This window comes from Malaclemys terrapin, chromosome 24 (assembly GCF_027887155.1).
Source record: "Malaclemys terrapin pileata isolate rMalTer1 chromosome 24, rMalTer1.hap1, whole genome shotgun sequence".
Taxonomy (NCBI): Eukaryota; Metazoa; Chordata; order Testudines; family Emydidae; genus Malaclemys; species Malaclemys terrapin.
The window spans coordinates 17,701,590-17,773,009 of NC_071528.1; the positions used below are offsets into that span (position 1 = coordinate 17,701,590).

At 42.1% G+C, this 71,420-nt stretch overlaps 4 protein-coding genes across 4 annotated transcripts in view; 1 reads left to right on the plus strand and 3 right to left on the minus strand.

The window, feature by feature from the left end:
* Positions 1 to 6,631: 6,631 nt before the first annotated feature.
* On the minus strand, positions 6,632 to 32,012 carry AP1M1 (adaptor related protein complex 1 subunit mu 1). The gene is made up of 12 exons (XM_054013906.1): positions 31,780 to 32,012; positions 30,536 to 30,692; positions 27,449 to 27,516; positions 24,003 to 24,133; positions 22,729 to 22,876; positions 17,513 to 17,639; positions 16,248 to 16,390; positions 14,695 to 14,766; positions 11,712 to 11,870; positions 11,150 to 11,275; positions 9,785 to 9,860; positions 6,632 to 9,172 (listed from the first exon to the last, which is right to left on the minus strand). The coding sequence occupies exons 1-12, from the start codon at positions 31,819 to 31,821 to the stop codon at positions 9,150 to 9,152; spliced, it is 1,272 nt and encodes a 423-aa protein (XP_053869881.1). The 5' UTR covers positions 31,822 to 32,012; the 3' UTR covers positions 6,632 to 9,149.
* Positions 32,013 to 33,335: 1,323 nt separating this feature from the next.
* FAM32A (family with sequence similarity 32 member A) lies at positions 33,336 to 36,551 on the minus strand. Its single transcript, XM_054013909.1, has 4 exons — positions 36,418 to 36,551; positions 36,156 to 36,297; positions 35,861 to 35,914; positions 33,336 to 33,796 (listed from the first exon to the last, which is right to left on the minus strand). Exons 1-4 carry the CDS (start codon positions 36,492 to 36,494, stop codon positions 33,728 to 33,730), a joined length of 342 nt encoding a protein of 113 aa, XP_053869884.1. The 5' UTR covers positions 36,495 to 36,551; the 3' UTR covers positions 33,336 to 33,727.
* Positions 36,552 to 40,338: 3,787 nt separating this feature from the next.
* Positions 40,339 to 57,247, plus strand: CIB3 (calcium and integrin binding family member 3). Its single transcript, XM_054013907.1, has 6 exons — positions 40,339 to 40,511; positions 40,864 to 40,898; positions 45,436 to 45,547; positions 45,952 to 46,099; positions 54,295 to 54,490; positions 55,323 to 57,247. The coding sequence occupies exons 1-6, from the start codon at positions 40,461 to 40,463 to the stop codon at positions 55,342 to 55,344; spliced, it is 564 nt and encodes a 187-aa protein (XP_053869882.1). The 5' UTR covers positions 40,339 to 40,460; the 3' UTR covers positions 55,345 to 57,247.
* A 13,182-nt stretch (positions 57,248 to 70,429) lies between these two features.
* RAB8A (RAB8A, member RAS oncogene family) overlaps positions 70,430 to 71,420 on the minus strand; it is a 13,827-nt gene continuing 12,836 nt past the window's right edge. Inside the window, exon 8 of the mRNA XM_054013420.1 lies at positions 70,430 to 71,420. This exon is cut by the window's right edge and continues 649 nt beyond it. The gene's annotated coding sequence lies outside the window, so the exon portion shown is untranslated.

The window sequence follows — 71,420 nt, forward strand, 5'->3', positions numbered from 1 at the left end:
CCTGCACCAACTCTGATAGGACACATTAACTGTCTCAGAGCTACCCTGGTTTTCCAGTAAAGGGGAAGGAGCTTCCTCCCCCCCCCGCCCTCCCCGCCATCAAACTGCTTCTTTCTGAAAATGGGACGTTTTATCTTAAAGCATTTGAGACTGTTGTGCCTGGAATAGTTTTATATTGACTAGTGAGTTAAGCACAGAATTCTACTTGTCATAATTCTAGAGTCTTACGAAGTTTCCATACTTTTTATAGAAATGTTTGAAAACCCAAACTAAGGTACAAGAAAAAGTGCATGTGTAGGTCTAGCCCTGAACACTGCCAGCTTGATAGCAACATGAGGCCTCTCTGTCAAATAGGCTGTTTAGCACTGTTTACTACTGACTTGAAGACAACCCTACAGTTCTTTCATAACTCACCCCAAACTTCAGGATTTTGGACTCTAAACTAAGACTCTAGAAACCAGGGTGAAGAATAAGATCAGCCATAGTATGTAATAATTTCTGTAAAATGGAAGTCTCAGGATTACTCAGACAGATGAAAAAGCCAAATAGATTCACAACATGGATTATGAGATGTGGCTCCAGCAGTTTAAAAAAAGTGCAGAACTACCTTTTAAAAATAATTTTAGTAAGTATTTCAAATCTTAAATCCTGATCTGTGGAATAGAAGGAGATATCTACTGTAATACCATGCCATATTTGCATCCATGTTAAATGTTAAAGCTTGTAAACTGGCAAGAAGCAGGGCACATTAAAGAAAGGCCTATGATTATTCTATCTGGTGTAAAGCAATGACCTACTAAGTGCCCCAGGCTAGAGCTGAATTGTACACCAGAAAATAAGTAGAGTTAAATCATTGAATAAAACTAACTGCACACTGGTGTGAGTGGTGAACAATCAGGAAGCCAGAAACTAACACATTACTCTCCTATAAATTCTACAGAACTCTCCAACTCTAAACAGCCATCAAGCTGACCAGAAAGTCATCTGGCTTTAATCACCTCAACTACACACAGATCTACTCTTTTAAGCCCCAAAATGGCATTCACCATAGGTGGTCCAGCCCACCATGCTTGCTAGAGCAACATTTATGATTTTTTAAAATTAAATAATTCAGGCCAATTAGAACAGATGATATGTGGACATGTGAGCATCTCATGTATGGTTCTGTACATGTGCCATTCACAGGTAGAACTGGCCACATGCAAGCTACCAGTAATTCTATCCCACTCAAGGACAGTGGATTAATGGACAGACACCAGATAAAACAAACTGTAGCCACAGGCTGTAGGACTACTTTATTATGCCATTAGTAGGACCCTGCAGCCAAAGAATAAGCATCTTGAAAAGCAGAAAGACCCAGTTGCTAATCAAATAGGGTAGTAGCCAGATCACAGTAGCCATTACAAACATTGGAAATGAATGTTTCACCATGCTCACTGTCCATGAAGTGGAGGCATCTGTGATGGGGTGGACTCCCCACACTAGCCTTGCAAGAGCTGAATTAGGGCAGGTGGGCCCAATCAGCTAATTAGGCTCCATTCAGGGGAAATTTAGGTTGGAGGCAGCTAATTAAGGACAGGCTCACCTGTGCAGGAACAGGCAGGGCCTGTATAAAGCCAGGTAGCTGGCAGCAGAGGTGGGCTGCTACTGGAAAAGGCTACAGTCACTTCCTCAGTGTAGGGAGTTGGAGGCAGGCAAATGCAAAGGGGGGAAGCTGGATATGCAGGAAGAAGCCCAGGGAAACAACAGCAAGAGGTAGACACCTGCCTATGGATTATGGTTGCGTGTTATAGGATCTCTGGAATGGAACCCGGTGTAGAGGGTGGGGCTGGGTTCTTTTACCAGCCATGGGGGAGTGGTAAGGGCATTGGAGGTGCTAGCCAGCCACCAGGTCTGGAAAGATTGTGAAATCCCTGGAAAGGGAGGACTTTAGTGACCTGGATGGAGGGCCAAGCCACAGAGAAAGCTGCAGATGCAGGAGTGAGTAGTGCAGCAGTGCGAAACAAGATGAGAGCATATAACACTTGTTGATAGGAATACTGTAGGTGGGTGGGAGGTGAGACGTCTCAGACGTGGGCTGGAGGAAAGAAAATATGGATGGCGAAAGTCTTCCCCCCCCCCTCCTCCTCTTCCCCCCCCCCCCCAATGCAGACAAACTGACAGAAATAAGGAGAGTTCCTTCAGGAAACATCCATCAACAAGAGGAAAAGACTTTAAACACCAAAGATTTAGTTGTGTGAGGTGCCAAGAGAACTAAATCCATGCTAGCTGTGAAGGTATTATTGTGATGAAGTGGGAGATTTTCTTGTTTGTTTTCTTGTTTTTCAGTGGGGTTTCAATGGTTTGCATGTGGAGGGGGTGGGACTCAGTTTCCCTGGGTGTTACTGGTTTAATGAGGAGAGGGGAGAGGGAGTTTGTTGTTACAGAGGACCGGAGAGGGAACTTGGGACCCCAGCCAATGGCCTGGAGAATGGATACTCCAGCAACCGGACCCGGAGACCCAGCTCAGGAATTGTATCTGGTTCTGGCCAGTGGGAGGACAATGGGCTGCAGAGTGAGGTGCCAGTGACCTAACCAGCCGGTTCCAGCCACAGGACAGAAGCAAGGAGAGGAGGCCCCAGTTTACAACCCTGTTTCCCTGGAGAGAAGACAATGGACTAGGGTGACCAGACGTCCTGATTTTATCGGGACAGTCCCGATTTTAGGGGACTTGTCCTGCGTCCTGACCTTACATCGGTCGGGACGCACTTTGTCCCGATATCGGGGGGACCGCAGCAAGCCAGCACTGCTCACCTCTTCTTCTGAGCCCTGGCGCAGTGCAGCTAAGTTCCTACCAGCCGGCAGGTGCCTGCAGAGTGCTGCAGCCCCACTCCCCAGGCACGCACAGAGGCAGGGGCAGGGCTTGTAGGCACCAGCAGCGAGCCCCCCTGCCCCCTTCAACCCGACCCGTGTGCGAGCTACGCGGACAGGAGCAAGAGGGACGCTCCCTCCTCCTCCCCCCCGCTGCCAGCCCTGCGAACATGGCTGCAGCATGGCCGTGCTTCTCCCTCCTGCTCCTCGCCCTAGTTGCCCTGCTCCTGCCCGCACAGTGGCCCCTCTGCTTGGCCGCCAAGCACCCGGACCGGTGTTTCGCCGAGTGCAAGCGCTGCACCGACCCAGAGTGCAGCAGTAAGTGGGTGAGGGGCGCTGGGGTCCCCGGACGGGACCTGCCTACTGGATCCTGAGGCTAGCACTGCGGGGCGGGGTGGGGGGACTGTGCCAGGCAGGCTCTGGGAGGGAGGATGGGGGGGTGGTCCGATGCCACTCTGGGTAGCCTGTGCGGGATGGGGTGATGATGCTGCAGGGAGGGGAGACCCATGGGGAGGCTGGAGTGGAGGCAGTGCTCTGAGGGCCGGCCCTCGGACAGGGCCATAGGGCCGCAGTTGTGGGAACCGCGATCCGGCCGTGAACCAGACACTTCTCCATCCCTTTAAAGGGCCAGTAGCCCAGCGTCCCGTTGGGTGGGTGGCCTGAGCGCACCCTCTGGCCCTGGGGGGGTCCAGGTGTGCACAGGGGAGGGGCTTGTTGTTTTTTTGCTCCCCCTGCATCCTGATTTTTCACTTCTGTCATCTGGTCACCCTACAATGGACAGAGGTGGGGCTTGGTGCTGGGGATCTCAGATGCCCAGCTGGGAAGCAGGGGGGCTCTGGGCTGGAGAGGGGGAGCAGGCAGAGCCCACCTGGATGCAGAGAGACTGGGATGTGCTGGGCTGAGGGAGGCTAGGCCTGAGGCCCTGAGAGTTTCCTGTGCTGTGTTCAAGTCTCACTAAATCCTATTTTATGCTGGCTGAGAGGCACTCTGGTCTAGAGAACAGGGTTGCATCAACCCCTTTGGGGGTGGAGGCCCCAGGGGTCCATAGCAAGTGGACTCCCTGAGAGAGCCCACAGCAGAGAGATGTGCTAAGGCTCAGAGAGGTGTGGCTCCAGGAGGTGGAGGGGCCTGACCCTGAGAGTGGACCCCCGAGAAGGGCTGCCTCACTGAAAGGGGCACCCCCCATGGACCGCACGGGGCCAAGAGTGGGCACGATCTGTAAGTCTGTGACAGTTACATGCTTCTGACTGAGGAAGGGGCACGTGCTCTTACTGACAGTTGGGCATTCAGCAAGAAGGGAAGACTACTAGGTGATGAAAGCAATCCGCAGATAGGTATTCTAGACCATAACCAAATGGAGAAGTTTCTGTTGAGGCAGCTACAAGGATACCCTGTCCCTGGCTACCAGCCATTGGGAGACTGAGGGTACCAGAAGAAGGATGTTGAAATACTTGTATAGCTTGATCCCTGAAGAAAGACCAAATGGTCAGCTATTAAATTGGAAATGTCTATCCTCTAATGAGAAATGCAGAGAGCACTAAAAACAGGAGAAATATGAACATGCAAATATGTGTCCTAATGTTTACTGAGCAGAGAGTCACCCAAGAGGGACAGGAAATCTGGCCTGATTATTTCCACCTGGAACCTCCACTGTGTATATGCATGTTTGGAATTCTCACACATGAAGAGTAATCAATGGTAGGATGCACCTATATGTTCCTTTAAAAGGACAAATTGCTCTCTTTCAAAGCAAGTTCTAGAGTCCCACCACCTTTCAGTACCTCAGCTTCCTGTTCTTTTAAATGGGAACAAGACTTCCATACTTCATAGCTGAGCTGAAAAGGCCAGGTCATTATTAATAAAGTTCTGAGAGCTACAAATCATTATGAAAGGACACTGTTGTATGGACCTCAAGCAAACAGGCACCCCTGCGAGCAGCTACTTGTCTAATACAGTTGCTCACTCACTATTTTCAGAAGTTCTATAATTTTTAGGTTACTTCTGACATGAAGCTCCTGTCAAGTCAGGATTTCCTGTTACAGTAGAACCTCTTATGAACACCTTGGGAATGGAGGTTATTTGTAACTCCGTAATGTTTTGGTCAGAACATGATGATTTTTTCCCAAAGTTTACAACTGAACATTGACTTAATACAGCTTTGAAACTTTACTATGCAGATGAAAAATGCTGCTTTTAATGATCTTAAATGAAACTAGCACAGAGTCTCTTTATCTTGTAAAAAAAATTTAAACTTTCCCTAGCAGTTTACTTTTAACACAGTACTGTACTATATTTGTTTTTTTTTTTTTTTTATTTGGGGGGGGGGGGGGGGGGGGGGAAGAGGTCTCTGCTGCTGCCTGTGTACTTCCAGTTCCAAATGAGGCCTGCAATTGACCAGTCAGTCTGAGGTTGTACTGTATTTCAGTTCTGGCTTCAGCCACTAGATGCTGCTGTTGGGAATCTGAGCTGCTGGCCTTGGGGGAAGGAACAGCTGCTGGGGACACAGAGCCAGCTTAGGACAGAAGGTGAGGTAATTCTTACCTGCTCTTCTCTCCCTCTGCTTTGTGCTGTACTGGGGAAAGTTAGCAGTGAAAGGGTGGAGAAGAAGGTGGGAACCAAGCAGGTGTTAGTGGTGGGCCCCTTTCTGAACTGCAGGAAACTGGCTCCAGCCCAGCTGTATTTTTTTCTTCCACCTCCATTACTGCTAGCATTCAATGTGGTAGCAGGGGTCAGTATATTACAGAGCAGTTGTGTAGGTAGGAGTGGGAACAGGGGATGAGATAATGCCCCCTAGAGGGAAGGGGCCAGGTAATGGGGCAGGAGCAGTGTCCCCTTGGGGGGAGGGGGAAGAGAGAACGACCAGAGGGCAATTTCCAGCAGGATTTGCTAAAAGTCTGCGATGGAAGTAAAGGAGGTGGTGTGGAAAATGCAAAGGGGCCTTGGGCCCCTTCATTATAAGTAAAAAGGAGGTTGATTTTTTTTCACCACCATAGTTAGTTTAATTAACTAAACCTGAATTAGTTAGTTCAGATTAAACCTAAAGATATTTTAAATACCAAAAAGTTAAACTAAACTATAGTCTGAGAAAAAGGTATGAATTTTCTTCAAAGGAACTACAAATGTTATAATAAGTACTATTTATGGTAAAATTAAAGGAATACGTTTTCAGCTGGTTTTTTTTGGTAGTAAGAATTCATGTAGCACTTCCATTCAACTATTATTGGGTTTGAAAAAGGGCTGTTGCAACATAAGGGCAGACAGGTTATTAATAAAGGTCTATGTGCTCTAGCACTGTTTCAAATTAACAAGCCTATAAAAGTAAGAACTGTATCACCCACAGCAGGTTAAGCCTCTTGGTTTTGGTCCTACAAATCAGCATTTTTGCAGGAACGTTCTCAAATGTGCCAAGGTGCTACTAAAATTAGATGTGCACATTTCAGAACAAAGTGATTGTAAGAGATGTTACCCTTTCAGTGTTCCCACACGAAGCAACAAGGAACTATAGCCTTGCTGGTTTATATTGCTGAATTCCCAGCTACTTATGATAGGAATTTTAAGAACCTATGAAACCACACTGATTTGGAAACCTAGGTGAATACATACATATCTTTTCCTGCTCATTTTATAATAGAGATAAGTGGTTAACATCTTGTTTTAAAACAATTGTCTACAAAGAGAGCAGCATTACTCAATTCACAGTTGCAGGTTGCCAAACTAAAGTTATAGAAGCCAGCCAGGAGATGACAAATTACCAATGCAAAATGAAGACCGCCACTGCAAATTGTAAAGGAACAAATTTTAATATTTAGCCCAAGGAAGAGGACTATAGAAATAGTCTCTAAACAAAGACCAGCACTAAACTAATGTCACAGCTCTTATTTCTGCTTTACATCTGTATAGTAGGTAGATCCAGAACATTTGGGCCACTGTTGGATTAAATTGGCCTTTTTTTGAAGTATCTGATAATGTGAATGACAAACTGTGAAGGTCTTTTTACTGTAATTTGTGCAGTTTGATATTTAAACACACATGTAGTTAATTGACCTGCATACTGCAAACATTTAATGTTGACAGTTCTTATAGCGTGATAGTAATTAAATTGGGCATATTAAATTAATACTTTCAGCATTTATAAAACATGATCCAGGAGTTCAGAATCAATCCTCTTAACTAGAGGTACTTTAATCTACAGGCAGATTCAGACCCTTTTACCTTACAGCGACTGAAGAATGACAGTGGAGTTTAATGCTGCAAGAATGATTTCTTGTTCTTTGCTGCCTATGGCCACTCCAATATAATCGAACTTCAGCAGCTGCAAAGAGCCAGTAAAATACTGTTCTGGTTTGTAAGGTACATGCTTCAACAAGGAAAACCAAAACTATAACACCTGCCACATTTAACAAGCAAATAATTAAAAGTACTACATAAACAATGTAGGCTGAAGACAACATCTGAGGGGCTATGTAACAGGTTAGTTAAGCACTTTATATTAAACTTGTAAAATGGTCAGTTTGGTCTCAAGATTAAAATTTCAACCAAAAATGACAGTAGTAAAACCAAAATCTGGTGTAAGAGGATTTAATTTGTTTTAACATTTTGGTGGATAATAAAATCCTATAACCTTACTCCAGAAAACTACATGCATCCATACTTAATATTCTAAGTATCCAGCTGTGATGTGATTTTCCAACTGCTTTAATAAACAATGCTATTACAATCTTCAGCAGAATTAGTCCTTTGAGACAAATCCTCCTAATATCAAAGCTAAATTGTTCAGTGGAATTTTGTGAGTATTTCTAATATAATATTGCATACATATCTACAAGAAACAAACAGGCACAGTGACCTCTCCCCTCTGGGGCATAGCTCAGGCACTTTAGCATGGCAGAATAGGGGTGGTAAACCTTATACCCCAATTATCTGTGCTGCATCAGTTGTCGACAGCGATATTCAGTCTTCAATGTTAAGCTAAAACCTGGCAGGAGCAATAAATTCACATTAAAAATAAAAGTTTTAAGTCCTTTTTAAAGAAAACACTGATAACCACTGTTTAACATTTTCTGAAATTGGTGCAATTATGCAGTTTGCAGCATCCTCAAAAAAAAAAGGTAAAAAAAATCAAGCTTTAGAACTCGTAAGTGTAACATTTTGAACTGTGATTTACAAGTGGAAGAGACTGTCAAAGAAAGTAGCCTTTCAGGAGAAGCTGAAGAAGATGTAAATAATTCTTGAAAATTGAAGAAAAAAGAATTTACCTAAATCTAACCTGGATGACAGATATGTAATTTTTTATTCTTTTATCTACCAGCCCCTCTAATGACAGCAATCAGTTATCAGGAAGTGCCTGAAGTACTATTAGTTATTACTACTTACAAACATGTTCCATCTGCTGAATGTTGTTTTAAACATTTAAAACCCAATATGGTTAATCTGAAGTTTAATATTTACAGGTTGAGACCTTTAAATTTTAGATTTTTTGCAATTAGAAATATTAAAGCCAAGCAAGTTTTATGATAGTTGATAGTGAGTTTTCTTAATTTGTTTGGACTTCTCAGCTTTGCATTTTAGCTCCATAATTTGAACAAGCATTGACCACGATACTCCAGAGACTATAGGCATTTATTCTTGATGTGTCTTCCCCTTCAAGTTACTATAGTAGTTTATGCACCTATATTTATCAAATTTATGCTTAAACACCACCCCCAATATTTCAAGGTTTGACAGATATTAAATGGGCTGAACTTTGTCAATAAAACCAATTTTTATTTTGAACTTAGAACCTAACCTTTCTTGACTCATCACTACCTTTAATCATTCCTTTGCAAGCTAAGAAATAAGCCTCAAAACTGTCAGGTGTTTTCAGTGTGAAATAAAGGCCCAGGGTTATTTACAACTAAGAATGCTTAGCAGCCACTTCAGTTGCGCCATGACCTCTCTAGTTTTTAAATAATGCTTCCACTGGTTTTAAAGATGGTATTTACACACTTTTAAAATATGGAACGTTGAAGTATGACTAGCAAGGCAATCCTGGCTTCTCAAAATAACTGCTACTCCTAATATGATCAGCATTTAGCAGAAGTAGTAACATGCTTTAAGAATTAGACATCCATACAACCTGCACTAATAGTCCAAACACTTAGTGTTGAACACAATTAAAAAAACACTCTCTCCTCTTCCTCAGTTCAAGTTTGCTGATATAATACCCTGGAGACAACGTTCACAGCCTTCACTACCACAAATTTTTCTACAAACAAATTCTAGACCTGAAGATTTGTCATCTGTTCCGGTTGGAAAAAGTACTATTGTGTTCGGAGCTGATAATCTGCAAGAGAAAAATAAATTCAGAAGAGTTAGTTAAATTAGTTCATCTTATTTTATTAATACAAAAAAGTAGCAATATCAGAGCAGAAATATTTATGATATACCAATGCCAAATTAAAGCAAAGATTACTCAAATAACAATGAGATCTGTATAAAGGACCATGTTAGAAGAACTCTAGCTATTTACATGCTCAATAACCAATTAAAGGAAATTTTGCCTCCGAGTTAAACATTCCAGGAATAGGAATTTCTGTTCACCAAACTGGACCTTCCCAAATGCTTAACAGATTCCATGATTGCCAGTCTTTTCTTTGAGGTGTGTATTTTCTTAAAATGTATATGCCAAAGGGGTTGAATGTGTTAGGCTTGGGTTGAGTGTTTTGCACCTAACTATAAAGTCACAACAGTGGCACTTCCATAATAGCAGGGTAAATGGACAGAGGAATATATTTATTAATATAATTTGTAGCAATACTGCACATTATTAAAGAATGAGAAGTCTAGTGGAATCATGCAGCTAAATTATCTTGGGAACATACAAAGAGAAAAGTGTGTTAATGGGAAAACTACATGGGCAACTTCAGTGTCTACAATCTATAGCTTTGCTATTTACCTCCATTTTGGGTGATATAGCGAACCCATGGCAAAGCCTGATAGCCACTCTTCTCAATTATCTTTAAGTAGCGGACCTGAAAAGAAAACACATTAAATTACTTTTCGACTTCAGCCTAGCAACATTTATTAGAAGATATGTTTTAGGCAAAAAGCCTTGAACAGTTCAATGTGCAGCAGTGGCCAAAAAAAGACACAGTAGAATGCTGGGATATGTTAAAAAATATCATGCCATCATGTAAATAACTGGTAACTCACCTGGAATAATGTGCACAGTTCTGATCACCTCATCTCAAAAAGATATAGCAGAAATAGTAGGTATCCAGAGTCAAGGGGACAAAATTAAAAGAATGGAATGCTTCCATATGAGACATTGAAGAGAGAATATTCAGAGGTGAGACAAAATGATGGGGGATATGAGAGAGGTATACAAAATAACGCTAACCCTAAGGAGTAGCACAAAGTGCTTTTTATACTTTATAAGAGAAAGGGAGATATTAAACTCAACTAAAAAAATCTGTTTGAAATTTGTAAACCGGAAAAATGTTTTTCTATGCAATACATACAAAAGCTAGGTAAGCTTCAGAAAAGATTAAACATGCATAAGGATAATAAATGCACCCAGTTACATGAGATGGATGTATTTTAAAAATTAATAATATAAATTCTCATGGTTCAGTTCATAAAGGATTTTCTTTCACATTCCCTGAAGCATGTGGGACTAGCCATTATCGGAAACATGGTATTATACTAGATGGATCATTAGACTGATCTTGCAATACAATTCCAATATTCCTAATATGATTTTTACTGTTTTTACAAAAGAAGACAGAAGTTTTGTACAAAATCTTAGAATTATGATGAACAAGTCCTCAACTTACACACAGTTTCTGGAGGTTCAAAATATTTAATGCACCAACAGGTCAAATTCTAATCCTATGATTTAACTAAATAAATATTCCCATTTTCAGAAGCTTTTGCTTGCTTTGGGAATAATGAAACCCAAAACTGAGCTCTCTCTTTTAGTTGCAGCCTCCTTTAAACATTTTAAATCTATTTTGGCTTAGTGGTAGGAAAATGGAGTACACACCCTTAGTCATGAGAAAGTTAATTGGGACTAGCTTCAAACAACTATTATAATTTTTTTTTAAACTTGGACTGAAAAGATCATTCATATTGTCCAAACAGATTTGTACTTCTATGTAGTTGAATTTAAAATTGACAAGCCACATTCTGTACCATTATAAAACCATAATATAATCACACCATCACCTTTTGGTTCAGTTACACACAAAGAGCATTATCCAGCAGCTAAATGAACAAAACAAATTCCATTCATATAAATTAAAATTTTAGTCTTATTAACCTGTATTCCTGAAGTGGTGAAATATGGAATTTCAAACTTGACACTGATGGGAGGTTTGCCTTCTTTATCTTCAGCTTCAACACTTGGAAGCCCAAAGTGAGCCCGCATCAGATACTCCTTTCCCCCCTATCCAAAGGGGAAGGCAAACAAATCATTCTATCAGAAAATATCCTTTAAAAACCAAAGTGCTTCTGTGTGGCAAAGGTCTCATACCAGCTCAAAACTATAAAAATGGAGAGTCATGTAGTCCTTTTCTAAAGGTTAAAACCGAGCATTAAGTTATTAATACCTAAACAAGATCTAGAAAAAACAGTAAGATTTCCTGTTTGCTTTTCCAGTTTAAAAATGATAAGGTAAGTACTTGTTGCCTCAAGTGCCAATCCTACAATGAGGGGAGAGGGAAAGCAGATGGTACCACTAGTCCAACAGTACAGTAGAACTGAGCCTAGAACAAATTTTAGTCAAATTCTAGATTCCATAAATAGAAGATTTACTTTTAATAAAAGTCACACTAGCTTACAGTAGCAGCAATAGGGGATACCACTACACCAGTACAGCTTACCGGAAATGATTTAATGGACCAGACGATTTCACTGTTCTCTGGAACCCATTTGACACTGCCCACTGTGGTTTTAAATTTTGGTGAGTCTGCATCATTTGGAACCGGGATGTGAATCTCCACATTGTTGGCAGTTGATCTCCGCTTGAACTGACTCTTTGCCTAGAGAAAGTAAGCAATGGGTTTTTATTTTTCCCACCTCCTAATAATCACCACAATTTGCAGGTTTTAACAAAATCTTATTTGATCAGGTTCAGAGAGCTGGGAACTGTAAAAAATCCTGATGAAATGCATCCTAGAATACTCAAGGAGCTAATAGAGGAGGTATCTGAGCCTCTAGCTATTATCTTTGGAAAATCATGGGAGACGGGAGAGATTCCAGAAGACTGGAAAAGGGCAAATATAGTGCCCATCTATAAAAAGGGAAATAAAAACAACCCAGGAAACTACAGACCAGTTAGTTTAACTTCTGTGCCAGGGAAGATAATGGAGCAAGTAATTAAGGAAATCATCTGCAAACACTTGGAAGGTGGTAAGGTGAAAAGGAACAGCCAGCATGGATTTGTAAAGAACAAATCATGTCAAACCAATCTGATAGCTTTCTTTGATAGGATAACGAGCCTTGTGCACAAGGGTGAAGCTGTGGATGTGGTATACCTAGACTTTAGTAAGGCATTTGATACAGTCTCGCATGATATTCTTATTGATAAACTAGGCAAATACAATTTAGATGGGGCTACTATAAGGTGGGTGCATAACTGTACTCAGAGAGTTGTTATTAATGGTTCCCAATCCTGCTGGAAAGGCATAACGAGTGGGGTACCACAGGGGTCTGTTTTGGGACCAGCTCTGTTCAATATCTTCATCAACGACTTAGATATTGGCATAGAAAGTACGCTTATTAAGTTTGCGGATGATACCAAACTGGGAGAAGAGCAACAAGAATGATTAAAGGTCTTGAGAACATGACCTGTGAAGGAAGGCTGAAAGAATTGGGTTTGTTTAGTTTGGAAAAGAGAAGACAGAGGGGACACGATAGCAGTTTTCAGGTATTTAAAAGGGTGTCATAAGGAGGAGGGAGAAAACCTGTTCATCTTAGCCTCTAAGGATAGAACAAGAAGCAATGGGTTTAAACTGCAGCAAGGGAGGTCTAGGTTGGACATTAGGAAAAAGTTCCTAACTGTCAGGGTGGTTAAACACTGGAATAAATTGCCTAGGGAGGTTGTGGAATCTCCATCTCTGGAGATATTTAAGAGTAGGTTAGATAAACGTCTATCAGGGATGGTCTAGACAGTATTTGGTCCTGCCATGCGGGCAGGGGACTGGACTCTATGACCTCTCGAGGTCCCTTCCAGTCCTAGAATCTATGAATCCTTTTCTGTCAGGAGTCTTATGAAAGATCCATGCACAAAAGTGTAATGCAGAGATCAGAACTAGATTAACTGTCAAATGGAAGTATGCAAAAGATGAATAAAATCCATTATGATCCTATTAATACATTTAGCATGTGTATAAGACTTTATATCTTTAAAGTGCTTTTACAAACACTAATGTTAAGACTTTTTTTTAAATTAAAAAACTTGCACTACCCTGTTAGTAAGTCATACTGCCTTACAGGCAGAACACATCCTCTGCACTAGCTGAGTAGGTTTTGAATTGAGTAAAAACAGATAAATATTTATGGAAGGAGCTGTGATGTTACACACCATATTCTTCATAGAAATATGGTTATGATATGAATATGGCATAACTAAGATACACTTTATGCAAGATGGCTCATGTAAGATATCATTGGAAAGGTTACGATTTACTGAATGGGATTATCCAATTGGTATGCATGTATCATTTCTGTATCTGAAGTTAGAAATATTGACTATGTAACAATTACAACTGTGTGTGTACTTGGGGAAATGTCCACCAAACAGTAAGCAATCATCCTGAATGAGCCATTTAAGGACAATAGAACTCTGAAGATACTAATCTCCCACCTCCCTGAGGAGTTTTCTGGGATGCTGCATTGACACTACAAGGTCAGGTGATAATGTCACCTGATGCAAAATACCACCTTAGACACTGCTGGCACTTTTCCTCTGTAGGGGGATGGGGATCAAACAAAGGTTTCCTGCTTTAGGTAAATCCTTTTTAAGGCTGCGGAGAGGGTTAATCTAGGCTTTCCTCTCCATTGCCTACCCAAGAAGAAAGACGGAAGGGACAAAGGAACTAAGGGGAAAGGCAGGGGTGAGTCCAGATTGAGATGGGAGTCCAGTCTGTAAGAAGAAATAACTGGAACTCTAAGCTACAAAACTCTACAACTCGCCTAAAATAACATTTAGGGTGAGAAATTACTTCTTGAAACCAGTCTCTTTAAGATCTTAAGCTTAGTATGCATGTTTTGTTTTATTTGCTCAGTAATCTGCTTGGTTCTGTTATCCCTTATAATCACGTAAAATCTGCCTTTTATAGTTACAATTTTTTTGTTCATTATTAAACTCAGTTTGTGCAATTTCTAACTGGGTGGGGAAGAAGTTGTGCATAGCTCTCAACATTGAGGAGATGGCAAATTTTTATGAGCTTGCGCTGTGCAGATCTTTCTATACAGTGCAAGACAGTATTAATTTGAGTTTATTCCCCAAAGGGGGTGGGCATGTGAGTGCTGGGTGAATCCTCTCACACAGAGCTGACTTCAGTCTGTGTCTGCAGCTGGGTGTGGCCCTACCTGTGTGTGTGTGTGTACACTGCAAGAGGCTGGAGAGCCTAATTCAGGAAAACAGGGAGAGAGAATCCAGGCTGGTGGAGCAGAAGGGGCTCAGTGAAACCCCAGTACATCAGGTGGCATTCTAGAAGGGGGATCTAACCCGTCCAGGAGCAGTTTTCCAGAAATCAAATGTACGATTTAAATAACAAAATGTTTAAAGTAAGATAGTTTACATGGTTCGCCTTGTAGAAAGAGACTGAAATTAAGCGTAGGCATTTTGAGATCTCTGACCTTGATCATATACTCTATGCGGCTGTGGGAATGTTTCTCAATCACAGACTCAATCCAGATGAGTGGTTTTACCTATTGGAGAACAAACAACTATAAGTCTTATTTTGACCTTGTCAGGAAAATGATATATTTCCATACAGAGCAAAATAAATAAATAAATAAATAAAAATAAAATCAATAAGAGAAGCCCATGGTGCTGTTTAAGACAAGAGTTAGATCAGATTCCAAAAATACTGGGCAGAAAAATATTAAATATGTAATATGCAAAAATAATGATCAGGTGAGACCTGAGCGTTAGTCAAGAAGTCCTTAAAATATTCCATATGTATAGTTTGACAAGTATTTATAGATTAAGAAAAAGTAGATAATTTCAATTACATGAGTATCTAACTCTTAATTTAACCCTAATCTCAGAGAGAAATTAACCCCCAAAGCAGAAAAACACATTCTCACTCTAACTCAACAAATTTAATAACTCAGGGCATTTGAGTTATTAAACAATGCTAGCTCTAAAAACAGAGAGAATAACTCTGGACTTAAAGTATTTGTTTAAATTCAGTACTCCAATAATTAAAAGTCAGAAGTCCCACAGGCTTTTAAGGTCTTCTGAGTTTGCTGTTTCTTGCCAGAGTTTTGCAGAGTACGGGTCCTCGATATATACAGAGACATGGCAGACGAATACCGTTCTTGGGTACTTACTGATGAAGTAGGTTTTCCAGTCCCCCCAATCATAGGTATACCCAGCATAAGAGGGCAGGCAGGTCCTTTACAATGTTTTTGCTCCAAATGGGTCAATGCACAAATGTCACTATAGGCTTTAAACCCAATAAAATTCTCTCCTTCTCCTCCTCACTGTATGTTGCCAGCTTCTTCAGGTGGTTGTAGTAAAGAAAGATCTTACTGCCTTGGTCTTTCCCTTTCTATATTAGTTCTTATAATGCGCTCATTACCATTGTATCCAAGCATCTTCCAGTAGCGTGTTAAGTAATGTGACTACACATCAGTCATGTGTCGTTTGCTCTCTCATCCTTCTCTCAGTAGGCAAATCAGTGACTAGACTTAGGGCTTGTCTACACTAGCAATTTACAGCGCTGCAACTTTCTGGCTCAGGGGTGTGAAAAAACACCCCCCTGAGTGCAGCAAGTTTCAGCGCTGTAAAGCGCTAGTATAGACAGTGCAGTATAGCCACGCCCCCAGCGCTGGGAACCACGCCCCTCATGGAGGTGGTTTGTTTTTTGTTTTTTGTTTTTAAAAAGAGTGCTGCACTGCGACCACACAAGGCACATTAGCATTGCCAGTGTAGACCAGCCCTTAGGTAGTAATTGCTTCTCCTTTTCCCAGTGCCGTGAAGTAGTCTATATAGTCTACTTCAGGTAAGCATGGAACTTCACTATTAACAGCTAGCTCGATAATATCTAAAACTCATACTTTTTTAAAGAAACATTAATTTTTCAGTGAAAGTGGAAAGGCCTTTTACACTTTTACCTACAATATAAAATGTTTTCATGCACGAATTCATTTTAGTCTAGATCAAAATACGTAGTCAGACTTACATGGGTGTTAAGACGATATGACATGAGTTCAAACTCTCCATCAGGTGGAATGAAAGAAATTGTCCTGTCGTTTTCAAAGCGAGAGAGACGAACACACTGGTGAAACTTTACATCTTCTAGTTCCACCGATTTGCTTTTGCCACCTATCAGGAAAACAGACACCCCAATTTGTGTAGCACATGAAAAGCCTACCTCTTAGGCCATCACAGCAATAAAGCAACTGAGCAGTCAGCTGCTCAGACTCCCCACATTAATTCTATTCTACTGCTACACTATTTCTAACTTCAGTACAGTAACTTCAGGAATATAGGAATCTTAGTGGAAAGAGCTTGGGAGTAACCCATTGAAGTGGATCAACTTAAGTGACGTATTCTACTCTTTTTGCTCAGTACAGTCACCGGAAATATGGAATTGGAGTTCTGGTCTTAAGGGAAAGAAAAGCATTACACGTCCCAAAGAATGTAAGGAAGAGGTATTTCCCCCTGATATTTCACAAGTGCACAACCAAGGATGAGGTTGCCACTCATTTACAACCAATGCATCTATCCTGACACCCAGACTGTACTGTATTTTAATTCCTCCTCAACTCCCCTCCCACTACCTCCTCTCTTGTTCATATGCTTTGAATACACACCTCCATATACCTCAATCTGCCAATGCCCACATTTAAGACTTTGTAACAAAGATAAAAAATGAGACACACTAAAAAGTATTAATGCAGCAACTTAAGATGCGGGATTAATTCCTTTAGTGTGAATAGCTCCTTCTATTAATTTAAAGAATAATTTTCAATTTAATTGTAAATATTTTCAACAATAAGAGAGGACAACAAATTTGCATGTCATGTAGGTAACTTTGGAGCAAAAACAAGTGATGGTTCCTTAAAATGAGGTTCACAGAGATATGAGCCTGCACGATGGAAATCATCATTGTTTTATAAGTAGCCATTAAGGCTAGAAATGGACGATTTCTTAACTGAACAAAGACCAGGTCTTCACGGCAAATAGCAAATGAATCTGTTAAGTTCCTGCCCCCGAAAGGAGTGTTTCCCATCCGATAAAACATTAAATGAGTTGCTAACACTAAAATTACTCTTTACTCTTATACAGTGATACAACCTTCCCAACTAGGAAATTAAAAAACCCACCATCCTAGAATAAATCCTGTTATCTGAACGGATGTGCTGCATTGCCTTAAGTGCCCCAAAGACAAAGAAACCAGGGAATATCCCTGTATGGTTTTAGAAAGGTTGTATACATACTCACGTCCTGTATTATCAAAGAGTACTTTATCATTTAAACCGAGGCGAAGCTCTGGCATTCCTGAGAGAAAGACCCTCATTTTAATGGATCCAACTATCTCACTGCGCAATACATTTCCATTGGCACTAACCTAAAGAGCAAAGGAAGATGGAGTCATTCTCCTCAGCTATTGAAACAATCTCTAATTATGTGCAATGATTTTACAATTATCTGTTTTCACAAGAATAGGAACCCAAAATAAATCACATTGAAAACTTAACCATAATCCCAGGAAACATTTTTTCATTCAAATTCGTATATTTGGACAAAGATCTCGAGTGTTGGCGCAGAATATATATTGCGCTGAGGATGACATGTAGAGTTTTGTTTGCTAACAAAAAATAGGTAATAAGACTATTGTTGTTAGGATACATCTTGAATAGGGCTGTTAAGCTATTAAAAAAATTAATCGCGATTAATCGCACTGTAAAACAATAATAGAATACCATTTATTTAAATATTTTTGGATGTATTCTACATTTTCAAATATATTGATTTCAATTACAACACAAAATACGAAGTGTACACTGCTCATTTTATATTTATTTTTGATTACAAGTATTTGCACTGTAAAAAAGAAAAGAAATAGTATTTTTCAATTCATATAATACAAGTACTGTAGGGCAACCTCTTTATCATGAAAGTTGAACTTAAAAAATGTAGAATTATGTACAAAAAAACTGCATTCAAAAATAAAACAATGTAAAATTTTAAAGCCTGCAAGTCCACTCAGTCCTCCTTCTTGTTCAGCCAATCGCTCAGACAAACAAGTTTGTTTACATTTGCAGGAGATAATGTTGCCCACTTCTTGTTTACAATGTCACCTGAAAGTGAGAACAGACATTCTCATGGCACTGTTGTAGCTGGCGTTGCAAGATATTTACATGCCAGATGCGCTAAAGATTCATAGGTCCCTTCATGTTTCAAACACCATTCCAGGGGACTTGCGTCCATGCTGATGATGGGTTCTGCTAAATAACAATCCAAAGCAGTGCAGACCGATGCATGGTCATTTGCATTATCTGAGTCAGATGCCAGCAGCAGAAGGCGGATTTAATCTTTTTTGATGGTTTGGGTTCTGTAGTTTCCGCATCAGAGTGTTGCTCTTTTAAGACTTCTGAAGGCAAGCGCCACACCTCATCCCTCTCAGATTTTGGAAGGCACTTCAGATTCTTAAACCTTGGGTTGAGTGCTGTAACTATCTTTAGAAATTTTACATTGGTACCTTTCTTTGCGTTTTGTCAAATCTGCAGTGAAAGTGTTCTTAAAATTAACAACATGTGCTGGGTCATCATCCGAGACTGCTGTAACATGAAATATATGGCAGAATGCAGGTAAAACAGAGCTGGGGACATACAACTCTCCCCCAAGGAGTTCAGTCACAAATTTAATTAACACTTTTTTTTTTTTTTAAATGAGCATCATCAGCATGGAAGCATGTCATCTAGAATGGTGGCTGAAGCATGAAGGGGCATTCAAATGTTTAGCATATCTGGCATGTAAATACCTTGCAATGCTGGCTACAAAAGTGCCATGCAAATGCCTGTTCTCACTTTCTGGTGATATTGTAAAGAAGAAGAGGGCAGCATTATCTCCTGTAAATGTAAACAAATTTGTTTGTCTGAGCGATTAGCTGAACAAGAAGTAGGACTGAGTGGACTTGTAGGCTCTGAAGTTTTACATTGTTTTGTTTTTGAGTGCAGTTATGTAACAAAACAAATCTACATTTGTAAATTGCACTTTCACAACAAAGATTGCACTACAGTAATTGTATGAGATGAACTGAAAAATACTATTTCTTTTGTCTGTCATTTTTACAGTGCAAATATTTATAATAAAAAATATACCTTTGATTTCAATTACTGTACAGCACAGAATACAATATATATGAAAATGTAGAAAAACATCCAATATATTTAATAAATTTCAATTGCTATTCTATTGTTTAACAGTGTGATTAAGACTGCGATTAATTTTTTTGCGTTGCTCATGTGAGTTAACTGTGATTAATCAACAGCCCTAATTTTGAAATTACAGCATTTAAGTTCATCAACCTTACAAGGAAGGCACCAAGTGAGAAATTGTTTCTTTAAGTACTTGCTGGATCTATGAAGGTAAGTGTGGTAGATCCAGTAACCACTTCAAAACACAACAAGAAATCTGTTATCTTCAGCCAGGCCCTCAGATACCACAGAATATCTAAAGAGAGAGTCCGGGATATACACCTTAACACACTCAAAACTGCATTCACCAAACAAGGACATGCCATCAGAGAAATAGATCGCATCATGGAACGGGCCTCCCAAATACCATGAGAGAATCTGCTTCAATACAGAAGTAAAACCCCCTTTGACTCCACAGCCCAAGTTGTCACCTACCATTCTACTGGAAGCCATATGGGGTATCATGAAACAATACAACCCATACTCGATGGGGACTCCATCCTGAAACAGGCTGTTCTTAAACCCCCACTTCTGGCCTTCAGACAACACTAGGGTGACCATATTTCCCCATGCTGAATATGGGACACTTCGTAAAATTACTAGTGTTCAAGCAAGTTCAACAGCAATCAATCAGAACTATGCAGTTCAAATGTTCAAACTAACATCAAGTTGACTGAGCCTTTGTTAAAAATAAATATTGCATAGTTGGATTATTTTTATTTAGTGTTCACACAGGGAGAGTTCCTACACACACACTCCCATACACCTCTCTCACATGGGGCAGGTGACTGACCAACTAACCCTCCCTACTCGGCGCTCTCTGCCCCCCATGCCTGGCTGGGCCCCCAGGACGGACCCGCCTCTCCTGGTACCTGGCGCCGCGTCTTCTCGAGGTAAGACGTGGTGTCTGTGTGTGTAAAACGCAGGATCGCATGCCCCCCGTCCCCAGATTTCTGCCAGGGTTCACCCCAGAATGTGGCTAGCAGCAGCCTTTGGGCACTGTGCAGAAAGGAAGGGACGGGAGCGGCTTCCAGCCACAGGGGAGGAGGGATGACCTGGCCCATGTCTTTGAGAAGCTCATCTCTTTCCTCCCCTCCCGCTCCCCTATGGCTGGAAGCAGCTTGTTCCTTCCTGCCCTCACAGTGTCGAAAGACAGCTAACACCTCCAGGCTTCTGCTGGCCATCGACATAACCCAGCTGCCTCCTGTTCCCCAGCTACAGCATGGGCAGGAAGGGGTTAAGCCCTACGTAGGCATTGTGCACCAGGGCCCAGAGAACCTGACTGCAGGGGCTTCAGCAAACCGGGCCAGAGAGGTGGCTAGCAGGGGAGGGTGCCTAGGGGATGGAGCAGCCATGGGCTCCCTGGGGGCAAGATATAGTGGGGAGAGGGAAATGAAGAGGTTGCTAAGCCCCTGCCCGGGAACAGGCTCGAAATCGCTCTCTCCTCCCCTGCTGCTACTCCAGAGCTTAGCTGAGGGGTGGAAAGGCTGCCCCATGCCAGCGCTGTGGGGGCTTTGGCACATGTAGGACTTGGTTCCTTCTGGCTAGTGCCCTGGGCTGGAGGGTCTTGCACTTTCCTGGGGCACCAACCCAGCCAGAGGCAACGGGGGAAGGAAGGAGCCTGCTAGCCAGGCTGTTGGTGAACTGAATGCTCCGACCAGGGGCTGGTTCTCTGCACAGCGCTGGGAGCGGGACGTGTCCTGCGGGGGAGGGAGAAATATGGAGGAGAGGGGGAGGGGAGAGAGGGTGAAGGGGCAAAGCAGGGAAAGGACAGCGAGAGCGGGAGCATGTAAAGGGCCGATAGGTGGGCAGCAGAGGCGACACGTAACCGGCCGCCGCATGGCGCCTGCCTGCACTCACCAACCACTGCAGCGCGCAATCAGTGCCGGTCGGAACCAGGATGGGGCCCTGCTGGCTGAGAGCCAACATGCAGTGGGGGCTGTGCTGATGGACCAACAGGGGGAACGGCTGGCCTTGCGCTCTGCAGCTTTGCCCCCCCATCAGCTTTGCACACACACACACCACCATTGTTGGCCATTGGACCCCCCCCCCACCCACTCACTGCTGGTGGGCAGGCAGCTGGCAAGCAGGGATCTAGCCAGCAGCAGGAACCGCCAGTACTGATTTGGGGGGGGGGGGGGGGGAAGAGAGAGAGGAAGAGACAGAAAACAGAAAATACGGACAATTTGCCCGTTTTTAAGAAAAAGTCAGGACACTTGCAGGAGGGCTTAACTATGGAACTGTCCCTTTAAAAAAAGGAATGTCAGATCACTTTAAACAACCCCCTAACCTCTCCAAGATCATTGTCAGAGGCAAGCTCCCCACAGACCAGGACACACCTACTCAAAGTGGCACCAGACCCTGCCAGAACAACAGGTGCAAAACCTGTGGATCATTGTAGCAGTGGAGATATAGCAACACCCCTTACAATACACCTTTCAAGATCCATGGATCCTACACATGCCTAGAACCATATGTGGTATGCCTCATCCAGTGGACTAAATGTTTCCAACAACTAACTGTGTGAACCAGACAATCACTATGCTCTCAAATAAACTCCCACAGTAAAATGATAAAAAACAAACACACCCTATCTCTTGTGGGTGTACACTTTTCACAAAGCGATCACTCTATATCTGACTTATCAGTGCTCACCCTCAAAGGAAACATGCACAACACTTTCAAAAGACAAGCTGTGACACTCAGAGTACCTTTCCCAGAACTGAAAAAACTCTTATGTAGCTCAAAAGCTTGTCTCTCTCACCAACAGAAGTTGGTCCAATAAAAGATATTACCTCAACCCCCCTTGTCACTCTAATATCATGGGACCATCAGGGCTACAACAACACTGCATATATCCTTGGGAATCATTCCATTAGAGTAGCATAGAGTGTGTTTTATTCAGAGTGTGAGGATTAGGCAGGAATACAAGGAGTCCTTTTGTTTTTCAAGTTTAGTATGGAAAAGCAGCTCCCTGACGGCTGAAAAAAATCTATTAAGCAGCATAATATAAATGCAGGTACACGAGTATTATTTATAATAGCTTAAGTTACTACCATTATCAATCACTCAATCTGGTGACATGTAAATTATTTCAAATGTAATACTATAATTTGATAGACTAATTAAGACTATTCATACACTGACTTCTGCTTTCATTTTGTGTTTGCATATTTACAGATTATTACAATTAACACTAAAAAAGAAAGATAAAGTTCAAGTAAAATATAAACCCACCAAGAGGTTAACAGATTCTATAACGTCCAGAAACACTTCATTTTTCCTATACTTTATCCCTTCTGACCTCCAGGAAACAGCATTGGTAACAGTGGCAGGTGGGCGTGGAGCTCCAGTTTCCAGTTTGTGGCCTTCTTGAGTGATATACCTTCAGAACCACATAAGTTTTTTAAAAATATGAAAGTTACGTTCTGTAAGCTTAGCAATTTGTTTAGTGTCACAAATATTATGTCAGCAGCAAACAAAGGAAGTCTGATAATATTTTCTAGGATTTAATTTGAATTAACTAATCTTTTCATGCCAGGTCAAGTCAGATCATGTGTTTATGTACCTGATAGGAAACTGTATCAGTCCATCAACAAAGATAGGAAAAGGTTAACAGATTTTTGACAGAAGTGTCCTATTGATTTTTTTTTTCAGGATGATAAAAGAAAGAAAAACCTACAAATTGACCCCACATTGTAATAACTTTAGTAAAACCTTAAGTCATACAAGTTAACATCTTTATGCTCATAAATATTCCCAAGGCATCTATCACCTGGTATTTAAGAAGAAAAAAAAAGGGGGGGATAGAGAATAAGATGGAGAATATATTATTGCCCTTATATAAATCAATGGTACGCCCTCATCTCGAATACTGCGTACAGATGTGGTTTCCTCGTCTCAAAAAAGATATACTGGCACTAGAAAAGGGGCAACTAAAATGATTAAGGGTTTGGAATGGGTCCCATATGAGGAGAGATTAAAGAGGCTAGGACTTTTCAGTTTGGAAAAGAGGAGACTAAGGGGGGATATGATAGAGGTATATAAAATCATGAGTGGTGTGGAGAAAGTGAATAAGGAAAAGTTATTTACTTGTTCCCATAATATAAGAACTAGGGGCCGCCAAATGAAATTAATGGGCAGCAGGTTTAAAACAAATAAAGAAGTTCTTCTTCACACAGCGCAGTCAACTTGTGGAACTTCTTGCCTGAGGAGGTTGTGAAGGCTAGGACTATAACAGGGTTTAAAAGAGAACTAGATAAATCCATAGAGGTTAAGTCCATTAATGGCTATTAGCCAGGATGGGTAAGGAATGGTGTCCTTAGCCTCCGTTTGTCAGAGGGTGGAGATGGATGGCAGGAGAGAGATCACTTGATCATTACCTGTTAGGTTCATTCCCGCTGGGGCACCTGGCATTGGCCACTGTTGATAGATATGATACTGGGCTGGGTGGACCTTGGTCTGACCCAGTATGGCCGTTCTTATGTAAGAGCCAGTACACTGATACTTACTCTTGTAAAATTTTACTATCAGTGGTTTGAGGATAGCCAAAATCCATGAGCTCATCAAGCAATTCATAAATTATAACAAAGTTATCTCGAATGCTCTCTTCTTCCAACTCCTTGAAATATTCTGAAAATACCTGAAATGTTAAGGTTAGAAAACATTGAAGTCTCAAATTAAAGTAAGTTTAGTTCACATTACTTCCAATCCTCCATTTCTGAAAATACAAAAAACCATAAGAATTTTGGTGAGCTATAGTAGAGAATTAAAGTATTTTGTTGAACTTTAAAATCCAAGTTTCCTGACTTTCAAGTGTTTCATTTTTTTCAAATTATAAATTAGAATGAATTTCTTTATTTTACAACCATAATTGGCCAAGCTCGCAAAGGCTTTATACTCCATTCAATGGCATTTCTGTATGTAACAATAACTTCTGACCACCACATCCAATCAATTTCAAAATTTCAGGGAATGTTCTCGGTACCAATGGTCAGAACCCAAAAAGGGAAAATGGGGGACAAATACAGCCCCATCAGCTCTTTAGCACCTCTGAACTATAGACAATTGCAAAGAATTCATTGATGGCATCATTAACACCTTCACACACAAAGGTACTCCTACTCATCTCTGCTTATACTCCCAGTAGAGAGACAAGGTGAGTGAGATTTTTTTATGGGACCAACTATGGATGTAAATATTGTTTAAAAAGTTAACTGTTTAAACGATTCAAGTTCAACTATTTAAACGGGGGCCACTGGGGCCACTCTGGCTGGGCGGCACAGGGCTGCTGGGGCCGCTCTGGCCGGAGGGTTAATCGTTAAGGTAGGTTAACCAGTAAGACTAATGCTTATCGGTTAACCAGTAAACATTTTACATCCCTAGGACCAACTTCTGTTGGTAAGAAGAGCTTTGTTTAAGCTTGAAAGCGTCTCTCTCACCACAGTAATTTGTCCAATAAAAGATACTACCTCACCCACCTGGTCTTTCTAATATCCTGGGACCAGCGCAGCTACAAAACTGTATACTCCCAGTAGCTTAACATGTTGAATGGCTTCTCTCTCTCCTTCTCACAAAAAAAAAAAATAAAAGTGGCATGAGAAAGGAGAATGGGAGGCATGAGGGGAATGGGGAGACTGCACACAGCCATTGGAATGTGAAGAGAGAATGGGGGGACCCTGGTATGGGGAGGAGGGAATGTGGTACACAGAACCCTCAGTATGGGGGGAGGAGATTGAGGGACCCTGCCTGGTATGAAGACAGGGAAGGATAAAGGCAGGCTTACAAAGCCCTTGGATGGGGGGGAGGTGGTAATGAGTGTTCACACAGAGCCCCCTGCTATGGGTGAAAAAGGGGGAGCCTACTATGGGAAAGGGAGCATAGAACACCTGCAATGGAGGAAAATGAGGGATGTTAAAATGCATGGAGGGAGGAATGAGGCACACAGAACACCTGGTGTGTGTGTGTGTGTGTGTGTGTGTACGGGGGAGGGGAGGGAGATTGGAGAATCCTGGTATGGGGGAGAAGGAGGAATATGGGTGCACAGAGCCCCTGGCATGGGGGGGGGGAATGGGTCACAAAGAGCCCAGGCCATAGAGGGGAATGGGGGTGTGCACAGAGCTGATGGTATGGGGGGAACCCTGGTATGAGAGGAGAGAGAAGGGGGGCACATGGAGACCCTGGCAGAGAAGAGACTGGCTGGAATTGCAGGGAGCCCCTGAAAAAGAGGGGGATGGGAGGGTGACACCCAGAGATCTTGTGAGGGGAATGGAGGATTGCAAGGAGCCCCTGGTGTATGCAATATACTCAAGCTACAAAAGCTATGAAGTGTGTGACACACACACACACACACACACACACACACCCACCCTTCCCCAGTACTATTTTAACATTTTTGTGTGTGGGGATATAACAGTTATTGAAATAAACACTGGGCTTAGCCTCAAAACCTATGCACTGGAAATCTAAACCAACTCAGTCTCAACTTCTCTTCTTTCAAGCAGTTCCCTACATTTATGCATATCTGTAATCTTTGGCTAAAACACATTGCTCCAGCTCAGAGTGGACTGGGCCCCAAATGCCTATTTTTAAAACCTGCCCACCAAACAGAAGTGGTTTCCCCCAATGTCCATTTAATAGCCACCTCCCTCCCCCAGCCCCCCCCTCTTTTTTTTTTAAAACTAGCTGGAGCTTTATACACATGCTACTAACAAAAACGCATGAACACAGCCAGTATTTTATATGGCAAATTAGGGTTGTGGCCATTGAAAATCAAAACAAACTACAGTGTACGTGGAATATGCCTGCCTATAAATATTCCATCCAGGAAGCATATCTGTCACCCTGGTTAAGGGGAAAAAAAACATTAACCACAGAGGTTGTAATGTACCACACAGCATCCATTAAGCACCTCCAAGCTCTGCCTTATCCTAGAAAAGTAGTCCCTTCCAGAAGTCACATACTAAGAACATCACTAAAGAAAAAAAACAAAAAAAAACAAAAACAGTTTTCTTCCCAAATATATGCTTCGGAGCAGTGACTCGCAACCTTTCCAGACTACTATACCCCATTCAGGAGTCATATTTGTCTTGCATACCCCCAAATTTCACCTAACTTAAAAACTACTTGCTTACAAAATCAGACATAAAAATAAAATAAAAAAAATGTACAGAACACTATTACTGAAAAATGGCTCTCATTTTTACCATATAATTATATACAGACTTTGCTAGTGCTTTTTCATGTAGCTTGTTGTAAAATAAGGCAAATATCTAGATGAATTGATGTAATTCCTAGAAGAGCTCTGCATACCCCCAAGGGTACACAACCCCCTGGTTGAAAACCAGTGCTTTGGAGAATACCTTGCTGAAAAGCGATCTTCCTTGCCTGTCAACCTGAGCACAACACCCAGATCTTTGAATCTCTCCACTGGCATTTATCTGCATGCTGCATTGAGCTTAAAATTCTCACCCCAATCTCATGGCCTTACACACAGCTACCTACAGACAACATTTCAGACATTGTTTTGTCTGCTGAACTTTGGCTCCCTACACTCTAGAATACAAGGCCTGTTTGTTTCTTTTTTCTTTTCCTAACTCTTAACTGCAGTATAGGCTCCCTAGTCCAGCTCATCAAGTCACCATATTACTCAAATACCTCCTAAAAATTGATTCTTCCACAATGCCCACAAAGCACACAAAAATTCAGTGAAGTCGCCTCTCCTTTGACTTTCACATTTTATCTCTTTCTCTTATATTGTAAGATTCTGTCAGTATCTTTGTCCTGTACAACACAAAATAAATATTAGTGGCTAACACAGAAAGATCTTAACATAACCACCATATAAACTAGATATGCCATTTCTGCACAGCACTATAAAATTAAAAGATTTCTACCGCTATATAAAAGATATGTTGAGTTATCTGAACAAAGATTACTTGACCAATTTCATACTCACCTGAACCACCTTGTAAAGAAACGAAAACACCAGAGACACACAAGCATTCTTCTTAGAAGTAGCAACAACTGAAAAAGTATGTTCAGGAACCGGTGTTTAAAGTTACCATTTTAAAAAATATGTATCATTAAATACATTTTCAAAACCCTTTTACTATGTTATTACAGCTGGCCCAAACATTAAGGAAGCAGCAATAACATTCCTCTTTCCTGAGTCGTTCGATACTGAGAATCCTTGGCTTTGTTTTGTCATTTCTGATTGTTTAACTATTGGGAGGTGTGACGTTATTGACAAACTGTGACCATATAGATCATTGTTGCAACCAGGGTCCTATGGTTGCACCAGGTCTTGTAAAGAGGAAGCCAAGTGGGGTGTCTATGGGAAGGCTGTAATTTGCTGGTTATAATCATGCTGTCTGTATGTGTGTATCATTTTTGTATTCGAAGTTATGAATATTGCCTATGTACTTTTTTGATTCTAAGTAGCCTCAGTGAAGCATTCTTGAGAAAGGACTATTCTCAGTAATTGCCAAATAAAGAAACACTTAACTGACAATGGACTTTGGAAGATGCCAATCCATATCTGAGCTTTCCTGGGAACGTTCAAACTAACATGTAAACAATGGCGTCTGCCTGCAAAAAGCTGAATTGTTCATGGACATGACTTCCCCAGGTGACTGCAAACTCCATCTTGTTGAGGGGATTTTACACAGGAGAACAAAGGGGTTTCCAGCCACAAAGGGGTTTCTACCCATAAGGCCCTGGAAACCCCTCCATTTTATCGTCAGCTGGCTCAAGAGATAGCCTCTCCACCCCAAAAGATGCCTGAAAGAAACTGGAACAAACGGCAGTAACTACGGGGGTGAGAGTGATTGCTGGACCCAGACTAGGAAGGAGTCTAGTCTGTCAAAAAAATAATAATATGGAGATATCCTATCTCCTAGAACTGGAAGGGACCTCAAAAGGATATAGAGTCCAGGCCCCTGCCTTCACTAGCAGGACCAAGTACTGATTTTGCCCCAGATCCTTAAGTGGCCCCCTCAAGGACTGAACTCACAACCTTGGGTTTAGCAGGCCAATGCTCAAACCACTGAGCTATCCCTCCCCCCAAGAAACTTATTGGAACATCTCTGAGGGTGAGATTTACCTCCATTTAGTTTCCTATTGTCTTAGGTTTAGACTTGCATGATTTGTTTATTTTAGTTGGTAATTTACTTTGTTCTGTTATGACTTGGAACCACTTAAATCCTACTTTTTATATTAAATAAAATCACTTTTTACTTATTAATTAACCCAGAGCAAATAATTAATTTTGGGGGAGCAAACAGCTGTGCATCTCTATCAGTGTTATAGAAGGCGAACAATTTATGAGTTTACCCTGTATAAGCTTTATACAGAGTAAAACGGATTTATTTGGGGTTTGCATCCCATTGGGAACTGGGTATCTGGGTGCTAGAGACAGGAGCACTTCTTAAGCTGTTTTCAGTTAAGCCTGCAGCTTTGGGGGATGTAGTTCAGACCTGGGTCTGTGTTTGCAGCAGGCTAGCGTGTCTGGCTCAACAAGACAGTGTACTGAAGTTCCAAGCTGCCAGGGAAAACGGGCTCAGAGGTAGTCTCAGCATATCAGGTGGCAGCCCCAAGGGGGTCTCTGTGACCGAACCTGTCACAGCAGGTAAAGGCCCAAAATAAAGATTCAGGAAATGCTTATATTAAATTGGCACTTAAACTCTCTCATACAAATTATTAGCACAGGGTCTGACATGAAAAGAATAACGCCTTTTTTAAGTATATACATTTTTTTTGCATCTTTGTAAATCTCAATCAGTAAAATCATTCTTGTGAGCTTATGTTACTTATTCCCTTATGTTTTCATGTCACTTCCATTCTAGGGATGTAAAAGTTCAACCGGTTAACTGATAAGCTTGATGCTTATCAGTTTCTGTTAACAATTAAACTCTGCCAGGGTCCTGGTGGCTGGCCCCACGCCCGGATGTTGGCCATGGGGCCGGCTGCTGGGGGCCCCCCACCTAAAACATGGGGGTGCTGAAGCACCCCCTGCACCGCTACTTTCCCGGTTAAACGTTTAACCGTCTAACCAATAGAATTGTAATCGGTTACACGGTTACTGTTTTTACATGTTATTTACATCCCTATTGCATTCAAGCCCAAATTGTGAAAATCCACCAACATGCTCATCAGTTTCACTATATTAATAGGTTTACACTTTAAAGCAATGGTCACCAACCGGTCGATCCTAGAGGATCTCCTGGTCGATCGCGCTCTCTGGTGGTGTAGTGGGGCTGCCGCTAAGGCAGGCTCCCTGCCTGCCCCAACCCCATGCTGCTCCTGGAAGTGGCCAGTGCAGCCCCATGGGCAAGGGTCTCCCTCTCCATGCTGCTCCTGCCTGCAAGCACCACCCCCGCAGCTCCAACTGGCTGGGAACTGAGACCTGTGGCCAACAGGAGTTGCAGGGGCAGTGCTTGCAGAGAGGGGCAGTGCACAGAACCATGTGCCCTTGCCCCCGGTGCATGGGGCTGCGCTGGCCCCTTCCGGGAGCGGTATGGGGCCAGGGTAGGCAGGGAGCCTGCCTTAACGCCAGCCACCAACCAGAAGCTGCTGGAGGTAAGGGCTGCTCAGCGGGAGGCTGCACACCAACCCCCAGCCCTGAGTCCCCTCCCGGACCTAGCACCCCATACCCGCTCCTGCACCCCAAGTGCCAGCCCGAGCCTCCTCACAGAGCCAGCACCCTATACCCCCTCCTGCATCCCAACACACTGCTCCAGCCTGGAGCCCCCTCCTGCACCCAAACTCCCTCCCAGAGCCCACACCCCCTCGTTCCCCCCCCCAATCCCCTGCCCCAGGCTGAGCCCAGAGCCCCCTCCCACACTAGAATCCCCTCGGCTCCAGCCCAGAGTCCGCACCCCCTCATGAACCCCAACCCCCTACCCCAGCCCAGTGAAAGTGAGTGAAGGGGGGGAGAATAAGCGACCGGGGGGGGGGGGGGGGGGGAGTAGATCCTGGGTTTCCCTTACATTCAAAAAGTGATTTGGGGCATAAAAAGGTTGGAGACTGCTGCTTTAAAGGATACGATATAAATTATTGTGTTTAATCCACATAAAACGAACTCCTCCATGAGCTAGAATGGGAGAAAGCATTCCCTCTTCTTCCTTTTCCATAAGAATTGGCATGAAATGCTCCACCTCAGACATATCCACATCTCCACGGTAATTCCGGCAGATGAGGACCTGCAATATACATACAAAGAAATCTGAACAGGTTTTAAAAACAAATGCTGACGTTACCATCTGAAAACAACACGTATGATCCTTGGGAAGTACTTTTAAGTTACATTAAAAGATACAAGACAAATTTCAACATAAAGTAAAATTTTACTTACATTTTAAAAGTTCAGTACTTTACAACTTATGCAGTGGAATCCCAAACTGCTTAACTAACTCAATTCCAAACTGTACTTGGGACTCTTTCATTCACAACTCAAATACAGCTTTTAGAATGATAGCAGCTGTTAAATAGCACATACCAACATCAGAGACAGAAAATATATTGCTTACAGAACAAAATCACAGAAGGAATTTGGATATGCAGAATGTAATTACCCCAAAATGGAATATGGTCAAGAAACCAGAGTTAGCATGCTAATAACATTTGTTAAAGTATCTTGGTATCTTTTAATTGCCATAAGCAGTTAATATCTTAATTTCACTTACCCCAAAATCAGACCCTTCAGCAGCTGAGTGCCCCTTAAATTGCATGAGCTTTCATTCACTAAAAACTAGGAGAAAAGGGTCCAGAAGGGGAAAATGGAGGAGGAAGAGAGCGCTCTACTAAAAATCAGCATTTCCTGCAACATTGCAGCTGGACGGTCACTGGTCATCCATCCAAGTACCGACAAGGTCTAGCCCAAATAAAGCTTCTAGTTTAACCCAAGGCAGCATTATCGGCACGATGTAACCACAACCTGAGGCCCCACGGCGGGCTAGAGGAAATTGGGGGAGGGTGGAATCCCCATCCTAGGGCCCCAGGACAGACAGGGGGGCACCCACAGCAAGCTAGAGAGGGAATATTACCCTAGGACAGCTCTGAGGTGAGGAAACAGGGGAAGGCTGGGGAGAGATTAGAGAGATCCCCTCCCGCTCCAGAACTGTTCGGGCCCCTCTACTCCCATGTTTCCTCGGACTATGAGGAAGCTGAGCCCATTCCCAGACCGGGGCCACTCCATAGGCTCAGGCCGGGCTCCCGGAGAGCCACCCGCCTCTCCCAGGAGGGGTTCCCCACGGTTTAGCCCAAGGCCCCGTCCCTCCGACTCCTCACCTTGCCCTTCAGGTCCAGCACGTATACGGCACTGGCAGACATCGCGCCCCCAGGTGCTCGGCGCCTTCCGGCCCAGCGTTCCCAGATCTCACTTCCTGCCGGAAACTCAGCCGCGGCTGCTTCCGCTCTCAAACCCCCACCGCCGGCTGAGAAAGCTGCCAAGCTCGGCTCCGGCTCGCAGTCACGGCCTGGGCGGAAGGATATGGCGAAGCGGCGGTACGTCAGCGAAATGACAGGGCTGTGAAGCGACCTATAGAGAGGGCGGAGGCACTTGTCTGAGGCCTTCTAGTGGAAACAGGCCGAGCAGCGGAAGTGATTGAGGGATCAGACTCATCCGAGCCCTTCTGGCCCTCGCTTTCTCCTCTAGTCTATAGTTCCGGTAACCACAGAGGTAGGGTGACCAGATGTCCGGATTTTATAGGGACAGTCCCAATTTCGGGGTCTTTTTCTGATATAGGCTCCTATTACCCCCCAGCCCATGTCCCGCTTTTTCACACTTGCTGTCTGGTCACCCTACACAGAGGAGAGGAAAGTGAGTAATGGTGGAATGAGCACAGTGGTGCATCAGCCTGACCGGAACCATAGCGAGCTGATGGAACAGACTCGCAGGACAGCGCTGTGGTGGGCAGGGCCTCGCATCAGGAACAGGCTGTTGTCTTGCTGCTTCCCAGAAGGGCCGCAATGCCCCAGGCCTAGACCTGCACTTCCCACTCTGTGGCATAAGCCGTTTTAGGGGAGGAGACAGGTGTTCCTGCCACCCCATGTCCTTTGAGTGGCACATGCTGACCCACAGATGAACCTAGGTCAATTCTGCTTTTGTTCACCACTGTTAACTAGAGTGCTTTTATCTACTTTTTCTTTTCAACCTCTCTAACCTTCACCCTTTTGTCCTGTCTGTATCAATTAATGAATTCTCCTTCTTTCTTTGACAGGGTTACTGGCCTAGTTAATGTGAGGAAGCAGATATGGTATTTCTTGATTTTAGCAAGACTTTTGCCACAGTCCCACATGACATTGCCATGAGCAAACTAGGGAAATGCTATTTAGATGAAATTACTATAAGGTGGATGCATAACAAGTTGAAAGACCATACTCAAAGCATAGTTAGGTTCACTCCCTCTGGGGCACCTGTCAGACAGGAATCTGGGCTGGATGGACCTTTGGTCTGACCAGTACGGCCGTTCTTATGTTCTAACTCCCAAGATTAATATTAATTGAGCAATATTTTAATTGTTTTCATAATTAAATATGTTAAGATTTTAACCAAGAATGGCACTTAGTGTTCTTCCAGAACAGAATGAGGGACTAAAGAACTGTAAATATGAATCAGTTCAGCAGGGTAAGGCTGATAACTGCCACTGTACCATCTAGGTGCCACCATTCCCCCTTGCATATGTAATCCAATCACAGAAAAAAGCTTGTAAATAAGCATTTCTCATTTGTAGTTCTAGGTCTATAGTTATTTTGAAGAAATACAAGCAGTTTAAGAAGGGTTTTGGGATGCAACAAGGAAATATTTAAGAGTAATTCTAGATGTAGACAAATGACATAATCCCTTGAATTCATAAATGAAGTTTATTATGTAGGACACTGTCAAAGTTCTCCTTTCAAAGGAAAAAAGAGAAGAGGTTATCTACCAGATAATGTTAGAACAATTACTAGATAAATTTCTCCAATAAGCATGAGCTACCTTTGGCCCTGATCCTGCAGAGAGCTCTGCAAAGGATCCATATCCTTGCACCTGAGTGGAGGCTCAGGGCCTTAACTAGTAGTTCAAGAAGATGGCTGTGCTATGAACATAGTTTTAAATGAACAATGAAAAAGTGTCAGGATGCAAGTGTTTATATAACATTAATAAAATATCCAACTCAGAGAGCAGAGATTTGCACAGTCATTTCCTTTAAATAAAAAGCCTACTCAGAATCCAAAACTGTGGAAGGGAAGACATTCACTTAGTCCAGCTAACTTTGGGAATGTCATAATGTTCAGTCAGAGCATCCAAGTGTCTGTTGAAATCCTAGGAGGAAAAAAAAAAAAAAAAAAAAAAAAAAAGAGTATTTTAAGATATATATTACTGACATACCTGACCTTGCTATTTCCTCCACCATGTTTATACTTGGCAATTCCAAATCAAACCATTAGCAGAACTGATATAGTATACTGTCTGCCAGTACCAGATAAAAACATAAGAGCAGCCATACTGGGTCAGACCAATGGTCCATCTAGCCCAGTATTCTGTCTTCCAACAGTGGCCAATGCCAGGTGCTTTAGAGGGAATGAACAGATGCTTCAGAGAAAGGGGCAAGAAACCCCACAATGGACAGTTATGGAATAGAATGCCCAGAAAGAAAGTTTCTACCTAATTTCCCATCAAGTGGTTAGCTTTTGACCTTGTATCATTTAAGAAATCCTTATAGGTGGCTAATCCTTTACTGGATCCTGGTAAAAACTCGACTTCAATAAGTTGTGGTTGTGAGCTACACAGATTAGTTTTCTTTTATCAGTTGTAAATCTGTTGCCTTTCAATTTCATTCACTATTCCTCTTCTCCTGTATTTAAAAAGATTACATAGAAATAACACATTTACCTTTCTATACCACCTATTTTATATACCTCACTAATATCCTTGTCTTCTCTCCAAAACAAGGACAGTCCTAATCCTCCATTTGTCTCTTCATATACAAGTCTCTTAATGCCTCTATTTCTGCTGCTTGTCTCTTGCGCAGGGGTGGGCAAACTATGGCCCGCGTCCAGCCCGTAAAACCTTTTAATCTGACCCTTGAGCTCCATTGCCCCGCTTCAGCGCTCCAGCTGGGGGTGGGGGCTTGCCCTGCTCTGCCCGCCCAGTGCTCCCGCGTGTTCAGGACCTGTCTGACAGGCGTGAGGGCACGCATGTTACTCCGGCTGCACAACCCAAATGCACCATCAGAGCCTGGAATGTGCAAGCCCATTTGCCTGCTACTTGTTGGCTTAGGTAAGTGCTCAGTGGTGGTTTTCAAAGCTGTGGGCTGTTGGGACCTATGTGGGAGGAGATTTCTGAGAGCAGGAGGCTGGTGAATCTCAATGAGTTCCAATGACTGGAAGCTGACGCCCGACAAATTCAGGCTAGAGAGAAAGGGCATGGAAAGGTGGTAAATTTAGTTTAATTATCAGAATACGTTGTTATGATGGTATATTTATAATAGTAAGTAAGGTTTTATGTTTATTTCCACTAAAATGTATCTTTATTAAATCAAGTTTCTGAATTGTTAATTTTGTGAGCATTCATGGCCCACCATATAATTTCCATACCCAGATGTGGCCCTCAGGCCAAAAAGTTTGCCCAATTCTGCTCTAGAGTCCCTTCTACATCTGCTATGTATTTTGAGATTGGATGACAGGGTGACAAGAACTGAACACAGTATTTCAGGTGAAGATGTGCCACTAGTTTCTATATTTCCAATCATTTACTTTATATATACCAACACAGATTACTTTTCCCCCTTACTTAATAGTTCATTTAGAACCCAGCAATGGGTACCATATGCATTACACCTTGCATTTGTCAATATTGAATTCCATAGCCCATTGTACGGCCCATTCACCTAGTTTATTAGGTCCTTATGAAATTCTTCAGTCTTCTCTAGATTTGAAGAACCTAAATCACTGTATCATCTTCAAGTTTTACCATTTCACTGTGCTCCCAAGCTAGGGATTCTGTTTACTAAGCATGTGGCTGTATTTTGTACCAGTTTAAGTTTCTGGGTCAATGTAACATGCAGGCCTGCACAGAGGACACTGCAGTAGTCAAATCTTCAGGAAACTAAATAAAGTCCATATCTGAAAAAAAAAAACAGTAGTAGTCTTTGGGCCAAAGATGAGGAGTTGCCACAGCTGGGAAGAGGCACCTCTCCCCCAGCCCGGCCAGAGCTGCTGCAGCAAGAGAGGCCTGGGGGAGTCCTCTGTCCCCACCACAGCCTCAGGGCAGCCTGCACCCCAAACCCATCATCCCCAGCCCCACCCCCCAGGCCCCTCCACCACCACATATCACCTCCATTGATTCCATACATGAATGTAAAAAATTAGAGAGAACATTGCTTACTTCAACTCTTTGTTTGTGTGTTTTGGAGGCTTTCTTCAGTATTCTTTCCATTTGCTAAAAATTGAACATAGAAACACAGTGCTGTGATACTTCATTTTTTGCATGTGTGAACATAACACACTGAGTCTGCATTTCACAACTTAGATTTGACCTTCGCCTTGGGGCAAGCTACAGAAATATCCTTTAGGCAAGTCTAAAGTAAAAGCAAGTTGCACTTAAGCCAAACACACCTCAACCATTACTCTCCCACCCCTGCCCGCCCCCCAGCACTGCTCAGAAGGAGCTGGCCCCATACCCTTTTCTCTTGCATCTTCTCATAGGCAAGCTGTGCAGGGGTCCGCTTGTCCAGAGCCCGCTTCTTCTCCTCCTCTTGCTTCTTACTGCTCACGATCTGCTCCAGGATTTTGCTTTTGTCCTTAGCCGCCTTCTTCTTCTTCCTGGAGCAAAACAGACCAGGAGGCTTCAGAGAAGAGGCCAAGGGAGCCCACCCGACAGTGAACCACCCTCCCACCCCCACCAGAGGCCGGGAGCCCCACTGACAAACCCAAGCAGCTCACCGCTTCCCAAGCGCCGGGGCCGCACCGCTCCCCTTCAGCCGCAGCGGCGCGCGCTGGACACTCTCATAATCCGCCATCCCGCGCCAGGGCCTAGGCCAGGCGCCCGAGCGCTTCCGGGTTACACACCGCGGAACGGGCCCGGTGGGCGGGGCAACAGCTTAAGGGTGGAGCTAGGGCTCCTGCCCGCGAGTCGCACAGGCCCCGCCCCTTCCCTCGCGGCAATGGGCTGGGGCTGACCCCGCCCCCCGCCGGGCAGGGATTGGGAGCCGGGGGCCGAGCCGGGCGTGAGGGCTCTTGTTTTGCTGTCAGCAGCCGCCGCCCCGTGAGCGGGACGGGGCCTCCCCGCGGGATGACCCTAGGAGTGCTGTGTAGTGCACGGGTAGCTTTTCCACTGTAAGCACCGTGACCATCACAACAACTCCCCGGCCCCGGGAAAAACCTCACCCCAAGCGGAGCTTTCTGCAGTGCACAAAGGAGGAAAAACCAACCCCTCCCTGGCCTCCCCTCTGGAGTCTGGCCTCACTGAGCCCGGCTCGGGAAAGGGGAAGGCGCTCGGACGGCGACCCCCACGGGCTGGCGCCAACACAACAGCATAGCGCGGGAGGGAGTGGTGAGAGCTAGGGCGCTGGTGGAGAGGATCTGTTTCTTCTGGTTTAAAATCACTTTTGTCTCCTTACCCACGCAAGGCTGTTCTAGCATCGAAATCATTCGGCTTTGACACTAACATACTGGCTGCCTTGGCTTTCGTTGCCCTCATTTTGTTTGTCTGTTAGAGCCAAGCAGAAACTGAAGCGCCATCTTTTCGTTTTGTCCTGACAGTTGTCACCTCTCACAATTTTATTGCAAGTTTCATAATATTTGGTGTTTTTCTTAAAGTCCCAGCTGTTGGAATCAGGAGGTAACGTGAAAATCTCAGCTTTGATTATTTTTAAGACACGTAAGTTTCTAGCCCTGATGGTTGCAGGAAAAAAGCTTGAAAACATGAAGCAAACGAACCCTAAAGGCTCAGAAACCAAAGGCAAATAAGAAAACCCCCAAACTTCATAGGTGCTGAAACTAGGAGTGCAGGGGGTGCTGCAGCACCCCCGACTTTAAGTGGTTTCCATTATATACAGGGTTTACAGTTTGGTTCAATGGCTCTCAGTGCCCCCACTATACACATTATTCCAGTGCCTCTGCCAAACATTCCTCCCCCCCCAAAAAAAAAAATCTCATGATTTTTGGGGCCTGACTCATGACTGTTGAATGCTTGAGGTTGGCAGTACCTCAACTGAAAGACACTAATTATGTAGAGATGTCAGTCATTTCCACTAGAATCAGAAGTGGGCACTTGGCATTTTTGGGTCATGTAATCCAGATTCAGACTGGAATCCAAAACAGACGAACACATGAAGGTGTCAACTGGAAACCAACTGGTGTGAGAAATGAGGACACAGAAGAGAAACCTTAGCAATGAGGGCAGAATAGTCAATCTCAATACCATAGAGCAAATGGAAAGAAACATCAGTAAATGACAGAGGAATGGTTTCTGCATTGTGTGCCAACATTGGCACGGGATGGATGTTAAAAAAAAAGAGAGAGAGCGAGAGAGAGTGAGTATAGTATTGCTGCTGTACACAGTCAAAAATACAGTATAATATTAGCATATGGTGCAGAATGTGTATTATAATGAACATCAAGAAAAGGACTCGGGACCAATAAAAAGGAGTCATATAAACAATGGAAACTAGCACAGATTACAAAGGATGAATATAGGCAAACAACACAGGAATGCAGGGGCAAGATTAGAAAGGCAAAGGCACAAAATGAGCTCAGACTAGCTATAGGAATAAAGGGAAACAAGAATACTTTTTATCAATACATTAGAAGCAAGAGGAAGACCAAGGACAGGGTAGGCCCACTGCTCAGTGAGGAGGGAGAAACAGTAACAGGAAACTTGGAAATGGCAGAGATGCTTAATGACTTCTTTGTTTCAGTCTTCACTGAGAAGTCTGAAGGAATGCCTAACATAGTGAATGCTAATGGGAAGGGGGTAGGTTTAGAAGATAAAATAAAAAAAGAACAAGTTAAAAATCACTTAGAAAAGTTAGATGCCTGCAAGTCACCAGGGCCTGATGAAATGCATCCTAGAATACTCAAGGAGCTAATAGAGGAGGTATCTGAGCCTCTAGCTATTCTCTTTGGGAAATCATGGGAGACGGGAGAGATTCCAGAAGACTGGAAAAGGGCAAATATAGTGCCCATCTATAAAAAGGGAAATAAAAACAACCCAGGAAACTACAGACCAGTTAATTTAACTTCTGTGCCAGGGAAGATAATGGAGCAAGTAATTAAGGAAATCATCTGCAAACACTTGGAAGGTGGTAAGGTGATAGGGAACAGCCAGCATGGATTTGTAAAGAACAAATCATGTCAAACCAATCTGATAGCTTTCTTTGATAGGATAACGAGTCTTGAGGATAAGGGAGAAGCGGTGGATGTGATATGGTCTCGCATGATATTCTTATCGATAAACTAGGCAAATACAATTTAGATGGGGCTACTATAAGATGGGTGCATAACTGGCTGGATAACTGTACTCAGAGAGTTGTTATTAATAGTTCCCAATCCTGCTGGAAAGGCATAACAAGTGGGGTTCCACAGGGGTCTGTTTTGGGACTGCCTCTGTTCAATATCTTCATTAACGGCTTAGATATTGGCATAGAAAGTACGCTTATTAAGTTTGCGGATGATACCAAACTAGGAGGGATTGCAACAGGGTCATAATTCAAAATGATCTGGACAAATTGGAGAAATGGTCTGAGTTAAGCAGGATGAAGTTTAACAAAGACAAATGCAAAGTGCTCTACTTAGGAAGAAAAAATCAGTTTCACACATACAGAATGGGAAGAGACTGTCTAGGAAGGAGTACGGCAGAAAGGGATCTAGGGGTTATAGTGGACCACAAGCTAAATATGAGTCAACAGTGTGATGCTGTTGCAAAAAAAGCTAACATGATTCTGGGATGTATTAACAGGTGTGTTGTGAGCAAGACACGAGAAGTCATTCTTCCGCTCTACGCTGCTCTGGTTAGGCCTCAGCTGGAGTATTGTGTCCAGTTCTGGGCACCGCATTTCAAGAAAGATGTGGAGAAATTGGAAAGGGTCCAGAGAAGAGCAACAAGAATGATTAAAGGTCTTGAGAACATGACCTAAGAAGGAAGGCTGAAAGAATTGGGTTTGTTTAGTTTGGAAAAGAGAAGACTGAGAGGGGACATGATAGCAGTTTTCAAGTATCTAAAAGGGTGCCATAAGAAGGAGGGAGAAAACTTGTTCACCTTAGCCTCTCAGGATAGAACAAGAAGCAATGGGCTTAAACTGCAGCAAGGGAGGTCTAGGTTGGACATTAGGAAAATGTTCCTAACTGTCAGGGTGGTTAAACACTGGAATAAATTGCCTAGGGAGGTTGTGGAATCTCCATCTCTGGAGATATTTAAGAGTAGGTTAGATAAATGTCTATCAGGGATGGTCTAGACAGTATTTGGTCCTGCCATGTGGGCAGGGGACTGGACTCGATGACCTCTCGAGGTCCCTTCCAGTTCTAGAATCTATGAATCTATGAAAAACCATACTCACTGTGATTCTTTTTTAGAGTGAGTTGCTGAATGTTGAAGGAAGAAAGAGAGTTCCTAGCAGTCATTAGGTATGTGAATTTACTTGCTAGAAACATAAAACTAAAATCCACACAGTCCCCTATCTAGTTCAGAGACAAGGGATAGAAATTGTGTTAGTTGTTTGTTAAATGCTGTAATATGAGTCTCTGCAGAGCACACAGGAAGCAGGTGAATGATGCTGTATGAGAGTCTTATGTATTCAGACTAAAGATTTGATGAAATGCTCCTATTATGATTCTGAAATCCATGAAGCAGGGAAGGTGGTTACCTGATCCTCCGCTCTGTCTGAACCTCATTGTTGCAGCTTTTCATATCTCAATATTCAGCCTTCCTGTACAGGTAACTTAAGGGGAAAGAGCAATGGGACAAGAATCAGGATTCAGAAACAGAAATGGGCAATAAACAAACCATTTTCACTCCAGAGCAGCTGGATGCATATCAGGTAAGAACAAACAAAAGACAAATTAGACACAATGCAGGATAATGGCAGGTTGTTTTAAAGCAATCTCCAGCACTTAGTTATATGGCACTAAACAGGACTATCAAATGGTGTCCGAAGTCTTTAGAGTAAATGGTTTATGGCTGTTTAATACCCCTTTACCTTTTTTTATGTGAGAAGAAACTGTCAAACATTACTCTATAATTGTAAACAGAAAGTTTATAAAGCTTGGGCCAGCTTCATCATTAATGTAAATCCAGTGAAGTCAGTATGTTTACAACAGGAAAGAGTTTGAGCCACTGTGTGTTTAAAAAAAAATTCACCACCACATTTTATATCTTTCCATATTTTACAGGACTGCACATTCTTTACAAGGAAAGAAATTCTGAGGTGCGTCTATATTTTTTGTCTGTAAAACTATAAGGAGATTATAATAAAGTCAGGCCACTCATCTAGTGATCTTAGTAATCTTTTTAATATGTTTTAAGTAGGATTTAATACGGCGTCATTGTCATAGATAACCGCAGAGTGTATAAACACATGCAGAAAAATCATGTTCAATGTCTTTAGTTAAGACAAAAATCTATAATTCAATTAACATGCCAGCCACTTCCACCCAAAACACTATAACAAGTTACATCTAAGTATTTCACTAAATACTCTGCCAGAGGGCCCCATGTCCCACTATCTTGTTTTATAACAAGTGATATACAGAATATTGCTACCCTTGGCATATGCCATCTACTTGATTAAATATTTTCCCAGTAGTTCTATTGTCTTTATAGTGTAACCTAAGAAATATTTTAGTGCCATGCAGATTTAGTTTTTTTAATGGTAACTATAATTTCTTAGATTTATAAAAATGTAATTAGAGCCTCTGTTTCATCTCTTTACAAATGCAGGATTGTTCTAGCTTTGAAATCATTCTGCTTTGACCCTGTAATATGCTCTTTTCCATGACTTTTGTTGGCTCATTTTGTCTATTAAAACAGAGCAAAAGCTAAAGTGAAAGCTTTTAATTTTGTCCTGACAATATAGTGCTGTCTCCAGAGCATCTATTGTTTTCTGTCACTTTTTACAGCTGCATTTATGATATTTTCCTGAGACTTTTTTGCAAGCCCCAAGTCCCATGAAACAAGATTAGGGATTAAATTATTTCACAAAAATGATTCCACAGTAATCATGCCAGCATCAAAGTAGCCTAAAAGCTTTTGCTGAGACAACATGATGTCACCCACTGGGACTTTATATGTGAAAGCTGTGGTGATATTTTGAAGCCTGGTGCCTCGTTGGAGCACAAGGCCTGGGTTAGCCTGAATCGCTCATTTCCAGAAATTTTAGGACCTCTTCCCAGTAAGTGGTACATATTGGCCAATTCATTTGATCTTTAGTCACCCGGGAGGGGGTGAGGAGGAAGGGCTTAGTGATTTTTGTAATACATTATATGCCTCATTGGCTGAGAGATCAAAAGTCTAATTGGCAGCCTGAACCTGGTCTCCTCTCCTAATGGTACCACAGTGTACTTTTGCAGGTGCTGGCACACAATAGTAGTGTATTCTGCTGATGTGGTGGATAACCGTTTGCATGGGGAAATCAGCTTTTGGTTCTCATTTACCATGCAGCAAATTAATCAGCAGAAACACTTCCAGCACCTGCCCCTTTCTTAGGTTGTCACTGCACAACATCAGTGTGCCAATTCCTTTGGAAAGTAGAGTGCCCTTCTACAGCAGACTGTGATCTCCTATTGCTGCCCACCCTAGTCGCTGTTTATGAGTGCTGTGCAGCACAAAATGCAAATGAAGTGAACATCTGTAATAAATTAAACGTAAGCTGTTTGTGTCTTTGTGTATTGAATAGAGGCCAAGACCATAATTATATCATGAATAAGGCATTTATTATTGATAGGAAACCCTTTAGAAAATTCTGTCCCATTGTTTGATACCATTTTAATTGGTGACAACTGTGAATGGTCTCCTCAGTCTAGTGCAAGAATATAAGTAAACAGCACTGAGGAAAATGAACACTTTTTGAGGTCATTTTATAGATCTTCTCCCTTTCTTAGCTCTGAGTCCTAACAAAATCAGTGGGAGGTTTGGGTGGGCAACAAAAGGCAGGATGAAGTCCCACATTTGAAGGGTACAACAAGCCCATTTTTTTAAACCTTAAAGCTGAGAAAAAAGCAAGGGAAATTTTAGCAGGTATCTAAGGAAGCCTAAGAGATTAGGGTAGAGGACACTCCTACCACTGGGTAGTCTAGATGGTCCTGGAGGTGTTCTCTATTCCTAGCACCTGTGGGTTTGCTTGTTTGTTTTTGCAGGGGGAAAAGGCCTGCTCATTTCAAAGGCAAGGTAGGCATAAAATATTTCCATTATTGCACCCCATTCTTAATTCTCCTGAGATCTTTTGAAGATCACTTATTTGCATCACAGTGGTCCCTTCTGGCCTTAAAAATCTATGAGTCATTATTACATCCAAAATGTTTAAAGTTGTGTGCCTTCATTTAGGCACCTAAATCCATATTTAAAACCACAATAAGAGGCCTTGACTTCAATGGGAGCTGGAATGAAATATTACAGAGAAGACTGTCTGTAGAATTAGTTTATAAAATGCGGTGCAGTACTTTACAGCTCTTTTCTAACCCAGCAGCTCTTCCCTCTCTCCTCTGCATCACCTTGTTCACTAGGAGGGGATCACTAAAAAGAGCTTCACTCAGAATTCATGGTCGCACAGAGCCATGAGCAGCATTTGCCCACATACATCCCAGTATGGATTATGCATGTGGATATGAGGCAGCTCTTTTGGCCATAAACTGGGGATACACTTGCCAAGTAAGGCAGCCTTCAAGCAGGGGTACTAATGCCTGGGTGGCTAACTGGGAAGCAGAGGTACATGGAAAAGGCTACTGGTGACTAATATCTTGAGAAGGACTTAAAAGACAAAAAGTGTGTGTGTGTGTGGGGGGGGTTGTTTTGTTATTTTTTCTTTTGTTTTTAGTAAAAAGAACTTGGCCATCTCTTGCCTTTATTAACTTCCTCTATCCAGGGAACAAGGACCTGCGGAGAACAAGGACTGTTCAAGAAACTAAAACACAGATTGAGGTGCCACTGCAGGCACAGGGGAAAAAACTGTGCAGAACACCTACAAGCTTCCCTTTCCCTTAGAATCCATCTGAGAAAAGCAGAGTGAAAGCAGACTAGAGCCCAGAGATCTGACCCAGTTTTGTTCCTAGGTTTAGTCAGATAGAGTTGAACTGAGACAGGGTTTGGCTTAATTTGCCCTTCTATGACTCATGAAAATAGAAATCTTTTCAATCTGACAAGGCACTGAGCCTGTTATATTGCTGCAATGGGGGGCAAACCCCATTTCAAGCACAGGGACTTGACCAGGGGAATTGTATAGGGATGGGGCTGGAGGAATCCTTTCCTAGAGGCTTCAGAGCAGCAGGAGAGCCATTCTGCAGCTGTTACAGAGCCATCTAAAGATTGCAGTACTGTAGTTTCTATCCTAGTTAGATTCTCTCTCCAGGAAGGACAGTGCAGTAGCAGAGCCACCTCCTGCTCCCCCAGCTGGCACCCCACCAGAAGGAGGCTCCTAGTCTGAAGGGGCTGTGTATCCTCTGAGGGGATTCCAGCCTCCTGGCCTGCCTTCCCCAGTCAGCTGAACTGCATCTGCACTGGAGGTCACACCAACTCTATAGGGTAGGAAGATCAGGATTTGCTGTATGTGAATGGCCATTCGATCATTTACTAAGGCTGGCAGATGAATTAGTTTAATAAGAGACACAAAGAGACCACGTTCCTAGTTTGCTGAGCTAAGTGTCCTCTTACCACATTGCATGGGACTCCTGAAGAAACAGCTGAAATTTCAATGTGTTGCAAATATGTCTGGAATCCTAAACTGCTGGCAGGGCAGTTAGCTGCAACATCTGACAATTTTCAGTTCTTAGACGAGCAATGTGATTCCTGCCATTCTGGCCAATTTCTTTATCAGCCTCTAAAACATTCATGAGCCAGCTGCATGACAGGTGGCAGCCAACTTAGACTGTAAACTGTTTGGGGCAGAGTGTCTTTTTGTGCTGTTTGTACAGCACCTATCACAATTGTATCCTGGTCCATGACTGAGGCTCCTAGCTGCTATGGTAATACAAATAATAAATAATCAGGGAAGAGGCAAGGGTGTGGAGACAAAAGAGAGAACCTGGATCATAGAGTAAAAAGGACTAGCAGGCTAGAAAGATTAGGGGTTGGGGATTAAGACAGGCAGGCCATGGAAGGTGCATGAGAGTGTGAGGGAGCACGCTCTGGTCTCTCAAGATGAAAGTCTACACTGAGTGTCAGCAAAGCGCTAAGGTGCCTGTGGTGGATATTGGGGGGTGGAGGGATGAGGGGTGGACAATTGTAGGCTGCTGGCTTAGTAGTAATAATCCAGATAGTTAGAAATACTGTTTTATGTTATTTTATTTTCTCCAGTGTGGAATTTTAGCTGGATTAGTCTTAGAGCATTGAGAACTTTGAAGGCTGTTCCTCTCAGTAACACAATCATGTAAAAAATGGCTGCTGATAGAGCAATGTCAGACTAGCAGAAGTGAGGTGGAAGCATAACTGAGGCAGTAGTAAATTACTAAATAACGTTAGAAAACTGCTTCTGTCATTCTGTTTCCCATAGAACAGCTGCCTAGTTCTTGAACAGACCTTTTCACCCCCTTCTTTTTTATGTAACACTGAAAATAACTTTTCTGGTTAATATATAATATAGGAAGTATATTTCACACTATGTTTCTCCCTTCATCAAGCATACTACGTGACATTTAAATGTAACCACCCTGCTAAATGATGTGAAGTATAAAGAGCAATATTGAAAAGACAGACATTGTTATTAGACCCATGAGTATACTGAGCCCTAAATGAGTCTTTCCTTCCCTTTCCAGACTGTTTTACAGATACCGAGACCTGGCCCCACAACTGGTCCCACTCAGCTACATAGATAAACCAGATGTGAAGCTTCCCTATGAACTCATTGGCAGCATGGCAGAGCTGAAGGTACAGTCCAAGGAACACAGATGCTAGATGGGGAGCCACATTTCACTTTCCTCCTCTTCTGCTAAATAATTCATCCTGTACTAATTACCAGGAGGCTGAAAGATATCTGAATCCTGGCTCCCTAGTGAATAGCTCTCTAATTCCAACATCCTTCTGGAAGCTTCCAGTAGTTTTCTTTGAAAACATTTTGAAGCACCATGTAGAGTAGAGAAGGCTGAAGCTGGTCTCTGAGTCAGCCTCAGTACCTAAAAGAGTAGAAGAGCAAGAGGGTGTTTGTCTGCCACACCTGGGTTAAAATAAAGAGAGGGCAAAACTAGAGCTGGGCTACTACTGAGTCCGTCAAATGCCTTGACATAAATGATAGTAAAGACTGACCCGTTTTATCCTGCATCCCTGTTCCACAGGACAATCCATTCCGTCAACGGATAGCAGAAGTTTTCTCAGAGGATGGAGAGGGCAACATGACTTTAGATGACTTTTTGGACATGTTTTCAGTCCTGAGTGAAATGGCTCCCAGAGACCTCAAAGCTTATTATGCCTTTAAAATTTATGGTGAGTGAAACAGGCATAGATAGTAAAGTTTGGAGGTAATCCTGGTGCTGTATTTGACTCAAGGTTCCTTGATGCAAGAGCACTTAAGATATGCACTGCAAACTGCCATCTCAGTTGGGTCTGTGTATGTACTTTGGTACTTAGATGGCCCTCATCATCACAGCCAAGGGGGTCATCTCTCTTAGGGCATGTCTACATGTACAACTCTGTGAAGAGTGAAAACTTCAGTGAAGACGCTACCCGCACCAATGGGTGAGCATCTCATGTTGGTGTAAGTACTCTACCTCCCCAGGAGGCGGTAGCTATGTCAGCAGGAGAAGCCTTCCCATTGATGCAATGCTGTCTACAGCAGGGGGGTGAGTGGCTGTTGGTACAACTATGTTGTTCAGGGATGTGGATTTTCCATATGGCTGAGTGACATAGTTATACTGACGTACGTTCCTAGTGTAGACCAAGCCTCAAACTTCTGTTGAGCTGCCCTCAGTTATTGATAAACTTAACATTAACAACTCACCGGGACCAGATGGCATTCACCCAAGAGTTCTGAAAGAACTCAAATGTGAAATTGCGGAACTATTAACTAGGGTTTGTAACCTGTCCTTTAAATTGGCTTCTGTACCCAACGACTGGAAGATAGCTAATGTAACGCCAATATTTTAAAAGGGCTCTAGAGGTGGTCCCGGCAATTACAGACTGGTAAGTCTAACATCAGTACCGGGCAAATTAGTCGAAACACATAGAAGAACATAAATTGTTGGGCAAAAGTCAACATGGTTTCTGTAAAGGGAAATCGTGTCTTACTAATCTATTAGAGTTCTTTGAAGGGGTCAACAAACATGTGGATAAGGGGGATCCAGTGGACATAGTGTACTTAGATTTCCAGAAAGCCTTTGACAAGGTCCCTCACTAAAGGCTCTTATGTAAATTAAGTTGTCATGGGATAAAAGAGAATCCTTTCATGGATTGAGAACTGGTTAAAAGACAGGGAACAAAGGGTAGGAATTAATGGTAAATTCTCAGAATGGAGAGGGGTAACTAGTGGTGTTCCCCAAGGGTCAGTCCTAGGACCAATCCTATTCAACTTATTCATAATGATCTGGAGAAAGGGGTAAAAAGTGAGGTGGCAAAGTTTGCAGATGATACTAACCTGCTCAAGATTCATAGATTCTAGGACTGGAAGGGACCTCGAGAGGTTAAGATAGTTAAGACCAAAGCAGACTGTGAAGAACTTCAAAATGCACATTGGAAAAAATAACCCCAACTATACATACAATATGATGGGGGCTAATTTAGCTACAACAAATCAGGAAATAGATCTTGGAGTCATCGTGGATAGTTCTCTGAAGATGTCCACGCAGTCTGCAGAGGCGGTCAAAAAAGCAAACAGGATGTTAGGAATCATTAAAGAGGATAGAGAATAAGACGGAGAATATATTATTGCACTTATATAAATCGATGGTACGCCCACATCTTGAATACTGCGTACAGATGTGGTCTCCTCATTTCAAAAAAGATATACTGGGACTAGAAAAGGTTCAGAGAAGGGCAACTAAAATTATTAGGGGTTTGGAACGGGTCCCATATGAGGAGAGATTAAAGAGGCTAGGACTTTTCACCTTGGAAAAGAGGAGACTAAGGGGGGATATGATAGAGGTATATAAAATCGTGAGTGATGTGGAGAAAGTAGATAAGGAAAAGTTATTTACTTATTCCAATAATACAAGAACTAGGGGTCACCAAATGAAATTAATAGGCAGCAGGTTTAAAACAAACAAAAGTTCTTCTTCACACAGCACACAGGCAACTTGCGGAACTCCTTGCCTGAGGAGGTTGTGAAGGCTAGGACTATAACAGCGTTTAAAAGAGAACTGGATAAATTCATGGAGGTTAAATCCATTAATGGCTATTAGCTAGGATGGGTAAGGAATGATGTCCCTAGACTCTGTTTGTCAGAGGGTGGAGATGGATGGCAGGAGAGAGATCACTTGATCATTACTTGTTGGGTTCACTCTCCCTGGGGCACCTGGCATTGGCCACTGTCAGTAGACAGGATACTGGGCTAGATGGACCTTTGGTCTGATCCAGTATGGCCATTCTTATATTCTTATTGGAGGGTTCATAACAGAACCTAAAGAATTTGCTGAGGCCTGAAACTTTGAGAACTGACCATGGTGGTAATGCACAACCTCCATTTCAAGAAGTTTAATTAATGGAGATATCCCATTTCCTAGAACTGGAAGGGACCTTGAAAGGTCATTGAGTCCAGCCCCCTGCCTTCACTAGCAGGACCAAGTACTGATTTTGCCTCAGATCCCCCCTCAAGGATTGAACTCACAACCCTGGGTTTAGCAGGCCAATGAGCTATCCCCTCCCCCCCATTTGTTTGAATACACATTGTACTTATCCCATATAGGCCCTTTTGGAAACCTATACTAGTGTAGTTAAAATGTATTCCCTCCCCCAACCCCTGGTCTCTCCAGAGACACAGTTATAGCAATATAAAAGTGCTTATAGCAGCATAACTTGTTCCCGTAAAAGAAGGGGAACAGCCATAATGGTATAAGTCAGCTTTATACCAGTATAAGTCTGTCCATATTAGTTGCTTGTGTATACTACCTCAAAGTTTGGACTATAGGCTTGCGAACAGCAATATGCATCAAAGTTCAGTGCTGTAATTCCCCTGTGTGGCTGCTGCAGGCATGAACTAAAATGTTCCTAGTTCACGTTAACATAATCCTCTTCAAACAGGGCTACTAGGAAACTTATTGTTTGCGCCCACAATGTCCACACAGGGGAGTTACAGTGCAGGACTTTGTTGTGCACATCCCCATGGGCTGAACTGCGGGACAACGTACACATAACCTAAGGCTTTTACTATTTAACGGTATAAGAGTGTCTGGAAACAAAAGACACACCCCAATTGAAAGAGTTATACTGGTAAATTGTAGCCCAAGCCTGAGAAGGACATGTAGGTTCTATAAATTCTTCAATCAGCAGCACCTCGCCTTAGCAGTTACAAGGTTTTCTTTTCTCTGTGGACTGTGTGACATTACCTAGTAATCATGAGTGATCACCAGTAATTGTTCGTGGCGAATAATCATGACCAAAATCAAGATTGATTTAAAAACAGAGGAAATGGAATTAAAAGAAGCAGTTTGCTTAACATATCAAGATTTACACTTCTCATAAGCTAAACTAGATATGGCCTTTTTAGCTTAGTTACAGAGAAACCTACATATTATGAAAACAATTCTGTCCTTTGACTACTCTGGTCAACCTGACATCAGTACTTGCTATCCAGTACCAACTATTTTGCTATGTCCAGGACTTCTGGGTCCCTGACTGGCTTAATTGGCATGTTCAGATATGCACTTCCTGGCCATCCATGCATCTCGTATGGTAGATTACTTTAACCCATCCATGTAAGAGTTCAATAACATTTAACAGTGGTGTCTTTGACCAGAAATCCCATTGAGGGGGTGGGGAGCTATGGAGGAGAGTGGAAGACATGACTCGTTTCCTACTTACCTCTGGGAGTTCCCATCCACCAGGAATGTCTCCAATGCTGGTATGTCAAAACCCCCAGGGATTTCTCTCTTTAGATTAAATATGATGATCAACTTTTGATCTGTTCCATGGTTCCTTTCTATAGTAGCTGGCTCCCATTCTCCTGCTGCATATACTGAGTTTCCATCTCTGCTGGATGCAGATAGCTAGGTTGTGACTTTTAAATTTTTCTTACCATAAAACAAGTTGGCAGGTCCTACATCCTCTGGCACATACACATTTTTAATTAGTTTTGTCTTGCCATTTAATCCTTTCTTGTTAGATTCTCCTGGTATTTCTCCTTCCCCTTTTAAAATTTTCTTTAATTAAGCACTTGAGTAGCTCTGATCTGGTTTTACTGGGATTGGAGGGTGCAACTGATCAGAGTCTGACATCTGCTGGAGAATTCCTGGTGCTTCATCCAAAGCAGTTATTTCATCTCCAATCCTCATGATTAGAGGAAGCAGCATTTAAGAAAAAACTATTAGGCTGATTGGAAAAGTTCTGCCTGCCCCAGTTCCAATGGGGTCCTTTGAAAAGCCTTGCCTTATATCAGAGTTTCTCATAGGGGAATTTTAAGAACAGGAGTAGTTTAGTCTTTCTTGTAATATTGTTTTCAGTTGAATTTTCTTTCAATTTCAACAAAAGCCGAACAATCTATTATGCAATACAAACAGAACAGCAAGTTCAGTTTTTGCACTCTTAAGTGGAAGTGACTCAGCATGGGGGGGCGGGAAGGAAATCAGACAGTTCCTTTAACTGTGCTTTATTATTCATTTAGTTCATTAATATTAGCTTGCTATTCTGATTATGCGTGGATTTTGTTAGGGGGTGAAGCTCAGGGACGGATTAACTTTTTGTGGGCCCGGCCCCAGACATATTTCTGGGCCTCCATGGGGCAAGGTGCAGGGGTGCAGGATGGTCAGTCTCCAGAGTGAAGGGAGGGCTGGGGGCAATGAGGCACAGTGTGGCGGGAGCAGTCCCGCTCTGCGCAGCCTAGCAGGAGGGCACTGTTTACAAACCTGCGGCTGCCAAATGCACACTGTCCTGCCCAGCCCTGTGCTGCCAGCGTGCCCCTTCCCCTTCAAGGCGGGCCTGCACCACACCGGCCCCCTGCCCAGTGCCCCACTCTTATGCCCAGCGCCCCCTCGCTCAGAGACCTCCACCACAGATCTCTATGCCCAGCCCCCACCCCTCCCAGAGACCTCCCCCGCTGGCCTCTCACCACAACTGCACAGCACCCTGCACACCACACCGCTCACCCAGCGTCCCGTACCCATAGACCTCCCCACTGCCCACCACCTTCCTCACAGTCCCACCATCACAGCACCCCATATTCCTGCGGGGATTCTGCACCAAAAAAATAAAAAATCTGTGCATAATATTTTAAAATTCTGCAAATTTTATGTCAAATAAATGTGGAGGCTCCAACATGGCAGTGGGGAGCACAGGCCACTGGTTGCGTGGAGGTGGGAGATTACCCTGCAGCCTCCCCCCCATCCCCCCAGGGACTCAGCAGTGAGGCTGTACCCGACCCTGACACAGTGCAAGGGCCAGGCCTGCCCCAGAAACACCCTGGGGCCCTGCCCCCGTGTCAGGCGCACCAGGTGTGGGGTGAGCAGGCTCAGCCCAGAAGCAGGATCCAAGTCCAGAGGGCCTTGGTGTGGGGGGATCCAGGTGGGGGTAAGAGAGTTCTCTGTGGGGCAATCTAGGTGCAGATGGCTTAGTGGGAGATCTGGATGCACAGAAGCTCATTGTGGAGTTCCAGGTGCAGGAGCAATGGGATTCTGCAGGGGTCCAGGTGAAGGTGTTCGGGGCTCAGCGGGGATGGGAGTGTCTAGGTGCAGGGGAGGTGGGGCTCATTTGGGTGGGGGTCCAGGTACAGATGGTTGAGGGCTCAATGGGGAGGGTGTCTGGGGGGGGCTCATCGGGATGGTACAGATGTAGGGGAGGTGGGGCTTGTCAGGGTGAGGGTTCGAGGGGCTTGCTTAACAGGGGAACCCAGCTTCTGCCAAAGGGATGCTGCATGCTGGGCCCCTACTTCCCCCATCCCATGCCCCTTCCCCACTGCCCCTTCTTCTCCCCACCCCCTTCATCCCCACTACCTCATTCCACCAGCCCCCACTTCCTCTTCTCTTCCCCATCCTATGCCCCTTCCCCACCGTTCCATCGCCTCCCCAGGCTTGGGGGGCAGGGAAGAACCACCCCCCAAGCACGAGCTGGCAGAGCGGATCAGGGCCAGGTCGCTCCACTTCCTGCTGCCCGGTGATTGCAGGGTGGGCCCAACCCCGCACTCACGGAGTGGTGGGAAGTGGAGTGACCCAGCCCCAGCCTGCTACACTCTGAGACTCGGGGGGCAGGGGGGGACCATCCCCCCAGCACTCACCAGCAGCATGGTTAGGAGCCAGTGGAGTGGAGCAGGCTGGGGCAGGGGCGCTCCACTTCCCACCGCCCAGTGAGTGCAGGGCGGGCCCGACCCCTGCTGCAGTCCCCAGGGACGTGTAGCTCAGGTGAGGGAGCTTGAGGGGGAGAAGGGGTGGAGGGGGGGCCAGGCCTGGGGCAGAGCAGGGGTGGGAAGAGGCAGGGCAAGGGTGGAAGCAGCTTTCCTGGCTGGCTCAGCCGGCCGGGGGATCAGGCTGGCTGGGGCCCCTTCTGACTCTGGGCCTGGCACCACGGTAAACTCTGTACTGGTGAAACTATTTAGGATCTATATGATTGAGTATGCAGAGTTTGTGGATGGGTGTCTGTCACAGGGTCACTCATACACATAAGAACATAAGAAAGGCCGTACCGGGTCAGACCAAAGGTCCATCTAGCCCAGTATCCTGTCTACCGACAGTGGCCAATGCCAGGTGCCCCAGAGGGAGTGAACCTAACAGGCAGTGATCAAGTGATCTGTCTCCTGCCATCCATCTCCATCCTCCGACAGACAGAGGCTAGGGACACCATTCCTTACCCGTCCTGGCTAATAGCCATTAATGGACTTAACCACCATGAATTTATCCAGTTCTCTTTTAAACGCTGTTATAGTCCTAGCCTTCACAACCTTCTCAGGTAAGGAGTTCCACAAGTTGACTGTGCGCTGCGTGAAGAAGAACTTCCTTTTATTTGTTTTAAATCTGCTGCCTATTAATTTCATTTGATGAGCCCTAGTTCTTGTATTATGGGAATAAGTAAATAAATTTGTTAGTCTCTAAGGTGCCACAAGTACTCCTGTTCTTCTTTTTCCTTATCCACTTTCTCCACATCACTCATGATTTTATATACCTCTATCATATCCCCCCTTAGTCTCCTCTTTTCCAAGCTGAAGAGTCCTAGCCTCTTTAATCTCTCCTCATATGGGACCCGTTCCAAACCCTTAATCATTTTAGTTGCCCCTTTTCTGAACCTTTTCTAGTGCCAGTATATCTTTTTTGAGATGAGGAGACCACATCTGTACGCAGTATTCGAGATGAGGGCGTACCATTGATTTATATAAGGGCAATAATATATTCTCAGTCTTATTCTCTATCCCCTTTTTAATGATTCCTAACATCCTGTTTGCTTTTTTGACCGCCTCTGCACACTGCGTGGACATTTTCAGAGAACTATCCACGATGACTCCAAGATCTTTTTCCTGACTTGTTGTAGCTAAATTAGCCCCCATCATATTATATGTATAGTTGGGGTTATTTTTTTCCAATGTGCATTACTTTACATTTATCCACATTAAATTTCATTTGCCATTTTGTTGCCCAATCACTTAGTTTTGTGAGATCTTTTTGAAGTTCTTCACAGTCTGCTTTGGACTTAACTATCTTTAGCAGTTTAGTATCATCTGCAGTATCACTGGCAGCTCCTGCTGGGTGTTTTGGGAATTAGCTCTGTCCCAGCGGGTGCACCCTCGGTTGGTGGTAGTTCCCACCCTTGCCTCTCCCTGCAGGCCCATTACGGCTTCTTTCTCTCACCATCTGCTTCGTGCCACAGTCCTCTGGCTGTGTCACCATCTGTTTTCCCCACCCCCCTTCTTCTGTCCAACAAGAGCCCAGCCACTCCTCACAGTGGCTTGGCGGTCCACAGCCAGGCCGCTCCTTCAGTGGCTGCGTGGGGCGGGAAAGGAGGCTGTAAGTCCTGACCGCCCATCAAGAGCCCCCTGTAGCAGACTTACTGGCGCTGGTCTGTAGCTTCCTTTTATATGGGCCGGCTGAGCCCTGACTGGCTGGTCCAGCCACCGTCCTAATTATCTACAGAAATCACCCTAATAGGCTGTTTCCCCTGCAGCCACTCCTTTGGCTGCCTGCCCCTCAGCCTCCCTAGGCTGGTTTTAACCCTCTCAGGACCGGTGCGGGGCAGGTGCCCCATTACAGTGCCTTTTAAGTAATTTTATAAATGCAAATTAAAAATTGCGAGTGTACAATTCTAAAATTCTATTTGGGAGTCCCATTATTCAGAAAAAAGAACAGGAGTACTTGTGGCACCTTAGAGACTAACAAATTTATTAGAGCATAAGCTTTCGTGGACTACAGCCCACTTCTTCGGATCCATTATTCAGAGGTATTGGGATTTGGTAATGAGTCACACACACAGCTTTTCACTGTGGAGCTGGCTGAGACACATGTAGAGGACAGCTCTTGTAATTTTGAATTTATTAATTCTGTTTCCTTTGACAGATTTTAACAATGATGATTACATATGCAAATCAGACTTGGAGAAAACTGTTAACAAACTGACCCGAAATGAACTTACCCCAGAGGAGGTTTGTCTTGTATGTGATAAGGTGATTGATGAAGCTGATCAAGACAATGATGGCAGACTCTCTGTGGAAGATTTTCAGCACATGATAGTACGAGCTCCTGATTTCCTCAGGTAACAGCAGCCTTGTTATACATAGGGAAATCCTCCTTACTTTCTATCAGAGGCCCTTTACAAGCACATGGTTTACAAGCACTTGCAAATTAAAAACTTCCCTGTCTGACAGTCAGTGCCACTATTCCCAACCTTAACCATTCAAAAAACATGAGTCAACCCCCATCTCCCCAAATTAACAAGGTTAAAAAATGCTTTGGGTTTTTATTTGTCTTTTGTTTATTGAACCGCAGACCATGTTTTACAACTTTTCTCCACACCCAGGAGTGCTAGAAACTTGCTTGAAAATTTTATTTTATATATAAAGAGAGAGAGAGAGGAGATTCTCACATAATCTCATGACTCCAGGAGATGGGATTTACAAAATACTGAGAGACTCATGATAGATTTGGAAGAGTTGGCAACACTGCAACAGAAACAGTCTTTTAAAATTAAAGAAATTTTAATTATATCATAAGATTCTTCAAACTTCAGCATTTTAAATTCTTATCCCCAAACCAGAAAATAAAATAAAGTGTGCCCAAGTTAAGGATGACTGGATCTCTGTCACACACTATACTGAATTACCGTTCATAAATACTACTATTCAGCATACACTCAGTTATACTTTTCTCTCCAGACTCAGTTTCTGATTTCTGTCTTATCCTATGAAGTGTTTCAGTTACACAAAAATACCAGGTACCAAAAAATGTGTCTATGAAACAATCATCAACTTGCAACACAGTCCTAGCATTTGGCTTTCAGCTGTTAGTTTATTCAGCCTTAGTGAAGTGTTTTTAGATCTACAGATGAAAAGCCACACATAACTGATTTTTTTTTTTTTGGTAAATAGTACATTTCACATTCGAATCTGAATCTGGTGAAAGAGAGAGAGAGAGATGAGAGCTGCATCTTGAGTCTGCAATATGTCATTATCATCTGCTTTCAGAATTACTTTGCTTGGGGTTACTGTTCATATGAAAGAGAGAAATAAAGAGGACCAAATAAGGATTTTCAGACACTGAAGAGCAAGTTGGAAAAGTCTTGTTTTGTCTCGTTTAAATCTTTAGAAGATACAAAGGGAAATCCTGATGAACTGTAATTTAGCAGAAGTGGTTTTTTTGCCAATAAAATATTTTTAAAAAAGTCTTGTTTTGATTTACAGCCTGAGCAGATCTGATCTGTAATGCGGTAATGGAGTATACATGTAGCACAACATGCTGTCATTTTCAGAATAAACTATTTTTTGTAGTTCAGAGAGAGCCAGGCCCTAAAAAGAACTTACAAAAAATATACAGCTCTACCCTGATATAACGTGGTCCTCCAGAGCCAAAAAATCTTACTGCGCTATAAGTGAGACCGCGTTATAGCGAACTTGCTTTGGCCTCCCTGCTCCTTGTCCCCTGACTGCCACAGCCAGTGAGTGCGGGGAGGTTGGGGAAAGGCCCCCACCCCGTACTCACCTGTGGCGGGAAGCAGAGCGCTGCAGCCCCAGCCCTCTCCGCTTTCCTTGCCCCAGCCGTGTCGCTGGGAGGGGGTGTGTGTGTGTGAAAGGTCCCGCACTCACCAGCAGTGGTGGAAGCGGAGCAGCCGAACCCTAGCCCGCAACACTCCGCCAGCTCCCAACCGTGGTGCTCCGCTTCCCACCACAGGTGAGTATGGGGGGGCATCCTTTCCCCAACACATCGGCGAGAGGCGGAGCGCCGCGGCTGGGAGCTGATGCGCTGATCCGCCGGAGTGCTGCTTTACCGCGTTGTATGAGAACCCGTGTTATATTGGGTCACGTTATATCGGGGTAGAGGTGTATAGCTTTCCAGCAATGTGTTAGGCAAATAGAGTATCCTGCCTGGTACACTACTATCAAGTCTTTATCTGACTACTTCACTTTAAAAGCCATCCTTTAGCTTTTTCTAGTGCTAGAGAAATCCTCCAAGATTAAGTGGAATTGCTCCACAGATGCCGCTAAAGGTTAACGCTTTAAGATGTTACAAAATATATATATAAATATATATTTGGATACGAATTTGCATCTTTTATTGTATCTAAAGGTAAATTCAATCTTAATCCATGATCCTCCTTTAATATCCTAGTGTATTCTTCCTAATCCATTATAGATTGTTCTGTTGTTTTACAGATTGTTTTCCATTAGTTTAGATGTTTTCTCCATTGATAGCTCAATTCAGATTGTTCTATCAATAGTTTGTTTTGTTTGCATGTTGTAAATACAAAAAGCTTTAAACGAGAACTTGAAATTTGATAGATTTAATATCTGTAATTAGACTATCTTACTAGATCTATTTGACTCAGACTTCATTTCTTCTGTAACTGGAGCATAAAGTCCATTCAAACTGCAGCTAGGACGATCAGTTTGTATTGAAGAAGGTTCTTTGTCACTAATGTTGAAGGATCATTTGGGTGCCACTGTCCTGGGTGGGAGTGGGGGAGCTTCCTGATCGGCTGGAAGATTAAGTTGCATTGTTGTTCTGTTTCCTGGAATAGTTTGCTGTGCTAGCGTGGACCCTGAAATGCAGCCGCTGGTTTCAGTCAGATTCTCAGGGAGCAAGGCCACTAAGAGATTTGCACAACTCATATAATTATTTAAAATAACTCTGTGAGAAAACAGTTCTTCATAATCAGTATTTTAATTACTCTCCTGAAAAGAAAAAAAATAGACAACAGTGAGTAAGGCTATGAACAGGACCCTATGTGACCTGCAGGATGTCAAGGAACGTGAGCCTGGAATCTACGGTGTTCTAGTGCAGCAGACTGAAAATTTGGTCTTTGTTTCAGATATATGTAAAATTGGATTTTTTTTTTTTTTTTTTTTTTTTTTTTTTTTTTTTTTTTACAGAATTATATGTGAAAATGAATAATTCAATTGGAACAACATTCTTGTGTTATTTAATTTGGTATTAAATTTCATTAATTTAAAAATGCAAGGATGGTAAATTTTTGATGTGCTGCAAAATTTTGTATTGAAAATGCTTAATTGCTTCGCAGAAGTTGTCAGGAGTGAAGCTTGGGGTTTGGGGAGCTGGTTAGGGGACAGCTGGGGAATTATGGAAGGTTGTTTAGGGCTGTGGGATAAGCATGTTTGCTGCATGTTTCTGTTAAAGTGGCCAATTAAATATTTTTTAAAATTGACAAATTATAATTGTTAGGTTTTGATAAACATTGTTGAGATGAATGGGGCAGTTCACATCCTCCTTACAGCTACTGGTTCAGCCTGTCTGCAGACTCAGGCAGACATCACTGCATTTATTACAATTGCTTCCCATTTTTTTTTTTAATTAAAAAAAAGTGATTCTGGAGCATAATTCCATGGCAAATTCCATTGCTACAGCATCACTGAATACTGGGGACCCTGAATATAAATAATGGCTCAAGTTAACATTAGAAAATGAAAGCAGGGATGCAGCCCAGAATGCTGAGCACCACATATTAGCTCATTTTCTCATTAATAAAAACTTTAAAAGCCTGTCTGAGGGATCAAGGGAGGGGAATTCCTAGTCCTGCATCTCTTTTCAAACTCTATTTCTGTATCCAGCCTTTGCTACTGCAGGTCTGCGGTTTCTCAGCACTCAACTGCCCTCCTGTGTGTCACTTAAGTGGAGCAGCGTCCGGAGAGGTTGACTCAGAATAAGGTTATCTAGGATTTTAATAAGCATCAACCACACATTAGTAGCACCACCTGTATCACCCAGCCAGCGGCACTGTATGATTACTGAAAGCTGCAACAATATCATTTCTTCCCTATGTTCATAGACCCAGGAGCAGTTTATATTGTTTCTGCATAATAAGTAAAATACAGTTACAGTACTCGACTCTAGGGCAAAAACAAAAGATGATGCACATTCCTACTTGATTTACCTATCCACATGGTTGGATTAACAGTTAATTGTAAGGTCTGATATAATTATGTTTACGAAAGTTCACCAAGTCTTCCAATGTCTTATATTTTGTAATCTTTCCTGAAACAATGAACCATCCATTATGTAACTCCTCAGTCAGGAAGCATGGACAGGGCACTAGAAGAAAATGGATAAAGATACTATCATCACTGAATAGAGTTTTTGATTCAGTACATTACAGACCAGGAGAACAGATTTCACTTTATTAAAGAACTTTTCATTGTAATTGTGGTCCCATTTTCCCCATAAAAAGTCCCGATTTTTGCAGCTGAACCCCCTGGCCAGTCTGCACTACATTGGGTTTGTGAAGTTAACTGCCTGTTTTGAGTTCTATACAAGTTGGAAAAAAATTTTTAACAGGCTGTTACTCTACAGTGTCTGTTATGCAAATTATTAATCTACTTCTTAAACATAAAAAATGTCCTCAAATGATTTTGTTGTGCTGTCAATAGCTCTTAAAGTCATTGTCTTGTCTGTGTAATTTTTAAAAGGTAACCAGCAGAGGAAAAATTGTGCTTGGGCCTTTTACTGTTTTATGGTGATTTGTAAAATATTTAGAGGAACAAATATCTAAGTACCTATTTCCCAGTCTCTAGGGCCATACAACAATTATTGAAAACAGAAGCCCTATACAAAGCAGGACTGAAGAAGGATGGTCTTGTGGTTAAGGTGCTAGACTGAGACTCATGGGATCTGCTTCCATTCCTGGCTCTACCATAGATTTCCTGGGTTGTCTTGGGCAAATTTCTCCATTCCTGTACCTCAGTTCCTCATTTGTAAAATGGGGATAATACTTCCCCAGCTCACTCTAGTGATGTGAAGATAAGTCCATTAATACTTATGAAGTGTTCATACAACAGAGATGACAGAGAGATATGGAAAGTTTTTTTCTGTTAGATTTTTTTACCTCCAGAACATCACATGTTGTCTGTAACGTTTTTAACCAGAGGACTCTTGATAAATTAAACACCTGTTCCAGTTCTTTCTTCAGCCTCAGTTGAAGGGGTGAGAGTGATTGAAGCGTCAGCTTTTCCCCTCTCCCCCAAGCATATATCAAGTTTGAATTAAATTGGTGTTCAAAACAGTGACTAAAAATCCCTCTCCTACTCAACTGTTATATTTTCATACTCTTGTGCTATTATATTTGCATTGGTTCCTCCCAGTTGCATATAGACTCTTCCAGCAGAACAGGGAAGAAGAGACCTGATATTTCTAATGTTAACAAAATTTAAAAAAAGGAAAAAAAAGTTGAAATTTAAATAAAACCTTTCAGATCTGCTTTATATGTCACAAAGAAAGGAGGGTCCCAAATATAGGATTTCCCTTTGCAGGTCACTGTAAACATTTTTCTAAAACAACCAAAATATTTAAATATGAAAAATAGTAGCTGAGTAGACAGTAAAAATTGTATTTAAAAAAAAAACATTTGTTATGCTAAATCAACAGGTTTTTAGGCTCAGACAAAAAAGAATTAGAATCCTATTCTATTCAGGTTCTTATATCACACCCACCACTACGATATCTGAATGCCTGAAAGGACAGCCTGTAAATCTGCTCCTGGGCCTCTTCTCCCTCCAGCAGCTAAGGTGCTGGTCTGTTAGAAGCAGAAATCATATTTATTAAAACTGACTGTGTAGTCAGAATGACAACAACCTCACAGCTAGTGAGAGAGACACTGGCAACAAGTTGGATGGAGAATATCTGCAAGATGCCATCAGAGACAACAGGTCCTTACAGCTTAAGACATGCTGAAAAGGTTACTGCGAGGCACTGCAAAAGCAATATATGACAAAATATTCCTGGGGATCCAGACTTTCGCTAATCAGTCTCAGCTATCTGGAATTATTTCAATAGAATGTTGGCTTCTTATTTTTATGAGGGACTATGACCAATATGACTTTCACTAACTCATATGAGGAAACATCCCAGAGGTTTATCCTGCAGTAAATCCTCAGCAGCCCTGTAATGAAATATTAAAAGATTGGAACATGTTTCAGCTTGACCATTTTAAATTACTCAGACTGAAAAAGGAGACAGGACTTGCATTAGTTCTTTGTCTGACATGTTTTGAATGCTTATGAAGCATTTCAAGGTTTCATTCACAGAGGTGGTTGAATTAGGAATGAGTTTTGTAAGCACCAAACTTTTGAATTTGGTTCAAATTTGCAGTTTGAGTTTTGACTTCACAATAGTTCTCTAAAGTAATATAAGTTTGTTACATCTGATTCCTTATAAGAGTGAGCTATCACTATATCCTGAGTCAGTGCACATTACTGTCCTGTGACTCTCCAGGTATCTTCTTGGTTTTCACTAGTCAGTTAAATTAGTTATTTCAGTATTGAGTTGAGAACTTTCTGTACAACAAAGGGCAAAGAGCAGACAGAACTCACATTGCCAGGATTTCATCTGCTTAGCAGCTGTTGATTACCATGGTGTAATATAGATATTGAAATGGATTACCTGATGGACAATGATCATGGGGATGTGTTTAACAGTGCGAGACTTACAGCCATGTTAATACAGGGTCAGACTGTGACCCAGCCTTGTATAGCCATGCTAGGGAGTAAGTAGTAGTAAGACCTCTCTCTCACAAGTTTTCATACACCTCCTCTTCCCCCAGTTCTCCTGTATGATATTAGTGTTCCCACATCATGGCATGGACCCTGGTGTCTGGTGCTCCCTGGAAGCAAGTGGGCATGGAGAGAGGCAAAAGAGTGAGTAAATACTTGGCTTTGCCCTTCCCAACACATGCACCAGTGCAGGAAGGGAAGTAAGTTTGACTACATAAGAGCTGCAATAAGGTGCTGCATCCAAGCTTCTCCAGAATAGTCCAGGAGTGCACAACCTCTTACACAGGAATTGAGTCTAAAAGCTCAATCTAGTCCATTCTGCCACCAATTCCATGGCTGCTCATGAGCACTGAGGAGACCAGGGTATTAATTTTTCCCCAACACATCTGATCTCTAATATATGGGTATCCCAGGTTTCCTATAGCTCTTCTGGTTTACATTGAGGTACCACTAAATCCCTGAATCAGAAGAACATTTTAGCATATGCTCCGGGGCTGGCAGGCTGCAGCTGCACCGCCCAGCCCAGCCTGCCGGAGCAGCTCTGGCCAGGCCAGAGACATCCTCTCTTGGCCCGCCCCAGCTAAGGTGGGAAGGGGAGAGTGTGGGGGCCCCAGGCTAGGGGTGGGGTCATGTGGGAGGTGGTCACAGGGGTTACTCCCTAGCTTCTCTCCCCCCCCCCCCCCCCCGAAAAAAAAAATTTCCCCACCAGTTTCTGTCACGGACCATCAGGGTAAACCTCTGGCAGGCTGAGACACTTTGTTTACTTAGATTTACCTCTATGCCTGCAGATGCTCAAGGTAAACAAACTGTCTCGGCCTGCCAGCAGCTTATCCTGATGGCCCGGGAACCAGTTTGCCGACCCCTGAATGATAGGGTCGGCTTATGAATGTGTCATAAAATATTTCCATTTTTACTTATCCATCGGGGGGGGGGGGGGGGGGGGGGCTTATAAATGAACCGTCTTATGATTGAGTATATACGGGATTCCTTTTTAACCTCCCAACATTTAAAACAGACCAAAGCAAGCAATCATTATTAATTTGAATAATTAGTTTAAAATCTTCATGGCAGTCTTGTTCAAACAAACTTGGTCCAATTTTTAACAACTGAGAAGCAGGTTTCATAATAGGAATGTTGATTATTCTCCTACTATTGTATTGAAATATCATAGTTCAACAATTCTCACTTTCTGGGGATGACTCCAAGGAACCATGAGGGCACACCATGGTGTACAAACCAATCTGTTTGAGTTTCCATAAGCCATCTTAAGGTATAGGATGACTCCAGCACCTGCTTTCTTCCTGGCAGGAAAAAAAAATCTTGTTAATCAAAACAGAAAACTCAGATTTTAAGAGCTATTTAAATGTTGCTCTGCTCAGCCTTGCAATACCTAACTGACTTAGGAGCCCAAGTCTCATTTTAAAAAGTGACACAGGCTTCGGGACTTGCACATTGTAACACTGAGCAGAACAGCACCCAAATAATTGTAAAAATCTAGACCTATATTCCTTACCTGGTTCTACAATGGGTCTGTATTAGAGCTGAATAGGTGTCGGTAATTCTGAGATATGCAGCTGCTTGCTGGGGAATTTAAATATATTTTAAAATATTTTCCCCTGTGCACTTCATATGGTAGCAAGAAATAGATGGTGTTGAGAGAGTCTGCTATTTGGTGGAGATAAGTCATTGAATATTAATTAGTAAATATAATTTAAAGTAGGATTAGTATGCTTCTTCTGTGTGTAAAAGACACCCACGTGGGCTTTGTGTAACTGGAGATTAAAAGCAAAAATGTCCATTCATCTTTTGTATGAAAGGTAAAAATTGAGGCACCTGACTGTTCTTGACTATGCTAAAAACAATGTATATGCAGTATAATATTAGCCAAAATGACAGTATAAGAGCTGCCTACTGAATCCAGATAAAGCATGCTTCTCACCTCAAACCAAGGTTTAAGTATGTGCAGAGTGAAAAAAATTGGTTTACTGCAGGTTTTGCTTCTTCAACCAAGAATGTGAGGAAAGGGGACTCTAATTCTTGGTATATGAATAAAATAAATTACTTTTTATGTGTTGTTAGAATGTCCAAAGTCTCACACGTAAACTTGCAAAAAATTAAGGTTCAGTTCTTCGTTTTATCCAAGAGATGCCCTGGATTTCCTACACAGGTCAGTCCTGGGGTGGTAGCAAAGATCATATTCTTTTAACAACATTAGATTTTACAAAAATTTTTTTTGCCTTTGCTCTTCCATTTTCTACCAGATCATGCTGCATTACATACTCCAATACTTATAATTGGAACTAAGAATGGTGTTTGAATGCCTTGGGTGTGTGTACAGATGCAAGGGAGTGGACATTTGTACAATAAGTGTGTGTGGGTGAAAACTAAACTAATCTAACAGTTTTCTAAATTTTGAAACTAAATCTTTCAAAGGATATTTATATGCCCTGTAAAAATAAATACTTGGAAATCCAGTAAGAGGCCCATTAAGATGGTTAGTGCTCAAATATACGACAGAGGTACCAAGTTTTAAGTGTTTCATGTACTTACGCATTGGCAAACAGTTTTGTATTTGTTATTTGACAAATATTTACTTAAGTTTTACATGAACAGGTTGAGACCCTTTTAAAAATATTAAGATTGGTTTAATTAAATTGATTTGGCAATTACATTTCTCAAGGCCAAGCAAAGAACATACAGATCTGTCCTTAGGTCCTGATCCAAAGCCCACTGAAGACAGGAATGTTTCACAAAATTATTTATTTTTAATTTTATTCATGGTTTTAATTGCATCCATCCAACTTTCTTAGCATAACTATAACAAGAATATAAAACCATTTACAACTCTTACTACTTAAATAATTAACTCCTCCTTCCCCCTCGCCCATTAAAAAAAAAATCAGCATTAAAATCACACGCCACCACAGTTCTGGTTAAACCTTTTCTATCACATCCCCTCCTCAAAAGGGGAAGAGCAGAGCAGCTTCATAGAATCTGGTAACAAGACACCAACAGGGCAGCAAGTTCCAGGGTCAAGGACCTCTCACTAAAAATGGCCAGTTAGCTGCCCCCTTTCTTTTAAACTAGGGAAACATCAACTTGAATGTTTCAGTAATTCTTAAGTGCCAAGGCACCACAAAAGTGGTCTCTCTCTCTCAGATAGTTGTTTGCAGGTGCAAATCATGTAGCAGCCATTGTATTCAGGCACAAATTATTTCTACAAATGAAAAGCCTTAGCTGGGCCCCAACCCCTAAGTGTCAAACAAATACTGATCTCAGAAAAAGATTGTTAAACTGCAGCATTTGAATTTACTATGAGAATTCGCACATCATAACACATTCATAATGTAAAACATCAAGGTACCTTACCTCAAATGCTGCAGTATTGTTAATCTACACATTCTGCCTCTTTCCAGCCATGTTTTAGCTTTCAGATCAGTGTTGACATGTCTCAGATGGGTAAGGCCTTACATCAGTTTCCTTGGTGAAATATTTGTTTAAGAATTCCAGGAAGTAGATTTCTGAATACTAATGGAAGTAAATTTGAATAAAAAGTAATTGTGCTGCTTGTTTTGTATCCCAGTAAACAAACCAGAATACAATAAGGTAATCTCAAAGTTATAAAGTCCAGTAGACAAAAGACATGGTATGTTTTATTATATCAACAAATAAAGACATGAAATACAAGCTTTGGAGGGGCCAAAGATAGATGGAGTACCTTATTCAGGTGCTGGTCTACATTAACCGAACATCCACCAATTAAATATTAACTCAAGTGACTTTGGGCTGAAGTTATTTCATGGTCAAGGCATTAATGAGGTTGATTATAACTGTTGACAATTGATTGTATAGCCTTTCTGAAAGAGACAATTAAAAGGTCTTTCTAACTAATATGGGAAAGCACACAATGCTTCTCACCTTCAAATGCTCCTGCTGAATCAGAATATTTAATTCAGGACACTGAGCAGCATGAGGACTCATGACATAAAGGAACATGATAATTAATTGAGGTTCAGCGAATCAGACTTCACTATTAGCAGGTTCTATTTTACTTGCAGGTGTTACAAAAGCTCACCATGAGTGCTAGAGAGAGAAGGTGGGTGAGGTATTATCTTTTATTGACTAACTTCTGTTGGAGAGAGAGACAAGCTTTCGAGCCACACACAGCTGTTCTTCAAGTCTGGGAAAGGTACTCCAAGTGTCATAGCTAAATGCAAGGTAGAACCGATTGTTTAGCATAAGTAGTTAGCACAAAAGTGCTTGAATGGTCTCTCGGAATGTGCTGTGTTATGTTAAACAATCTGTTCCACTTGGCATTTATGTGATACTTGAGGTATCTTTCCCAGAGCTCAAGAAGAGCTCTGTGTGGCTTGAAAACTTGTCCTTATCACCAAACCAGAAGTTGGTCCAATAAAAGATAGGACTTCTCCCACCTTGCTTCTCTAATATCCTGGGACTGACACAGCTACAACTACACCATTCACCGTGAGTGCTGACAGTTAAGTACAGCTGACATGGATACACAGCAGACATGTATCTAATTCAGCAGCCAGTGGAGTGGTCCCTCTGTATTAGAGTTAATTGGACATTTCCTCACAGCTTTCCACTAGCACCTTGTACTGCATCAGAAATGTGCAACTAACTTAGGCCATTGGTACAATGCCATATAAGCAGTTAGCATCCCTCTTTAGAAATCAACCTAGTGCATCTGAGAGATTCTAAAGTTTTACTCAAGGTGGCAACCTTGAATCAAGGGCCCCAGCTGCCTTGGTAACATGCTGCTGTCACTGCCCAACTTCCAGATGGCCTGGGAAACTCTATTTATTGCTTAAAGTTTTTGATCGTCACAAGATTTGGCTTGTTGTAGTTATGAACTTTTCCATGGTCTTCATTAGAAGGTGATGAACTGCTTTTTGGAAAGTTCTAACATCCCAAGGGTATGTGTGTGGGGTGTGGAAAAAGAAAAAGGTGGAGTTTATGTTATCAGGTTCAGAAGCAAGCTACTAACTGGCTACAGTCAAGAAGTGGGTTAAAAATAGTTTGCTAGCAACAATTTTGACTTATAAACAATTTCAAGTTAAAAAGACAACAGTTGTTACCTTCATGAGCAATGAGGCAGCTGTACAAGAAAGTAGACCATGCACATCACATGAACACACTTCAGAATTTGTCGTCATCTATTATGTACATTGCAGAATACAAGTGCATTTTACTTATATATCCAACATTTGTTAATTTTTGGTTACTAGAATCTGTATTTCACTAGCAGCTGTTATAAATTTTCAATGAAGTGACAATGGAGTATATTATTTTCATTGCATTGCATATGATATGTAAGTTATATCACAGTAAATTTAATTGATTAGGTTGTAAGCTTGCTAAGCTATCATACAGGCACCAATGGGATACTTAATGGTACGTCAAAAAACTGAAGGCACACAACTCCATTGCATAAAGTACAGTATCAACAATTTTGGAAATTAAAAATCATGTATGAAAGCAGCTGCAGCTGTTTGCTAGCAATATGACAGGGGATAAGCATGCTGGCCAGAGGGAAGTAGGAGCTGGAAGGAACTCCACAATAAATTCAGAACTGGTTTTGTAAAAAGTGCCCTAAGATGGGGATGCTGGAACCATTTTACCTGAGCCATTACTCACAATACACAATAAAACTAACAAGGAGTCTAGTGGCACCTTAAAGACTAACAATTTTTTTTTTGGGGGGGGGGGGGGGGGGGAGGGCATAAGCTTTTGTGGGTAAAAAAAACCTCACTTCTTCAGATGCAACTCCCTGATACTTGACAATAAAACTAATGAGTTAAGACTATGAAGTTTGGAAACACCAATATTGGCATTTATTGCATTCCTCTTGCCCTAGTTAAATTCATACATGTAGTTAGATAAGGAAGTTGGGGGAAGCTCTATGTGTGGTTATATAAAATAATCCAATTTATCACTGCTACTTTTTGTATACGCTTATGATGGTCCATCTCCTACACCAGTGACCAGTTTCCACACATTACTGCAGCAATTTTCTAAACCTATGCTTTGTACATTACTGGCCCTATGTCTACAATCCTACAGCTTATAGCTGAGACTTATGTTAAGAATTTGTATATCATAAAAATGATTTATTTTGCTACATATACATTTAACACTGAAATCACTTACACTCCAAGATTCACAGGTTCAATCCCCACATCGGTCTGTGAAATAATGTAACTTTTTAATTGTGTGGCAGTTTCAACAAAATTAAGTAATCACCACTTATGGCAGTTTCCCAAATAAATGCAAGAGTGGGTGCTAAAGTAGGGGAACACAGAATAAAAAATTGAATTGCAGTGTTGTTGTAGTCTTGTGGGTCCTCAAGATATGAGACAAGGTAGGTGAGATAGTATCTTTTATTAGACCAACATCTGTTGGTGGAAGGTACAAGCTTTCAAGCTACACAGTCCTGAAGAAGTGCTCTGAGTAACTTGAAAGTTTGTAACCTTCCACCAACAGATGTTGGTCCAATAAAATTGAAAGTAGTCAACTCGATTCTGCAGTAAAATGAGCCTCGTTGCTAAGCATCTTTATGCTAGATATTGTTGTCTCAGAAGATCAACACTGGGTATTTTTTCAACAGACTACTGGAAATTAAGAAAAAAGAGTTGAGACCAAACCAGAACTTACCAAGTTCTTGCCCCTTCTCTCTAATGGAAGAAATACCCTATTTTCTACTTAGGAAGCTATACATGGAAGATGAACAGAACTGGCAGAAACCAAAGAAAAAAGTTCTGCTCTTTTCATAAGAAATTTATTTATGCAATGTTCAGGGTCCTGTACAACAGAGTAAAAACAAATACCACATAATAAACATAACAGCTTTTAAAAATACAAACATGAAAACCAATGAGTGCATTTTAAGAAAGGCATTGTCACAGAGGGAGCAGCCAACAGTGGTCATCCTAAAAAACACTGAAAGAAAAATGTTTACAGGTTTTTTAAAAGTTGGTATGAATGAGTTTAGATTTTCCTTAGTGACGAAGTCACACTAAACCCCTGACCGACACTCTATTGGGAGTATATAATTCTTGCAGCAAGGACTGGAGAGAAACCAGCCTGCCAATCTACCTTATTCACTCACCCACCCTGATCATCTGAAAAAATTAGTCATGGAGAAGTCACCCTGCAGTAATCAGACTGCACACTACCCAACAGCATTCATTTGGATGAGTCTTTGCAATGCCTAGGAATGATCACAAATTTGTGTGTGCCTTGGTCAGTTCTTCCATATCCCCCTATAAACATCCTGTACAAATGAAGATCTTATTCCAAGCAGCTCTTTGCCAGTCTCTTCTTCAGTGTACCACCCAACTGTTTCAAGTCCTAGAGAACACCTTTAAACCATGGTGGCCTCTGGGCACTAGTATCAGCCAGAGAAAGTATGAGGAAAGAACACCCTAACAGCAAACAGAAGTTGTTAGTAACATCCCACTTAAAGGGAGGGACCAAATGTTTCTCAGCAGTAAGGGGACTAAAATAATCCATAGGATTCATAAATCTGAGGCTGAAAGCCTGATGCTGGCATAAGGCTTTGATGTTGCTAAACACTGAGTGCACTCAGGTGACCACATTTAGTGCACATCCAGGTGACAACATGTTAAAAAGGACCCTCACTCATTACTGAAAGATAGGGTATTGAAAGTCTGAGACCTTTGTTTGGGTGGGCCAATCTGAAAATATTCCAACCACCGTCAAAGATCAAGTCAACCACAAGATCTTGTGATGGTCATTAAATGAAGACAATTGAGATAATGTCTTTGAGTTTGTGCTCGAAAAGTAGGTTTGTTTCTGTGCAAGCCAAGCATCAATTGTTAGATTAACTGCTGGATTTTTAGTTGTTTTTAAAAACACCTAAAGCTTTGCAGCAAGTGCGTTAAATACGTTTGAGTAACTAATGAGTTCTTTGAAGTTTTACAAAACTTGATACACCAAAAATGGAGATTTGCCCTCCATCTATAAACAAAAGCGTGGTACAAATAGTAGCTGTTGAACATATGTGATGAATGAATACGCTATTGTTCTTTTGTTGCTTCTTCTGGCCATGTTGATATAAAACCATCTTTTTTCTAGAATACCAATTTAATTATGAAAGTGCTAGTGAAAGTGTCCAGCTACATGCTGAATTCCAAGATCTGTGAAAGTGCTACAAGTTGTATGTAGCATTGTCAGTGTTTAGCGGCACTTAGGGAAAGCATGTATCCAACTGTATACATTAATTCACTATATATATTTGCTATGTTAGAATGTCAGCCTTCATGTTGCTTAAAATTGATTTAACTTTTATGTCAAGTCTATATATCCTGATGTACAGTGGTGACAGCAAATCACAGTTAACTGCATGAAACTTCCTGAGTTTGAGCAAAAATATAATTGTTAATTAAGTACAATAGAATCATTGTAAAGAAAAATCATGATGCTGTAAGGTAGGTATATAAACAGGTACAACCACCTGCATAAACATGGGACATTCACATACAAAAATGTTAACTTACATTAAAAAGGACTAATGTACAAGCCATTAAGATCTAGAAAAATGAAAAGTGAAGATCACAACTCCATCCTTCAACCTCTGTTTGGAAATGAATACTCCCCTCCTCCCTCCCAAATCAAGCCTGATAACTCTGTAGCATGGGATGCCATGTAATTGTAGGCCGCATAGCGTATCAGACTGCCCACCATTTTACAGTCACAAATCAAAGGATAACATGGACTGCAACACCCAGCTACCACAGGGTATAAGGATGGAGGCTGAACATTCCTCATTCGCTGCTTTGAAACAGAAACTAAACATTTTAACATATTTAAACGTATGTTAGAGACTCGTTTGTCAACAGTGTTCCACCATCTCGCCCTTAAGCCACCCCCAACTGCTCATGACTACCTAGAATGTTTTTAAAATGCTTCTTTATCCTACCATCATAGCATTGCATGTCCATCCTATACCTCTGTATTAGCTGTATGCAAAAATACAAAGGATCTTTTTATTTTGCGTATGTAGCCATGATTAACTGAATTATTTTTACTCTAGAGAAGTCTATCATTCAGCACACTTGCCAAGTCCTCATACTATACAATCCTTACTTGATTCTTGTTCGAATATGCATATTACATGCAGATGGCTTAATGAACAAAATTAGCTCAGTTTAACATGTCAACACCGGACAAAGGGTAGCTGACAGCATAGAAAAAAAGCCATTTAAAAAAGTTACATGGTAAGTGTGCAAGAGAGTAAAGCTTTAGTTTCCGTTTGGTATTCAGTTTGAGCCAAAAGGCTGAGCTCATATTTGCCTGTAGGAGAATTAGTTACATTATTATAAAATATTTTAATATTTGACCTTTAACTCTAGTGACACTAGTGAAAGCTACTGCAAGAAAAGAGGTTGGAACATATTCACGCAGACTTCAAGGAAAGAGAGGTAGGGAGTAAAAACTCAATTTTAAAATGAGCTTTAATTTATTTTTCCCTTAAGTGCAGTTGTCAATGTAAACAAAACATGTTAACAATTCCAGTGAGTTGCAGGACATTGCTGATACGTTCATTCTCTTCAAATGTGCTCTTTTACCATTATGCCAGTTACCGGACAGAAAGAGCAGCTTCTAAATAGCTTACACTTGTTGGCTTCTTTTCAAATCCAGTTAATTAAAATCAGTTTTACAACCATTAACCTGAAAGCTGCATAAAAAGAGCTTAAAATTGCTTGGCTGTTAAGTTTGATATATTGGAATGTGTTGTGTCTGTGTGTATAAAGTGTACATACACAGAAGTATATTATCTTTAAGGGTCACCCCAATTTTCCTGTACCTCATCGTTTGCATTGCCATACATAGTTAAAACAATTCACTACCACTTTAAATCTTAAGCAATCATGGCATGGGAGCAAGAGAAATGTCAGCCAAAAAAAAAAAGCCAGTTTTCAGAAAGTGTCAATCTATGGAGTGTGCATTTTCATACGGGAGCAATGCAATACATTTTTGTTTTCACAAGTTAGAAATAACCACTAAGTCATGAAAGGTTTGTTTGAAGTCATTCTCAACTATGAAATTAAAAATTTATGCGGCCCATGATAGTGTTATTCAGTTATATCGTTACTTTTGAATAAGGTGGTCTATATATTTGAACCATGGTCTAGAACTATAGATAACAGATTAGAAACACAGATCATTTGCACAAGAGTATAGAATAAAATTATCTCAATTTAAAAGATGCCTAGATATTCGACAAATATATTATGGATGGTCCTCCCTAACATGGGGAAAATAAAGTTTTTTCCTCCAAAACTTCTCATATCAAGGATTTATTATATTTACAGCACACTTTGGTTCTCTAAAAAAATAGATATTTTCTTTCTTTCTGATGAGGCATTGTGTTTCATTTAATTTTTACTGGTGGATTGTCTAGAACGGTGGAACTGAACTAGTGAC

Excerpts from the sequence above, each read along its gene's own strand:
- CIB3 (XM_054013907.1), top strand. The coding sequence starts at position 40,461 with ATGGGCAATAAACAAACCATTTTCACTCCAGAGCAGCTGGATGCATAT. Across the intron at positions 45,548-45,951 it reads GCAGCATGGCAGAGCTGAAG|GACAATCCATTCCGTCAACG; the intron begins GTACAGTCCAAG and ends CCTGTTCCACAG. Across the intron at positions 54,491-55,322 it reads CGAGCTCCTGATTTCCTCAG|TACATTTCACATTCGAATCT; the intron begins GTAACAGCAGCC and ends TTTGGTAAATAG.
- FAM32A (XM_054013909.1), bottom strand. The coding sequence starts at position 36,494 with ATGGCGGATTATGAGAGTGTCCAGCGCGCGCCGCTGCGGCTGAAGGGG. Across the intron at positions 36,298-36,417 it reads GCCCCGGCGCTTGGGAAGCG|GAAGAAGAAGAAGGCGGCTA; the intron begins GTGAGCTGCTTG and ends GTTTTGCTCCAG. Across the intron at positions 33,797-35,860 it reads CACACAAACAAAGAGTTGAA|GATTTCAACAGACACTTGGA; the intron begins GTAAGCAATGTT and ends TTTTCCTCCTAG.
- AP1M1 (XM_054013906.1), bottom strand. The coding sequence starts at position 31,821 with ATGTCTGCCAGTGCCGTATACGTGCTGGACCTGAAGGGCAAG. Across the intron at positions 30,693-31,779 it reads TGCTGGACCTGAAGGGCAAG|GTCCTCATCTGCCGGAATTA; the intron begins GTGAGGAGTCGG and ends TGTATATTGCAG. Across the intron at positions 11,276-11,711 it reads GGTCCATTAAATCATTTCCG|GGGGGAAAGGAGTATCTGAT; the intron begins GTAAGCTGTACT and ends CCCTTTGGATAG.